The 72089-nt window shown below is 34.2% G+C and overlaps 2 non-coding genes and 3 pseudogenes across 2 annotated transcripts; 1 reads left to right on the top strand and 4 right to left on the bottom strand.

Moving 5' to 3' along the window:
- Positions 1–31387: 31387 nt before the first annotated feature.
- LOC148946461 (U1 spliceosomal RNA) lies at positions 31388–31564 on the bottom strand (annotated as a pseudogene).
- Positions 31565–32751: 1187 nt separating this feature from the next.
- On the bottom strand, positions 32752–32928 carry LOC148946462 (U1 spliceosomal RNA; annotated as a pseudogene).
- Positions 32929–37523: 4595 nt separating this feature from the next.
- Positions 37524–37700, bottom strand: LOC148946463 (U1 spliceosomal RNA; annotated as a pseudogene).
- A 1191-nt stretch (positions 37701–38891) lies between these two features.
- Positions 38892–39052, bottom strand: LOC148946464 (U1 spliceosomal RNA). The gene has a single exon (XR_016142654.1). It is a non-coding gene; the product is annotated as a U1 spliceosomal RNA (small nuclear RNA).
- Positions 39053–40905: 1853 nt separating this feature from the next.
- LOC148946465 (U1 spliceosomal RNA) lies at positions 40906–41064 on the top strand. The gene has a single exon (XR_016142655.1). It is a non-coding gene; the product is annotated as a U1 spliceosomal RNA (small nuclear RNA).
- The last annotated feature ends 31025 nt before the right edge of the window (positions 41065–72089 follow it).

Below are 72089 nucleotides of genomic sequence, written 5' to 3' on the forward strand. Positions count from 1 at the left end.
AGATTTTAATTCTGATTTCAAATATATAAGTTTCATCAAATTTAATTTTACCCATCAAAAGTTACGTGCCTGAGAAAATTTGGCTGATTTTCAAAAAAAGAGGGAAAGACCCCCTAAAAGCTAAAGAACCTTAATGAAAATCACACCATCATATTCAGCGTATCAGAGAACCCTAGTGTAGAGGTTTCAAGCTCCTATCTACAAAAATTTGGAATTTTCCATTTTTTGCCAGAAGAAAGATCACGGATGCGTGTTTATTTGTTTGTTTGTTTGTTTGTTTGTTTGTTTGTTTGTTTTTTTTTCCCAGGGGTGATCGTATCGACCCAGTGGTCCTAGAATATTGTGGGAGGGCTCATTGGAACGGGAATTCAAAGTTCTAGTGCCCTTTTTAAGTGACCAAAAAAAATGGAGGGCAACTAGGCCCCCTCCCACGCTCATTTTTTTCCCAAAGTCACCCGATCAAAATTTTGAGATAGCCATTTTGTTCAGCATGGTCGAAAATATGATAAAAATGTCTTTTAGGATGACTTGATCCCCCAAAGTCCCCAGGGGGAGGGCTGAAAGTTATGAACTTTACTCATTGTTAACATATAGTATTGGCTATTGGGAAGTATACAGACTTTTTCAGAGGAGATTTTTTCTGGTAGGTGGGGGAAGGAGAGGGTCGGGGCTATATGGAAGGATCTTTCCATGAAGGAAGTTTTCATGGGGGAAGGGACATTGCTATGAAGGGTGCGCCGGATTTCCCAGCATTATTAAAGAAAAAGATCAGGAATTAAATAAAAAACAACAAGTTTTTCAACTGATCAACTGATTGTGATTAAGAGGTCATTTTTAAAGAACTGGAAAAAAAAATCGAACTATAGTTTAAAGAGCAGGGTATTGACTAGGGGGCGAACCCCCTAATATACGTGTTAAAAATTTATGAATATAGAAGGTCGTTAAGTAAGTTAATTCCAAGTTACGTATATTTATTACTAATAAAAACGTTATTAAATAAAATTAAAAAATTTTCTTGAAATAAATTAAAAAAAATATAATACTAAAATTTTTTTTTAATTATTAATTTAATTTTATAAAAAAACAAAAACTTAATTAATTAAAAATATTTCAAAAATTAAATAAAAAAACAACCTTTTTTAACTGAAATTAAGGAACGACATTAAAACTTAAAACGAACAGAAATTATTCCGTATATGAAGGGGGCTGTCCCCTCCTCAACGCCTCGCTCTTTACGCTAAAGTTTGACTTTCTCACAACTCTATTTTTTTAAACAATAAAAAAACTTTAGCGTAAAGAGCGAGGCGTTGAGGAGGGGACAGCCCCCTTCATATACGGAATAATTTCTGTTCGTTTTAAGTTTTAACGTCGTTCCTTACTTTCAGTTAAAAAAACTTGTTTTTTTTATTTAATGTACATTAAAAGACGATCATTGAAATAACAAACCATTGCATACAATGGAGTTAGCTAGCTATTTCTGTGTTGCAGCGGTAGGTAGGAACCTAGTAAGAGACGATCACGTCCAATGTTAAGAAATACAACCCCCCGTTTCACCGACATAGGGTAGCAAGAATGAAAATTTAAATACCTATCATTTTGCGTTGGTTTTCTGTAAATCGAGAAAAGTAAATGAAGATCCCTTTTAATTAATTAAATATCCAGAAAAGGTAATTTATTATTATCCTCAAACTCAACTGTAAATTTAATATTATTATCAATACTATTTAAATGCTTACAAAATAGGTCTAAGGAGTCCAATCCATGTTTCCAAACGCACACCGCATCATCCATGAACCTACCCCTGAAGCAAGGAGAGATTCTAAAATTGTGTAGCGGAGGTTTCAATGGCATCTATGAAAAGATTTTCCAATAAAGGAGATTCACAGTCTTTAGCTATTGGGGTTTCTCAGTCTTTAGATTTAGATGTATCAAAAAGTTTCATTTCATTACCATATGTACCTGGTTTGGGTGAGAAACTTTCACGGGTTTTACGTAATTTTGTTATTGATACATGTTTCCAACCGTTGAGGCCAATAAATAAATATATATGTGAATTATATATAAATATATATGTAATAAATATATATATTTTATGTGTAATAAATATATTTTTTTTTCTCATAAATAAATATATATGTGAATTTGGGTTGCAGCAGTAACTAGCAACCTAGTAAGAGACGATCAGTCCAATGCTAAGAAATATAACAAAACTCCTAAAAATAGAGTCAGATCAAAACAAAAGTACATCATTAGAATTACCTTGTCTGAAACCCTACTAGAGAATAATGAATGTCATCATAGTTTTATATTAGAGCTATGACGTGATTAGAAAAACACGAAATTATATTGTTTATTATATTGTTTCTGATGACGTCATGAAATAATATCATTGCGCCATGACGTCAATAAAATCATTACCCCGGGACGTCATAATTACTACTTAAGAACGACAAAGATGTAAATTCTCTCATTCTGGATTAGATAATGGTTAGATCAAAGCAAACTATACGCAAGTTGAAAAAACAGTACTACACAAACAACAGAGATAGTAGCTTGAAAATAAAAAAGCAAAGGTATTCAACCGACCAGGCGTATCGAGAATTATAATAAAGAACGACCTCTTGCCTATACTAAATTTTATACGCCACTTAATTATAGTATAGGTTAGTAATTCCACAGATAGCTTGGCACTGGAGCATCGTAGAGAGTTGTTCAATGGCTCATTTTAAAGAAAATTAATGGGGTTAATAACCTTTTGTAATTAAAACAAATTATTTTTAAAATAGAATCAGTTTTTTTACGTATAATAAAGATCAAACTCTTCCCTATACTAACTTGCATACGCAACTTCACTATAGTTAAGATTACAGTATTTATATTTTTACATTAAAAGACGATCACTGAAATAACAAACCATTCCATACATTGGACTTAGTTAGCTACTTGATTACAGTAAAGACCGATCTGTAGCCCGTAGTAACTGAAGATCCGGGTTGCACCGTATTATAATAGAAAAGAGGAGCTCTCACTTAAATCTGTGTTGCAGCGGTAGCTAGCAACCTAGTAAGAGACGATCGCGTCCAATGTTAAGAAATATAAAAACCCATAGCTCCTATAAATCCGGGTTGCAGCGGCAGCTAGCAACCTAGTAAGAGACGATCACGTCCAATGTTAAGATATATAAAAACCCATAGCTCCATAAGATATATAAAAACCCATCTGACTCCAAAAAAGTAGTCAGATCAAAACAAAAAGTAAACCCTAAGAACTCCCTTGTCTGAAATCCCTGTATAGTTACATTAAAAGACGATCATTGGAATAACAAACAATTGCACACATTGCAATTAGTTAGCCACTTGATTGTTTGAGGTTCGTCTCTTACTATTTCAAAGAAGAAAAAGCCGTAGGCTTTTTCCTGATTGTAATCAGTTTATTATCTGGGTTGTTATAATAATCTTAATAAACATGCAATATTTTAATAAATCATCATAAGGATGATAATGCGACAAACTTGTCTTTTAACAAGTTTACATACAGTACAATAAAGAACGATAAAGAACAGTATCATTGCTGTAGAGATGGCTGAAACCTAGTTACATTAAAAGACGATCATTGGAATAACAAACAATTGCATACATTGGAATTAGCTAGCTACTTGAATGTTTGGGACTCGTCTCATACTATTTCAAAGAAGAAAAAGCCATAGGCTTTTTCCTGTGTGTAGTCAGTTTATTATCATAGGCAGCGCGCTAGCACTGCCTGAGTAAACAACGATGTGGGCACAATGTGTTTTTTTCTTCTTCAGTCGTCCGGGTTGCAGCGGTAGCTAGCAATTACATGAAGGATCGATATTGTTCATCATAAATTCAGAATATGTAAGTTTTGTTACAGTAAAGAACGATCTCTCGCCAATAGTAACTGATATACGGTGGCTCCAGGAGTAGTAGTCTGGGTTGCAGCGGTAGCTAGCAACCTAGTAAGAGACGATCACGTCCAATGTTAAGAAATATAAAAACCCAAAACTCCTAAGAAAAGAGTACGATCAAAACAAAAAGTACACCATTAGAATTGTCTTGTCCGAAATTCCTATAAGGGAAACTTACCGCCCTTTGGCTTGAATAACAAAGAAAATATATTGGCTTGAAAATCAAGAAAATTGACTTTTACCACGTTATTCTCCTCAAAGGGGATATTTTTTTCTTTCTTCTTCTTTTCCACAGATAGCTTGGCACTGGAACATCGTAGAGAGTTGTTCAATGGCCCCTTTTAAGGGAAATTAATGGCGTCAAAAACTTTTTGTACTTAAAACAATGTATTTTTAAAATAGAATCAAATTTTTACGAATAATTGCATATTTCAATATTAAAGATTGATCAATGACGTCATAATCGTATACCATTGGTAGGATTTGAACCCACACTTCCGAAGAGACTGGTGACTAACACCAGCGCCTTGGACCACTCGGCCAAGAAAAATATCCCACAAACAGGATATTTTTTTCTTTCTTTCTTCTTCTTCTTCTTTTCCACAGATAGCTTGGCACTGGAACATTGTAGAGAGTTGTTCAATGGCTCATTTTAAAGGAAATCTCTAGATCTTGTGCCATTTCTATCTAATTTTCTTTTAAATTAATTATTTTTTACGGAAAACTTAATTTTTTATTATAATAAAGAACGAACTCTATCCGGGTTGCAGCGGTAGCTAGCAACCTAGTAAGAGACGATCACGTCCAATGTTAATTATAATAAAGAACGAATATTTTACCGATTATCTACTAATAACCATATATGACGTAATAAGTTACATGACGTAATATCTAAAACCTATTGTGTACTAATAACCATAAAATTATTAATGAGCGACGTGATGTAAAAATTAAAAAAAATAATTTTTATTTTATTTTCGTTTTTGGTTCAGAATCGCTAAAGTTATAAACTGCAAAAATATTTATGGTGTCTGATCAATAGTTTTAATCTTTTAATTTAGACTAGAAAAATACCTGAAAATTTAAAATTTAGTTTAATTTTTTGTTAGGTTCTTGATACTTTATACGTGACACAAACATTCAACTAATGGTTACATAATGGTTTCAATCAAGCAAGCTACACGCAAGTTAAAAAAACAGTACTACCAAAAAAACAGAAATAGCATCTTGAAAAAAGAAAAGCAAAGGTATTCAACCAACCAGGCGTAACGAGATTCGAAAATTTATAGTGACAAACTGCATTATTATAATGATGTAGTTTATAGACATGCGAAAATTGATAGTGACAAACAGCGTTATTATAATGATGAAGTTTATAAACATGCAACAATTGAGAAAGCCAAACAAAAGAGCAAGTAACTGTATGATAACGATATAGATTACCGAAACAAATATAAGAAAAAAGTTGCTACCAGAATAATGGGTAGATACTGGGGTGACAAAAGCTATAATGAAAAAATTAAATTCTCTGCGAGGTTGTACCGAAGAACGCAAAAGGACAAAGGGAAAAATTACATTCAGAAATACAAGAAGATGGCAAAAATGCATGTTGATCTTCGTAAATTGAGAAACATTTTACGTATGTTTTACCAGGATCACGAAAAGTATTCAAAATTACAGATTAAAACTCTCTTTAAAAGAGCGAATGCTGTTGAAAAGTCAGCTGGAAATGCTTTGGCAAAGCTTTATAGTAATATCCAAAAGAAATGTTGTCAGTTTAATGAAAAGCTTCCAAGGTATGGACTGGCAACTGCGGAACAGTTTTTAGATACAATTGAATATTTTCGACAAAACAGTGAATATACAGAGGCGTACTTCTTAGAGAATTCGTATATTAATTTTGGAAGGAGCAATTGCAGTTTATGTAGCAGCAATAAAAATATATATACAAGCATACCTATCAACAGCGAAGGAAAAGCAATGTTTTTCAATTATGGTGAAAATGAGCCTGTTAGGGTTATTAGTATATGTGTTTGTAAGACTAATGATTTAGAATAAATTCCTGGAACACCGACTCAAGAAAAAAGCATTTCTAACTGTGTTTTAAGTAGTTCTTATTGTTCTACTGAATATTTGGCAAAAAATTCTCTGTGTAGTAGAACAAACTGTCCTGAAAAGTACGATACAACTATTGAAAAATGCTCTGAATCTAGATCTGACAAGGAAATTATGATGGCTGAAGTCACCTATAACAATCTGAGTAAACAATCAAAACCAAAATTTGGGCAGCAGGTTACTTGGCAATGTCACCCTGATATTTGCAAGCTCTATCCGAGGGATATTGAATTATGTCAAATTCTTTTTGATATCCTTGAAAATAATATAGCATTAAAATTTTCCACTGACAAAGTGGTTAATTTCTACCTTGACGGCTTGGATTATTGTGAAATCAATTACAGGGACACAAGAAAAGATGGGCATTCGTTAAACTGTAGCCCAAATGAGAGATGTCAGAGCTATTTGCGTTCTCTAAGGGCACTAGCTCCACATTTTCCTGTCTTGACCTGTTTCATTAATAGCGTATGTAAGGCAGTATCAAAATCTAAGATTATACAACATATTAATCTACTAATAGTCGAGGGCTCGTACACGGAACTAAGTTATTATATAGAAGAAGTGTCAAGTAGACTCTGTCGTAATAATAGTCAAGACTTCATCTACGGTGATAGCAATATTAGAGTTTCTGTGGATGAAAATACAATAATAAAATTATTTGGTGAGAGCCTTGATAAGGTAGCTAACATCAGGGATGTATACCCTACAGCGCATTTTGACATTTGCGAGCAGTTAAGACAAAACACCAATTGAAGAGTCTAAGATCCCTTTCAAATAAGAAAGTTTTGATGAAATGATGGCCACGATTTTAGAACAACTACAATTATTTCTAAAAGAAAATAAATTTTTCCACCAAAAACTGCATTTTTGATGTCTTTTCACACTGCAGTCTTTCAAACATAATTGTATACCAGCAGCAAGATTTGAACCCACGCCTCCGAAGAGACTGGTGGATAACACCAGTGCCTTGGACCACTCGGCCAGGCTGCCTCTCATAAATAAATATATATATGTGAATTTGGGTTGCAGCAGTAGCTAGCAACCTAGAAAGAGACGATCAGTCCAATGCTAAGAAATATAAAAACCCAAAACTCCTAAAAATAGAGTCAGATCAAAACAAAAGTACATCATTAGAATTACCTTGTCTGAAACCCTACTAGATAAATAATGAATGTCATCATAGTTTTATATTATCCGGGTTGCAGCAGCAGCTAGCAACCTAGTATGAGACGATCACGTCCAATGTTAAGAAATATAAAAACCCATAACTCCTAAAAACAGAGTCAGATCAAAACAAAAAGAACACCATTAGTATCGCCTTGTCCAAAATTCCTATAAGGGAAACTTACCACCCTTTGGCTTGAATAACAAAGAATATATATTGGCTTGAAAATCAAGAAAATTTGATTTTACCACGTTATTCTCCACAAAGGGGATATTTTTTCTTTCATCTTCTTTTCCACAGATAGCTTGGCACTGGAACATCATAGAGAGTTGTTCAATGGCTCATTTTAAAGGAAATTAATTGGGTTAAAAACCTTTTGTACTTAAAACAATTTATTTTTAAAATAGAATCAGTTTTTAAAGAAAAATCGCATATTTCTTATTAAAGATTGATCAATGACGTCATAATCGTATTCCAGTGGTAGGATTTGAACCCACATTTCCGAAGAGACTAGTGACTAACACAAACGCCTTGGACCACTCGGCCAAGAAAAATATCCCACAAACGGGATATTTTTTCTTTCTTTCTTCTTCTTCTTTTCCGCAGATAGCTTGGCACTGGGACATTGTAGAGAGTTGTTCAATGGCTCATTTTAAAGGAAACCTCTAGATCTAGTGCTATTTTTACTTAATTTTCTTTTAAATTAATTATTTTTTACGGAAAAGTTAATTTGTTATTATAATAAAGAACGAACTCTATTATTATAATAAAGAACGAATATTTTACCGATTATCTACTAATAACCATATATGACGTAATAAGTGAAATGATGTAATATCTAAAACCTATTTTTTACTAATAATCATATATGACTTAATGAGTGACGTGACGTAAAAATTTGTTTCGGTAATCTATATCGTTATCATACAGTTACTTGCTCTTTTGTTTGGCTTTCTTAATTGTTGCATGTTTATAAACTTCATCATTATAATAACGCTGTTTGTCACTATCAATTTTCGCATGTCTATAAACTACATCATTATAAAAATTATGGTGTAAAATATTTATGGTGTCTGTGTTGTCGACGTGATGGTGTAAAATATTTATGGTGTCTGTGTTGTCGTCACGTCACGTCACTCATTAAGTCATATGGTGTAAAATATTTTACTACTTAGGAACGACAAGGATGTAAATGGTCTCATTCGTTAATTAGATAATGGTTAGATCAAAGTAAGCTGCACGCAAGTTAAAAAAATAGTACTACACAGACAACAGAGATATTATCTTGAAAAGAGAAAAGCAAAGGTATTCAACCGACCAGGCGGATCGAGAAGTAAAAATTGAGCAGGCTAGAAAAAAGATCAAGGAGCGTTATCACAATGATAAACTTAATAGAGAAGCAACAATTGAGCAGGCTAGACAAAAGAGCAAGGAACGGTATGATAATGATGAAGATTACAGAGAAGCAAGAATTGAGCAGGCTAGACAAAAGATCAAGGAGCTTTATCACAATGATAAACTTTATAGAGAAGCAACAATTGAGCAGGCTAGACAAAAGAGCAAGGAACGGTATGATAATGATAAAGATTACAGAGAAGCAAGTATTGATCAGGCTAGACAAAAGATCAAGGAGCGTTATCACAATGATGAAGATTACCAAAAAATATATAAGAAAAAAGTTGCTACCAGAATTACATTAAAGAACGATCTTTAGTACATAGTCATACTAAATAATGATGAGGGAACAATGTTTTTTTCCATACCCGGGCACTTCGTATAAAAGGAGTTGTCGTAGAAACTTCTAAAAGAGCTCATTCGTTTGAAAATTGGAGTGGCTAGTGCCCTTTATAATAGTCAGAAATGGTTGGAGGGCAACTATTCCTCCCCCTTACGCTCATCATTCCCCCAACACATCCAATCAAAATTTTGAGATATCCATTTTGTTCAGCGTAGTTGATTTTCAAATAGAAAATACGATTTTTAGGAGGACACTCCCCCACAACCCTCAGGGCAAGAGTTTTAAGTTATGCCTTTGGGGCATATAATCCGGACAGCAGCGATAGCTAGCAACCTAGTAAGAGACGATCACTTCCTATGTTAAGAAATTAAAAAACTCATAGCTCCTAAGAAAAGAGTCAAATCAAAACAAAAAGTACACCATTAGAACCACCTTGGCCGAAAACCCTATATAGGAAACTTTCTGTTCCTTGACTTGAACGGCAAGGGAACTATATTGGCTTGAAAAATAAAAAAAAATGACAGCTACTACAACATTCTGCCTAAACGGGATATTTTTTTATCTTTTTTTCTTTTCCACAGATAGCTTGGCACTGGAACATCGTAGAGAGTTGTTCAATGGCTCATTTTAAAGGAAATTAATTGGGTTAAAAATCTTTTGTAAATAAAATAAATTATTTCAAAAAGAGAATAAATTTTTCCACTAAAAACTGCATTTTTGATGTCTTTTCTTACTGCAGTCTTTTGAAAGATGTTTCATTTTTGTACATAAGTCATAATCTTAAACCAGCGGCAAGATTTGAACCCACGTTATTACAGTAAAGAACAAACTTCCAGCTCATAGTAACTAAAATAAGACTATAATTTCATGTTATCTGGGTTGCAGTGGTAGCTAGCAACCTAGTAAGAGACGATCACGTCCAATGTTAAGAAATATAAAAACCCCTAACTCCTAAAAAAAGAGTCAAATCAAAACAAAACGTACACCATTAGAACCGCCTTACTCGAAATCCCTATAAAGGAAACCTACTGCCCTTTGGCTTGAATAACAAAGAAATTATGTTGGCTTGAAAATCAAGAAAATTGACTTTAACCACGCTATTCTCCACAAACAGAATATTTTTTCTTCTTTCTTTTCCACATATAGCTTAGAACTGGAACATCGTAAAGAGTTGTTCAATGGATCATTTTATAGGAAATCTCTAGATCTGGTGCCATTTGTGTTTAATTTATTTTTTAAACTAATTATTTTTTACGAAAAACTTAATTTTATATATACAATATTTATCAATGATGTCATAGTCTTTGGATGTAGTTAGTACATAATAAAGGCTCGAACATCGAATTTAAGTTGAAACTAAGTTAGGGACAACTATGCCTCCATATATTCACAGTGATGTATAAGATTTCTCATTACATCTGTAAACTGTTCCACAGTTGCTGGTCCATACCTTGGAAGCTTTTCACTAAACATGCAACATTTCTTTTTGGGATATTACTATGAAGTTTTGTGAAAGCATCTCTAGCTGACTTTTCAGCAAAATCCTTTCTTTCAGAGAACATTTTAATCTTTAATTTTGAATAGTTTTCGTATCCCGGTAAAACATTTGTAAAATTTTTATTAATTTACAAAGATCAGCCTGTGCATTCTGTGCCGCTTGTGTAAACTGCAAAAATATACGTGTTATCCGAGCAAAATTTTGAATATTTCAAGTTAGAGAAATACCTTAAAATGTTAAAATTAGTTTTAATTTTTAGTTAGGTTCTAACTACCCGTTGTGGGATTTAATATGCATTATCAGACCAAAAAATTCAATTTTTTAATATATTTTATTTCTAAGCTTAAAATCGCTAAAGTTATTATGTAAACTGTAAAAATATTTATGATATCTGAGCAATAATTTTAATCTTTTCATTGAAACTAACAAAATACCTGAAAATTTGAAAATTAGTTCTATTTTTTGTTAGGTTATTGATACTCGATACTAGTCTTAAGAAGTGTTAATTAGATAAGAATATTATTTCTTGTTTTACAATAAGATGCCTTCTAAGCGAGTTATACGTAATTAAAAAAAAACAGTACTATATAAAAAACAGAGACATTCAGAAAAACAAGAAGAATGCAAAAGTATAAGCTGATCTAAGTAAATTGAGAAACATTTTACGCATGTTTAACCAGGATCACAAAAAATATTCAAAATTACAGATTAAATTTCTCTTTGAAAGAGCGGATGCTGTTGAAAAGTCGGCTAGAAATGCTCTGTCAAAACTTCATAGTAATATCCAAAAAAAATGTTGTCAGTTTAATGAAAAGCTTCCATGGTATGGATTGGAAACTGCGGAACAGTTTATAGATGCAATAGAAAATGTTCGACAACACAGTGAATATACGGAGGCGTACTTCTTAGAAAATTCGCATATTAATTTTGGAAGGAGCAATTGCAGTTCATGCAGCAGCAATAAAAATATATATACAAGCATACATATCAACAGTGAAGGAAAGGCAATGTTTTTCAATTACGAGCCTGGTGAAAACGAGCCTGTTTGGGTTATTAGTATAAGTCTTTATAAGACTAATGATTTAGGACAAATTCCTGGAACACCGCCTCAAGAAAAAAGTATTTCTAACTGTGTTTTAAACAGTTCTTGTGAATATTTGGCAAAAAATGCTCTGCGTTGTAGAACAAACTGTCCTGAAAAGTAAAAGACAACTATTGAAAAATTCTGTGAAAATAGATCTGACAAGGAAATTATGATGGCTGAAGTCTCCTATAACAATCTGAGTAAACATTCCAAACCAAAAATTGGGCAGCAGGTTACTTGGCAATGTCATCCTGATATCTGCAAGCTCTATCCGATGGATATTGAATTATGTCAAATTCTTTTTGAAATCCTTGAAAATAATATAGTATTTAAATTTTCAACTGAAAAAGTGGTTAATTTCTACCTTGGCGGCTTGGATTATTGTGAAATCAATCACAGGGACACAAGAAAGCATGGGCATTCGTTATACTTTAGCCCAAATGAGGGATGTCAGAGCTATTTGAGTTCTCTAAGGGCACTAGCTCCACATTTTCCTGTCTTGACCTGTTTCATTAATAGCGTATATAAGGCAGTATGAAAATCTAAGATTAAACAACATATTAATCTACTAAAAGTCAAGGGCTCGTACAAGGAACTAAATCATTATTTAGAAGAAGTGATACGGTGATACGGTGATATCAATATTAGAGTTTTTCTGTAGATGAAAATACAATAATAAACTTATTTGGTGAGAGCCTTGATAAGGTAGCTAACATCAGGGATGTATACCCCACAATGCAATGTGACAGTTGCGAGCAAATAAAGAAAAAATGCCAATTGAAGAGTCTATGATCCCTTTCAAATAGGAAAAGTTTTTATGTAATGTTGGCCACGATTTTAGAACACCTCCAGCAGGACATACCCAAAGATGACAGAGAACAGCTAATTTATTGTACAGGTTGGAAAGAGGATGTAATAGATTCATTCTCTATCTGTGATTACTGTGCTGGGAAAATGTTGAAAAGTCAGGAGAATGTCAGAACAGTATTAAATAACCTTCATATCGACTGTACACCGGAATGTATAACGTGTTTAAATAATTTTGAAATGGCAATGATTCGATCTGTAATGCCTTGTCTTACGATTGTCAGATTAGGGCAAGTAACTGCATTGAAGAGACCTAGAACAGATTTTGTTGACGCTCTTAGGGGTAGAATAGTATATCTTCCTCTTGATGTGCAAGCAAATGCAGATATTTAGGCTGAAAAATGTCTTAACATTGATAGGATTGTAGGCATTGTCAATGGTCAGCCTACTTACAACAAGAATGTTTGGACTGCACCAATGGATTTGAGTAAAGTCCATGAAGCACTGTTGTGGTTAAGAGAGAACAACAGTCTCTATAAAACAATACGTGCATACACCCTAGAAGATTTAAATAAAATACTTGAAGCGCTTCTTGCTGAAAAAGCGGTTGGTGTTGATAATTTACCTGAAATACAGGAAGCAATACTTTAGAAACTGACAGAAAGCGCAAAATCTACATTGGTTGAATTTTTTCTGTCCAGCCTATCAATTCAGTGGTTCCTAAAGACTTCATTGAAGATTTTAAGCAGATGAAAGATCTTGGTACTGGCCAATTTCAAACCAAGAAACTAAAAGGTGAGAGCGAAGACTTATTTCAGGAAGAACGTGATCTAAAAGTGTTTCTGAATCTTTTCCTGAAAGGCAAATATGGCTTGCGTGACAAGGCAAGACCTGTTCGGATTAGGGATGCAGAATATTTTAAATCAAGGCTTCTTAGCAGACATACTAAGTTTCGTCTTGACAAACAGTTTCTTTTTCACAGCTTCCAATTGCAAGAATTCCTTTACATGTGTAATAGCGTCGGTCATATGTTGCGGACTGTGAAATCAAATCAAATTGCTCGTCAATTTATAGACAGGCTTCTTTCCCGTGATGGAGATATGGAAGCGACTTTGTTTTCTGTTCAGTCAAAAATCTGAAGATCTCAGCAGTATTTTCAATCTCTTTCCTATAAAGTAAAGTCAATGATTGAGCAATTGGGTCCACCGAATTTGTTTCTGACAGTTTCATGTACTGAGTGGTACTCTCCTTAATTTATTGACTATTTACGGACTGTCCATAAGAACTTACCTGATGTGGCAAAAATGACCCCAGCAGAGTTGACGTGTCTAGATCCAGCTGCAGTTTCCAAGCACTTTGACAAAAAATGGACACCTACATTTAATGAGTTAATTTGTTCAAAGACAAATCCTTTGTTTGGTAAGACTAAGGATCATTTCTGGCGTATTGATTATCAGAAACAAGGTGCGCTTCATGTACACTGTGTGTTGTGGATTGAAGATGCTCCTATTATTGGGAAATCAACAGCATCTGAAGTGATTCAATATATCGATATTATTATAACTCGTGAAATACCAAATAGATTGACAAGTCTAACTCTTCACAAACTGGTCAAAGACTATCAAGTGCACCACTGTAATAAATACTGTCAAAGAAAATATTAGAGAAAAAGAAGAAGATGGGTTACGTATTGTAAGTTTGGCTTTCCTCGTCCTATAAAGGAACGAACAGAATTATACGACATCCTTGACAGCCTGGCTCATGGTAGAGACCGTAAAAAGCCAAGAAAAAGAATATATCATCCGCTTCGAAGAGATGACGAGCGTTATATAAATGACTATTCTCCTGCGTTACTTATTGCTAATCATGCAAACATTGATGTTCAATATATTGGCCATTTGGGCTCTAAATTACCGTATTACATTACCGATTACATCACTAAAGTGGAGAGTGTCGAAATAGAAGCAAAGTGGGAGGAAGTAATTAATGCATGCAAAAGTCTTGGTCAACGAACTATATCCTACTTGTTGAAGTCCATTAAAACCCGTCAAGATGGAGCATTTGAAGCTGCTGATAGGCTTGTTGGTACTAAATTGTATAGCATTTCTAGGCAATTAAGATATATTGACCTTGCAAAAAAGAGCGAGGTGAAGAAGACACTGAGAAGGTATGAGGAGCTTGAAAAACTTGCTAAAAACGATCCACAGAGTAGTGATTTGTACATTGCCCACTGGGTTAGTGATATCTACCCTAAAAGACCGGAACATATGGAAAATATCAGTCTTTTTCAGTTATTGTCTTAGTACGAACGGGAGCGTAATGGTTCAGATGATAATATGATGTTAACTGACGGGTCCTTCTACCTCAGAAAAAGACTTTTTAAACCGTATATCATACAACACAGAAAGGTAAACCCATTTGAAACTGACGAGAAGAAAAATGCTTACTATGGAGATCTTTTAGAATTGTTTAAACCTTGGCAAAATGAAAATGAACTAGTAGTCAGTGGAAATAGCAACAACGAAACCTACTGTGTTGAAAGTGTAAATTATCCCGATATGGTAGCTTACCACGAAAAATTTGTTTTTAAGAGGAAAAGGGATATTGACTTTGAAGAAAGGGTCCGAGAACGTGCAAAACAAATTCTAAAGGCAGAAAATATTGATGAAAACATTGGAGATGACCCAGAAAACGCAATTCAGGGAGGAGTCATTTACAGAGCAGCAGATGCTATTGAGGATTTTTTAGACGCAAACAAACAGATTTCAAATGGTGACACCGAACACAGGTTGAAAAATGATTATGAGTCACTCAATATTGATAAAAAGAGAGTTGTTGACAAAATTTAGACTCAGTTACCAAGTGCAATGGTGCAACATCTCTGAAGTTGATTGTATCTGGATGTGGGGGTGCAGAAAAATCTAGGGTTATCAGTGTCGTGAGAAGACTACTTTGCAACAAGTTCAAGAATGAAGATTGTCCCGTTGTAGTTATGGCACCTACTGGTATTGCTGCAAATAGCATCAATGGTTTAACAATACAAAGTTGTTTAAGTTTAGCTATTGATCAGGAAAACACCACAAAATACACACCTATCTCCACTGAAAAACTTCTTACTTTGAGAAAGATACTTAAGGAGACAAGACTTTTTATTATTGATGAAATTAATATGGTTTCGTCTCTTCTTTTAACCTACATTCACTTAAGACTATCAGAAATAATGGCAGTTGATTTGCCAATGGGTAATGCTAACTGCGTATTTTTTAGAGATTTTCTTCAATTAAGACCAACAAGTGGTATTCCTCCTTATATACCTCTCACACGACTAGAAGTAAAAAATAGAATCAGATCAGTCGGTACTTTCAACCTCTGGCATCTATTTGATTATGAGGAACTAAGTATAAATGTGAGACAAAAAGATGGATAAGAGTTATGCTCATGCACTTGCTGAAATTAGACAGGGGTTTTGCACTGGTGAAAATTTGAATAGTCTTCAAAAGAGAAAAATTGGGAACTCCTACAGAGCTTCAAATGACGAAATTATAGATCTTTACTCAAAATTGTATGAAGACGGAAATAGACCTACCATTCTTATTCCCACCAATGAAACTTGTATGGTATTTAACGAGTTGCTTCTTACAAAAAGCTGCTCAGACCACGTTAAACTTTCTGCAGTTGATTGACTCTCTTCAGTTGTTGACGATAAACGATTCGAACAGAAAGCAGCAAACACTGCTTTAAACTTCGCCAACGACAGAAAAAGAACCGCCGGTACTTTCATGAGCTTATTACTTACAGTAGGTGCAAGTGTAATGCTCCAAAGAAGTATTTGTGTTGCTAAGGGGCTAGTAAATGGATCAATGGGTACAGTAACAAGCTTCAAGTTGCTACCAAACGGAAAAATAATTGGAGTTTTTGTAAAATTTGAAGGAGTTGAACTTCCGGTTGAAATTGGCAGAGACACCGTGCGCCTTGAAGTTTTGAAGCAAGTATTTTTCGCGTGAAGACAGTTTCCTCTTCAACTTGCCTTCGCCATTACAATACACAAGTCACAAGGACTAAGTTTACATTGTGCAATTGTTGACGCAGGTAATCATTGCTTTGGCCCAGGTATGACATACGTTGCTCTTTCCCGTGTGACCACTAGTGCAGTTTTACATCTAGTAGAATTTGATAAGACAAAGATTTATTGCTTTGTTGATGCTTTAATTGAGTACAACCGTTTGAGAAAAATTTATAGAACAGATCTTACATTGTTTGAGTTCCCAGAAAGGCAAATCAGAGGTACACCAGATGAAGTAACCTTATTGACCGAAATTTCTCCAACAGGAAAGAAAACGGAGAGTAGTATTGTGCATGCAGTCATAGAAAAAAAGAACAAAAGAAAAGTAAAATAGAAGATACAGAAAAAGACGCTGATTTTAACGTTATACATAAAAAATTATGTATAACAAATGATCCGGGTTGCAGCGGTTGCTAGCTACCTAGTAAGAGACAATCATGTCCAATTTAAAGAAATATAAAAACCCCTAACTGCTAAAAAAAGAGTCAGATAAAAACAAAAAGTAGACCATTAGAACCGCTTTGTCCGAAACCCCTATAAAGGAAACTTACCTCCCTTTGGCTTGAATAACAAAGAAAATAAATTGGCTTGAAAATCAAGAAAATTGACTTTAACCACGTTATTCTCCACACACGGGATATTTTTTTCTTTCTTCTTCTTCTTGTTCTTCTTCTCTTCCACAGATAGCTTGGCATTGGGAAATCGTAGAGAGCTGTTCAATGGCTTATTTTAAAGTAAATTAATTGGTTTAAAAATCATTTGTAACTAAAATGAATTTTTTTTAAAACAGGATAAATTTTTCCACTAAGAACTGTATTTTTGATGTCTTTTCGTACTGCTGTCTTTTCAAAGATATTTGATTTTTGAAACAATCAAACAGTTTGTGGTAAAGTTGTATTTAAACTTTATATTCCACAGATAGCTTGGCACTGGAACATTTTAGAGAGTTGTTCAATGGCTCATTTTTAAGGAAATCTTTAGATCTAGTGCTATTTGTACTTAATTTTTTTAAATTAATTATTTTTTACAAAAAACTTAATTTTTTATATATAATATTGATCAATGACGTCATAGTCGTTGGATGTAGTTAGTACACAAAGGCTCGATCATCGAATTTAAGCTGAAAAATAAGTAAAGGACAATGGACAATTATGCCTCCATATATTCACAGTGTTGTATAAGATTTTCCATTACATCTGTAAACTGTTCCACAGTTGCCGGTCCATACCTTGGAAACTTTTCACTAAACATGCAACATTTCTTTTGGATATTACTATGAAGTAATGCGAAATCATCTCTAGCTGACTTTTCAATAAAATCTATTCTTTCAGAGATAATTTTAATCTTTAATTTTGAATATTAAAACATTCGTACAATTTATCTTTAAATTTGAATAGGTAAAACATTCGTACAATTTACAAAGAGCAGCCTGTGCGTTCTTTGTAGCTTGTGTAAACTGCAAAGATATTCATGGTATCCGAGCAATAGTTTGAATATTTCACTTCAGGCTAGAAAAATACCTTAAAATGTTAAAATTAGTTTTATTTTTGTTTAAGTTCTAACTACACGATGTGGGATTTACTATGTATTTTCAGACCGAAAAATTCAATTTTTTATATATTTTATTTTTCAGTTTAGAATCGTTAAAGTTATTATGTAAACTGCAAAAATATTTATGATATCTGAGCAATAATTTTAATCTTTTCCAAATTAACAAAATACCTGAAAAATAAAAAAATTTTTTTATTTTTTGTTAGGTTAAGGATACTCGATAGAGTTATAAGAAGTGTTAATTAGATAAGAATATTATTTATTGTTTTGTAATAAGATGCCTTCTAAGCGAGTGATTATACGTTCACTCGTTACTTTAGAGCTACTCGAACTTCTTTCTTCCTTGTCAGGAGAAGAGCTCACTAGCCAATGCGCTACAGCAGCTGATAGTAGAGAAGTAATTCTAGGGTTGATGATATGTCTAGTTATTCCTCATTTAGTCACATCGACCCGTTGATTTTTGTACATAAATCATAATCGTATACCATTGGTAAGATTTGAACCCACGCCTCCGAAGAGACTGGTGGCTATCACCAGCGTATTGGACCACTCGGCCACGCTGCTTCTCATATTTATATATGTGAATACGAGTTGCAGCAGTAGCTAGCAGCCTAGTAAGAGACGATCAGTCCAATTCTAAGAAATATAAAAACCCAGAACTCCTAATAATAGAGTCATATCAAAACAAAAGTACATCATTAGAACCCCCTTGTCTGAAACCCTACTGAATAAATAATGAATGTCGTCATAGTTTTATTAGAGCTATGACATGAATGTTACATTAAAAGACGATCATTGGAATAGCAAGCAATTGTACACATTGCAATTAGTTAGCTACTTGATTGTTTGAGGTTCATCTCTTACTATTTCAAAGAAGAAAAAGCCATAGGCTTTTTCCTGTTTGTAATCAGTTTATTATCCGGGTAGCAGCTAGCAACTTACATAAAGGACCGATATACTTCATCATAAATGGTATTTGTCAATTAGATTTTTTTATATAATCCGGGTTGCAGTGGTAACTAGTAGCCTGGTAAGAGACGATCACGCCCCATAGTAAAAACTGGAGTAACCCATAAGTCCTAAGAAGAGTTTCAGATTAAAATCCGGGTTGCAGCGGTAGCTAGCAACCTAGTAAGAGACGATCATGTCCAATGTTAATAAATATAAAAGCTCTTAGCTCCTAAAAAAGGAGTCAGATCAAAACAAAAAGTAAACCATTAGTACCGCCTTGTCCTAAACCCCTATATAGGAAACTTTCTGTCCCTTGGCTTGAACAGCAAGGGAAGTGTATTGGCTTGAAATCAAGAAAAGTGGCAGCTACTACAACATTCCGCCAAAACGGGATATTTTTTTTCTTTTCCACCGATAGCTTGGCGCTGGAACATCATGGATAGTTGTTCAATGGCTCATTTTAAAGTAAATTAATTGGGTTAAATGCTCTTTGTAACTAAAATAATATGTAAACAGGGGGCAACTTGCATAACTTAATACGGGTTGCAGCGGTAGCTAGCAACCTAGTAAAAGACGATCACGTCCAATGTTAAGAAATATAAAAACCCCTAACTCCTAACAAAGGAGTCAGATCAAAACAAAAAGTACACCATTAGAACAGCCTTGTCCGAAACCCCTGTATAGTAAAATTTCTGTCCCTTGACTTGAACAGCAAGGGAAATATATTGGCTTGAAAATCAAGAAAAGTGGCAGCTATTACAACATTCTGCCTAAACGGGATATTTTTTTTCTTTGTTTCCAGAGATAGCTTGGCACTGGAACATCATAGAGAGTTTTTCAATGGCTCATTTTAAAGAAAATTATTTGGATTAAAAACCTTTTGTAAGTAAAATAAATCATTTCTTAAAGAGAATAAATTTTTCCACTAAAAAATACATTTTTGATATCTTTTCACACTGCAGTCTTTCAAACATAATCGTATACCAGTGGTAAGATGTGAACCCACGCCTCCGAAGAGACTGGTGGCTAACACCAGTGCCTTGGACCACTCGGCCATGCTGGCTCTCATAAATAATCATATATGTGAATCTGGGTTGCAGCAGTAGCTAGCAATCTAGTAAGAGACGATCAGTCCAATGCTTAGAAATATAAAAACCCAAAACTCCTAAAAATAGAGTCAAATCAAAACAAAAGTACATCATTAGAATTACCTTGTCTGAAACCCTACTAGATAAATATTGAATGTCGTCATAGTTTTATATTAGAGCTATGACGTGAATAAAAAAACATGACCTTATATTGTTGTTTCTGAAGACGTCATGAAATAATATCATTGCGCTATGACGTCATCATGAAATAAAATCATTACTTTGTGACGTCATAATTACTATTTAAGAAGCGTCAGAACTGTAAATCATTCATAATTACATAATGGTTTCAATCAAGCAAGCTGCACGTAAGTTGAAAAAACAGTACTACACAAACAACAGAGAAAGTATCTTGAAAAGAAAAAAGCAAAGGTATTCAACCAACCAGGCATATTGAGAAGTAATCAAACAAAACAGCAAGATGTGTTATCCCAATGATGAAGATTATAGACATGCAAAAATTGAGACAGCCAAACAAAAGATCAAGGAGCGTTATCAAAATGATAAACTTTGTAGAGAAGCAACAATTGAGCAGGCTAGGCAAAAGATCAAGGAGCGTTATCACAATGATGAAGATTACAGAAAAATATATCAGAAAAAAGTTGCTACCAGAATAATGGGTAGATACTGGGGTGACAAAAGCTATAATGAAAAAATTAAATTCTCTGCGAGGTTGTACATAAGAACGCATAAGGACAAAGGGAAAAATTACATTCAGAAATACAAGAAGATGGCAAAAATGCAGGCTGATCTTTGTAAATTGAGAAACATTTTACTCATATTTTATCAGGATCACAAAAAGTATTCAAAATTACAGATTAAAATTCTCTTTGAAAGAGCGGATGCTGTTGAAAAGTCGGCTAGAAATTCTTTGGCAAAGCTTCATAGTAATATCCAAAAGAAATGTTGCCAGTTTAACGAAAAGCTTCCAAGGTATGGATTGGCAACTGTGGAACAGTTTATAGATGCAATGGAAAATGTTCGACAACACAGTGAATATACGGAGGCGTACTTCTTTGAAAATTCGTATATTAATTTTGGAAGGAGCAATTGCAGTTTATGTATCAGCAATAAAAATATATATACAAGCATACCTATAAACAGCGAAGGAAAAGCAATGTTTTTCAATTATGGCGAAAACGAGCCTGTTAGGGTTATTAGTAAATGTGTTTGTAAGACTAATGATTTAGAACAAATTCCTGGAACACCGACTAAAGAAAAAAGCATTTCTAACTGTGTTTCAAACAGTTCTTTTAGTTCTTCTGAATATTTGGCAAAAAATTCTCTGTGTAGTAGAACAAACTATCCTGAAAAGTACGAGACAACTATTGAAAAATGCTCTGAATCTAGATCTGACAAGGAAATTATACAATAAAGAACGACCTCTTGCCTATACTAAATTATATAGGCCACTTAACTATAGTATAGGTTAGTAAATTTTACATAAAGTACTGATATTGTTCATTATTGTAAAGAACGAAATGTAGGCCATAGCAGCTAATTTGGTTTGAAAATTACATTGAAAGACGATCATCGGAATAATTTTACATTAAAAGACAATCATTGGAATAACAAAACATTGCATACATTGGACTTAATTCAGCTATTGTAGGTTCTTTTCTTACTATTTCAAAGAAGAAAAAGCCGTAGGGTTTTTCCTGTTTGTTAGTAATCCGGGTTGAAGCGGTAGCTAGCAATAATCAGGGTTACAGCAGTTTATAATAAAGAACGACACTTAGGCCATGTTAACTGAAACATAAATAGGGATTATTTAATTTCCAGCAGTATCATGGCTTTAGAGATGGCTGAAACCTAGTAAAGGACAAACCATTACAGTATAGAACAAACTTACAACCCATAGAAACTAAAATAAGATTATAATTTCATTTTAAAGATTGATCAATGATGTCATAATTGTAGGTTTTAGCCAGGTCGTCTCTTACTATTCTAATTAAGAAAAAGCCATAGGCTTTTTCTTGTTTGTAATACATTAAGGATTTCAGTAAAGGGATGACAATATTCCAGTAAAAGAGGCTTCAAATGAGAGAAAAGAAGACACCATTTCTCATTCTGGCAGTAAGATTATAATAACGAACGACCTCTTGCCTATAGTAAATTTTATACGCCACTTAATTATATTATAGATTAGTAATTCCACAGATAGCTTGGACTGGAACATCATAGACAGTTGTTCAATGGCTCATTTTAAAGGAAATCAATGGGGTTAAAAAGGTTTTGTAATAAAAAAAATTATAATTAAGATCGAACTCTTCCTCATACTAACTTGTATACGCAACTTCACTATAGTTAAGATTACAGTATTTATATTATACTTCATTATAAATTATAAAAGGTTCAAATGTTCGAAGATTATAGAGTTAAAAATTTTCCCACACCGGGAATCGAACCCAAGCCTGTTAAGTGAAAGTTAACTATCCTATCCACTAGACCATATGGAACCATAAAAAGTATGATTTAAGAGCCATATGCATATTATTATTTCACCATACCAATTTTAATAAGGCCAAAACAAAATCGTCGACTTGCAACCTTAATTTTGACCCATTGGTTAAATCTTCATCAGGCTTAAAAAATGTTTTGCTAGTTTTACATGAAAGAACGAAACTTAGCCCATAGTAGCAGAAATAAGAATATCTAGGTTGCAGCGGTAGCTAGCAACCTATTACATAATCCGGGTTTAAGTGGTAGCTAGCAATATAATAAAGATCAAACTCTTCCCTATACTAACTTGCATACGCAACTTCATCCGGGTTGAAGCGGTAGCTAGCAGCCTAGTAAGAGACGATCACGTCCAATGTTAAGAAATATAAAAACCCATAGCTCCTAAAAAAAGAGTCAGATCAAAACAAAAAGTACACCATTAGAACCGCCTTGTCCGAAACACCTGTATAGGAAACTTTCTGCCCCTTGGCTTGAACAGCAAGGGAAATATATTGGCTTGAAAATCACGAAAATTGACTTTAACCACGTTATTCTCCCCAAACGGGATATTTTTTTTCTTTTTTTCTCTTTTTTTTTGTATCCAGAGATAGCTTGGCACTGGAACATCGTAGAGGGTTGTTCAATAGCTAATTTTAAAGGAAATTAATTGGGTTAAAAACCTTTTGTAACTAAAATAAATTATTTCTAAAAGAGAATAAATTTTTCCACCAAAAACTTTATTTTTGATGCAGTGACGTCATAATTACTATATAAGAAACGTCAAAACTGTAAATGGTCTCATTCATGAATACATAATGGCTAGATCAAAGCAAGCTACACGCAAGTTAAAAAATCAGTACTAAAAAATCAAGAAAAGTGACAGCTGCTACAACATTCTGCCTAAACGGGATATTTTTTTCTCTTTACTTTGTTTCCAGTATAATAAAGATCAAACTCTTCCCTATACTAACTTGCATACGCAACTTTACTATAGTTTAGATTACAGTATTTATATTTTTTTACATAAGAAGACGATCACTGAAATAACAAACCATTCCATACAATGGACTTAGTTAGCTACTTGATTGTTTGAGTTTCGTCTCTTACTATTTAAAAGAAGAAAAAGCCGTAGGCTTTTTCCTGTTTGTATTTATAGTTTAAAAACGACATCAAATCCAAAGAAACTGAACACTGTGGTTCATTCATATTATCTTCATTATTTTAGCTAGATCCGGGTTGCAGCGGTAGCTAGCAACCTAGTAAGAGACGATCCCGTCCAATGTTAAGAAATATAAAAACCCATAGTTCTTAAAAAAGGGTCAAATCAAAACAAAAAGTACACCATTAGAACCGCCTTGTCCGAAACCCCGGCATATTAAAATTTCGGGCCCTGGGCTTTAACCGCAAGAGAAATATATTGGCTTTAAAAAAAAGTAACGGGGCAGCTACTAAAACCTTCGGGCTAACCGGGATATTTTTTTCTTTTTTTTTTTTCTTTTTTTTTTCTTTTTTTGTATCCAGAGATAGCTTGGCACTGGAACATCGTAGAGGGTTGTTCAATAGCTCATTTTAAAGGAAATTAATTGGGTTAAAAATCAATACAATAAAGAACGACACCTTGCCCATGTTAACTAAAACATAAATAGGGATTATGTAATTTCCAATAGTATCATGGCTGTAGAGATGGCTGAAACCTAGTTACAATAGAAAACGATCATTGGAATAACAAAAATTGCATACCTTTGGAATTAGCTAGCTACTTGATTATTTGAGACTCGTCTCTTACTATTTAAAAGAAGAAAAAGCCGTAGGCTTTTTCCTGTGTGTAATCAGTTTATTATCATAGGCAGCGCACTAGCACTTCCTGAGTAAAGAACGATGTGGGCACAATGTGTTTTTTTTTCCGGGTTCCAGCGATAGCTAGCAACCTAGTAAGAGACGATCACGTCCAATGTTAAGAAATATAAAAACCCATAGTTCCTGACAAAGGAGTCAGATTAAAACAAAAAGTACACCATTAGAACCACCTTGTCCGAAACCCCTGTGTAGGAAACTTTCTGTCCCTTGGCTTGAACAGCAAGGGAAATATATTGGCTTGAAAATCAAGTCTACTTTAGGAACAGATAAAGCCTTTACTGCATTTACTCTTGTCCCTCCGGCCACCTTTGTCGAGCCACTATCGATGCTTTGATTTTCGTATAAACTTGTAGCTCGGACTTGAGAATCAGGATTAGCGTGACTAGGCGATCCAGCTTTGGCATCTACATATTCGTAGGCTTTCTTAATATCCTCTTCATGAAAAGTGTCCATGAATTGAGTGAAAATCTCAAGTGATTTGCATAGATCCAAAATGGCAACGCCGACTTGAGACTCTTTTCCTTCCGGATCTAGGCGTTTGAAGTGCCTCACTGCCAGATGATGATACCTTTTAGTTTGAAAAGAATATTTTTCTTTGTAGTAATTCATTTTTAGTTCTATTTTGTCGCAAAATATATCAAATGAACTGATGATACTAATATAGAAATAAAGTGCTTTGATCAGAACTTTGGCGTTAAATTTTTCAAGATTGAGGATAAGCAAAGAATACTAAGTTGATTAAGTTTTATTTGTAATAAATATTGTTTTGCTTTTTTTCTAAGTTTAATTTTGTAGAAACAATAAGATGAAAAGATAAAAACCGGTATTTGTCTCGTTGCTTACGTCATATCATTTTGATTCACGTCATATATAATAAAGAACGAAGACTAGCTCACAGGAATTGATATAATATTTAATTTTAGTCCGGGTTGCAGCATACACAAACACATACTCATACAAACTGAAGGGGTTGCTAGCTATTGCTGTAACCACGATCTTTTCTTACATTTAAAGTTCTACCCATAAATTTTACATGATGAGTAGTTTTTTTACAAAAAACTTCCCATTACAAGAAACATGCACAGTTATGTAAAATTCAGTAATTTTGGGGAAGTTTTAACATAGAATCTGATTCGTCCACTGAAACTAGAATAATTCCTGAAAATTTTAAATAGCATTTTTTTATTTAACTAAAACTGCAAAAATATTTATGTTGTCTGAGCAACAATTTTTATTTTTAAATTCAAACCAGAAAAATACCTGAAAATTTAAACATTAATTTGGTTTTTCTTTTGCTTCAATTGACTCGTTACGTCAGAAAAAATTTAGGCAATGTTAAACTTAAAATGAATTGTGCTAAAATCATCATACTCTTTTGTATTATATGTTTTAAACGTTCGGAAATGAGACCTATTAAATTTAGAAGGATTCAAATAACTGCAAGTGCAACTGATGAAACAACTTCAGGTATAACTGATCGAAACATTGCTGTAAAAATTTATCCTACGTCTGCAGGTATAAATCAACTTCAATTTGAGGCAAAAGTGGTAAAGCAGTCGGACCATGACAGAGATGAAAATTATGACTCAAATGAAATGCATAAGGATTTAGAGAGTAAAAATCAGATGTGACAACCCGATCGCGATGGAGAAAAAACAATGCCTCAAATAAAAAAGATGAGGGTATGGAGGATGAAAATCTGATGATGCTGTCTGATTATGCAAGTACGACAGCTGCAGGTACAAATAACCCTCAATTTGACCAAAAAAGAAACGAAAACAATGACTTTTATAAAAAAGATGAAGATATTGAAGATAAAAATCAGTTTAGGCAGTCCTATCATGATGAAGATGACACCAAAGACTCAATTGTAAAAGATAAAGATATAGAGGATAAAAATCGGATTAGGCAGTCTGATCATGATGGAGACGAAACCAAAGACTCAAGTGAAAAAGATGAAGACATAGAGGATAAAAATCAGATTAGGCAGTCCGATTATGACGGGGACGAAACCAAAGATTCAAGTGAAAAAGATGAAGATGCAGAGGATAAAAATAATTTTAGGAAGTCCGATCATGATGGAGATGAAACCAAGGACTCAAGTGAAAAAGATGAAGATTTAGAGGATAAAAATCAAAATAGGCAGTACGATCTTGATGAAGATGAAACCAAAGACTCGAATGAAAAAGACGAAGATGTAGAGGATAAAAATCAGATTAGGCAGTCGGATTATGATGGAGACGAAACCAAAGACTCAAATGAAAAAGATGAAAATGTAGAGGATAAAAATCAGATTAGGCTGTCCGATCATGATGGAGACGAAACCAAAGACTCGAGTGAAAAGGATATAGACGATAAAAATCAGATTAGGCTGTCCGATTATGAAAGTGACGAAACCAAAGACTCAAGTGAAAAAGATGAAGACGTTGAGGATAAAAATCAGATCAGGCAGTCCGATCATGATGGGGATAAAACCAAAGACACAAGTAAAACAGATGAAGATGTAGAGGATAAAAATCAGATTAGGCTGTCCGATCTTGATGGAGACGAAATCAAAGACTTAAGTGAAAATGATAAAGACGTAGAGGATAAAAATCAGATTAAGCAGTCCGATCATGATGGAGATGAAACCAAAGACTCAAACGAAAAAGATGAGGATGTAGAGGATAATAATCAGAAGAGGCTGTCTGATCATGATGAAGATGAAACAAAAGACTCAAGTGAAAAAAATGTAGATGTAGAGGATAAAAATCATATTAGGCTGTCCGATCAGGATGGAGACGAAACCAAAGACCCAAGTGAAAAGGATGTAGATATAGAAGATAAAAATCATATTAGCCTGACCGATTATGTTGGGGACGAAACCAAAGACTCAAGTGAAAAAGAGGAAGACGTAGAGGATAAAAATCAGGTTAGGCAGTCCGATCATGATGGAGACAAAACTAAAGACTCAAGTCAAAAAGATGAAGACGTAGAGCATAAAAATCAGATTAGGCAGTCCGATCATGATGGAGACAAAACAAAAGACTCAAGTGAAAAATATAAAGATGTAGAGGATAAAAAGATTAGGCAGTCAGATTATGATGGAGACGAAACCAAAGACTTAAGTGAAAAAGATGAAAATGTAGAGGATAAAAATCAGATTAGGCTGTCCGATCATGATGGAGACGAAACCAAAGACTCGAGTGAATAGGATATAGATGATAAAAATCAGATGAGGCTGTCCGATTATGAAGGGGACGAAACCAAAGACTCAAGTGAAAAAGATGAAGACGTAGAGGATAAAAATCAGATTAGGCAGTCCGATCATGATGGGGATAAAACCAAAGACTCAAGTGAAACAGATGAAGTTGTAGAGGATAAAAATCAGATTAGGCTGTCCGATCATGATGGAGACGAAATCAAAGACTTAAGTGAAAATGATAAAGACGTAGAGGATAAAAATCAGATTAAGCAGTCCGATCATGATGGAGTCGAAACCAAAGACTCAAACGAAAAAGATGAAGATGTAGAGGATAATAATCAGAAGAGGCTGTCTGATCATGATGGAGAAGAAATCAAAGACTCAAGTGAAAAAAATGTAGATGTAGAGGATAAAAATCATATTAGGCTCTCCGATCAGGATGGAGACGAAACCAAAGACCCAAGTGAAAAGGATGTAGATATAGAGGATAAAAATCAGGTTAGGCAGTCCGATCATGATGGAGACGAAACCAAAGACTCAAGTCAAAAAGATGAAGACGGAGAGCATAAAACTCAGATTAGGCAGTCCGATCATGAAGGATACAAAACCAAAGACTCGAGTGAAAAATATATAGATGTATAGGATAAAAATCAGATTAGGCAGTCCGATCATAATGGACACGAAACCAAAGACTCGAGTAAAAAAGACGAAGATGTAGAGGATAAAAATCAGATTAGACAGTTCGATCATGACGGAGATGAAACCAAAGACTCAAGTGAAAAAGATGAAGATTTAGAGGATAAAAATCAGATTAGGCTGTCCGATCATGATGGGGACGAAACCAAAGACTCAAATGAAAAAGATGAAGACGTAGAGGATAAAAATCAGATTAGGCAGTCCGATCATGAAGGAGACGGAACCAAAGACTCAAGTGAGAAAGATGAAGATGGAGAGGATAAAACTCAGATTAGGCAGCCCGATCATGATGGAGATGAAGCCAAAGACTCAAGTAAAAAAGATGAAGATATAGAGGATAAGAATCAGATTATGCAGTTGGATCATGATGGAGACGAAACCAAAGACTCAAGTGAAAAAGATGAAGATATTGAGGATTAAAATCAGTATGTTATAGCAATGGTCGGAGGTATTTTTGGAGGGCTTATTGTTATTTCTGCAGTAGGACTTGGAAATTATATTAATTGGGAAAAGAGAAAGACGTCCTTAGACTTACGTAAGTAAAAAGGAAAATGCCGTACATGTATTATTTATTTCTAGCTCGGCTATAAAGCGTGATGCAGAAAGTTGAGATGGAATTATATTTTTTCGTGATCTCTATGTGATTTCGATTTGGTTCAACGCTCCCTGCAGCATTACCTGAAAGCTTCAACTGATTTTATTTACCTCCTTGGACACCAAAGGCTACAATGCCCCCTCTCCCAATAACAAATAACGTATAGAAACAATGGGTGATTTTTAATAAAATTATAAAATTATAGAATTGGTGCTTGCTATTTTTATGTGTCATAGTTGTTAGCATTTTTATGCGTTGTAGTTGATAGTATTTTTATGTGTTATAGTTGTTAGCATTATTATGTGTTATCAGCTAAATCCGATGATACTTACATTGTCCTCATTTATAAGGAACTGAATGGATCCTTTATGTAAGCAACCTGGATTATTAAGGGACTCTCAGTTTCCTATATAGGGGTTTTGGACAAAGGGGCTCTAATAGTGTACTTTTTTTGATCTGACTCTAGTTTAATGAGTCGTGGGCTATTTTGTTTCTTATTATGGGACGTGATCGTCTCTTACTTAGTTGCTAGCTACCGTTGCAATCCGGATCACAAACAGGAAAAAAGCCTATGGCTTTTTTTTATTTTGAATAGTAAGAGACGAAATTCAGAGAATTAGGCAGCTAGCCAAGTCCAATATGTGCCATGGTTTGTTCTTTTTATAATAAAGAACGACCTCTTGCCTATGCTAAATTTTATAGGCCACTTAACTATAGTATAGGCTAGTATAGTTATATTTAAGGTCAATATATTAAAATTTTCCACTAAAAGACGGTCATTGGAATAAAAACCCAATACAGACATTTGATTTAGTTAGCTACTTGATTTTTTGAGGTTATAATAAAGATCTAACTCTTCCCTATATACTAACTTGCATACGCAACTTCACTATAGTTAAGATTACAGTATTTATATTATGCATCATAATTAATTATAAAAGGTTCAAATGTTCGAAGATTATAGAGTTAAAAATTTTCCCACCCCGGGAATCGAACCCGAGCCTGTTAAGTGAATGTTAACTATCCTAGCCACTAGACCATATTGAACCATAAAGAAGTATGATTTAAGAGCCATATGCGTATTATTATTTTACCATACCAATTATAATAAGGCCAAAACAAAATCGTCGACTTGCAACCTTATTTTTGACACATTAGTTAAATCTTCATCAGGCTTAAAAAAATGTTTTGCTAGTTTTACATGAAAGAACGAACCATAGTCCATATACAATAAAGAACGACACCTTGCCCATGTTAACTAAAACATAAATAGGGATTATGTAATTTCCAATAGAATCATGGCTGTAGAGATGGCTGAAACCTAGTTACAATAAAAAACGATCATTGGAATAACAAAAATTGCATACCTTTGGAATTAGCTAGCTACTTGATTACTTGAGACTCGTCTCTTACTATTTAAAAGAAGAAAAAGCCGTAGGCTTTTTCCTGTGTGTAATCAGTTTATTATCATAGGCAGCGCGCTAATAATAATACAAAAATGACATTAATATGATCCAAGCAAGTTACACGTAAGTTAAAAAACAACAGTGCTACACAATAAACAGAGAAAGCGTCTTTAAAGAGTAAAACAAAGGTATTTAACGAACCAGGATTATCGAGAATTAGAAATTGAAGGAACCAAACAAAAGATCAAGGAGCGTTATCACACTGATGAAGTTTCCTTGATAATAATCTTCAGAGCAGCTTCAGAGGTCGGTAGATCGAAACCTGACCAAAGAACACTAGACATTGAGGTTCGATGAGGTTTTGATCCATCCATCTCTGGGGCAAACACCCAACGCACTTCCACTAAGCTAAGCTACTCAGGTTAGTGAAAGTGATTAAAACAGTTTATGATGTATTATACGAGAAAGGGTATCACAGTGAAACTTTCAGGGATTTTTGAGCAGGAGGTTGAACTAAATTGAAACAGACTATGTCAATTCTTATCAAACAGTTCGATGGTAACGAACTCTATAGTAAGAGTGACTCGTCTCAATAGTAACCGAAACTCTAAAAAACGGAATTTTAATAGCAATAGATACATCAAAGGATCGGATTTGTGTGCTGATTTTAAATATTTAAGTTTCAAATAGATAGTCTCTATGTAGACACAAATGGTATAATCCGCATCTAAATAAGAATCTTCAGAGCAGCTTCAGAGGTTGGTAGATCGAGACTTAACCAAAGAACACTAGACCATGAGCCCAGCGAGGTTTGATGAGGTTTCGATCCATCCATCTCCGCGGCAAACGCCGAACGCACTTCCACCAGATTGTAGCTACAACTAAAATTAGATCTCGTTCTTTACTGTAAAATTGTTGATTCATCAAAAACTTTCCCGTATAATACATCACATACCGTTTTAATCACATTCACATCAGTGAATGTGTTATTTCAAACATGTAAGCTTATCAACAAACTACTATTTTCAAAAGGGCCCAATGATGAAGTTGACAAGTCCCATTATTGTCTTGAACAACATCAAATTGTATAATTTTTCCTTTAAACTTCAAAATGTGCGACATATAAAAGAGGAGAAAATGAAAACACTTTTCAATGTGTGGACAGGGGTCCGTGCGAACGCAGCCACCACTACCAAAATTACACTGTTGAGTTACCCCCATTTGGGGTAACCCCCATTTGGGGTAACCACAGGAGTCAACCAATCCGACGTACAACGGAAAGGCCTTGCCCTGGGAGTGCCTCCTTAATGATCAAGCAGCTTTCCAGACAGGTAAGTAGGTTTAGATAAAAATCTTTTTTATTTTACTAATATCTTTCGACACAAAAATGTCATGAAATAATATCATTACGCCATGGCGTCACGATTATTAAATAAGTGACCATAATAATACAAAAATGATATTGATATGGTCCAAGCAAGCTACACGTAAGTTAAAAAAAAACAGTGCTGCACAATAAACAGAGAAAGCATCTTTAAAGAGAAAAAAAAAGGTATTTAACGGACCAGGATTATCGAGAATTAGAAATTAAAGCAACCACACAAAGGATCAAGGAGCATTATCACAATAATTAAGTACTCTTGATAATAATCTTCAGAGCAACTTCAGAGTTTAGTGGATCCAAACCTAATCAAAGAACACTAACCAGTAGTGTTTGGTGAGGTTTCAATCAATCTGTCTCCGGGGTGAACACCCAACGCACTTCCACTGCACTAAGCTGCTCACGTTATTGAAAGTGATTAAAATAGTTTATAATGTATTATACGACATAGGGTATCACAGTGAAAATTTCAGGGATTTTTTAGCAGGAGGTTGAACTAAATTGAAACAAACTATTTCAATTCTTATCAAACAGTTCGATGGTAACAAACTCTATAGTAAGAGTGATTCGTCTCAATAGTAACCGAAACTCTAAAAAACGGAATTTTAATAGCAATAGATACATCAAAGGATCAGATTTATGTGCTGATTTTAAATATTTAAGTTTCAAATAGATAGTCTCTATGTAGACACAAATGGTATAATCCGCATCTATATAAGAATCTTCAGAGCAGCTTCAGAGGTTGCTAGATCGAGACCTAACCAAAGAAAACTAGACCATGAACCCAGCGAGGTTCGATGAGGTTTCGATCCATCCGTCTCCGTGGCAAACACCGAACGCATTTCCGCTAGATTGTAGCTACAACTAAAATTAGATCTCGTTCTTTACTATAAAATTGTTGATTTATAAAAAACTTTCCCGTATAATGCATCAAATACCGTTTTAATCACATTCACATTAGTGAATGTGTTATTTCAAACATGTAAGCTTAACAACAAATTAATCTTTTCAAAAGGGCCCAATGATGAACTTGACAAGTCCCATTATTGTCTTGAACAAGATCAAATTGTATAATTTTTCCTTTAAACTTCAAAATGAGTGACATATAAAAGAGGAGAAAATGAAAAAACTTTTCAATGTGTGGACAGGGGTCCGTGCGAACGCAGCCACCACTACCAAAATTACACTGTTGAGTTACCCCCGTTTGGGGTAATCCCCATTTGGGGTAACCACAGGAGTCAACCAATCCGACGTACAACGGAAAGGCCTCGCCCTGGGAGCGCCTTCTTAACGATCAAGCAGCTTTCCAGAGAAGTAAGTAGGTTTAGATAAAAATCTAACATTTTACTAATATCTTTCGCCACAAAAATGTCATGAAATAATATCATTACGCCATGGCGTCATGATTATTAAATAAGTGACCATAATAATACAAAAATGATATTAATACGGTTTCTTGCAAGCAAGCTACACGCAAGTTAAAAAAAACAGTAGTACAGTTGGTTTAAATAAACCAACTTAAATAAAAGTAGGTTTAAATAAAAGTCTAACATTTTACTAATATCTTTCAACACAAAAACATCATGAAATAATATCATTACGCCATGACGTCATGATTACTATATAAGTGGCCATAATAATACAAAAATTACATTAAAATGGTCCAAGCAAGTTGCACGTAGGTTAAAAAACAAAGTGCTACACAATGAACAGAGAAAACATCTTGAAAAGAGAAAAACAAAGGTATTTAACAGACCAGGATTATCGAGAATTAGAAATTTAAGGAACCAAACAAAATTTTGAATTGAATTTATCAAGTATTTTGGGCAATAGGTTGCATCAAGACCCGTCTGGTTAATGGTAGACAGAGAAAATCCAAGAAAGATAGTCCTTGGAACGTCTGCGTGGAAAGAAGCCCCTGGTGAGGTGAGAACCGAGTCGTCACGCGCGGTTAGAAGACATAAACAGTCATTTTATGAAATCTAATACTGGGTAGGCTATCACCTACACATTTCTTCCCGTTCATACTTAGTGACTTATATGGATATAAGTAACTTTGGTGAGCGGTGTATGGGGATACAAAGTGCTGCGTAAACCAGTCAGAGCATGTGGTTTACCTAATCTCATAGTCGGTACGGTGGGTCAAAAAACCTTTTTATTGACACGTCTTGAGAAAATGTTCGGCACGCGGGGGATTTCTGGGTTGCCCTATCTGCTGTTTGGCACGGTACTGTTCGGCACGGTGGGTCACTTACAGAAATTTCATGACATGTAAAAAAAAAAACTTTAAAGCCATTTTCATCTTTCAAATAGTACCTATTCTTTGCCTAAGCTTAGCCCCAAATTCGGAAAAAATTTGAATTTTTCATACATTTTTTAAATTTTTGGGTCACTTGCCCTGATCATGTGGCTGTCTGATCATGATGGAGATGAAATCAAAGACTCAAGTGAAAAAAATGTAGATGTAGAGGATAAAAATCATATTAGGCTCTCTGATCAGGATGGAGACGAAACCAAAGACCCAAGTGAAAAGGATGTAGATATAGAGGATAAAAATCAGGTTAGGCAGTCCGATCATGATGGAGACGAAACCAAAGACTCAAGTCAAAAAGATGAAGACGGAGAGCATAAAAATCAGATTAGGCACTCCGATCATGAAGGATACAAAACCAAAGACTCGAGTGAAAAATATATAGATGTGGAGGATAAAAATCGGATTAGGCAGTCCGATCATAATGGACACGAAACCAAAGACTCGAGTGAAAAAGACGAAGATGTAGAGGATAAAAATCAGATTAGACGCTTCGATCATGACGGAGATGAAACCAAAGACTCAAGTGAAAAAGATGAAGATTTAGAGGATAAAAATCAGATTAGGCTGTCTGATCATGATGGGGACGAAACCAAAGACTCAAGTGAAAAAGATGAAGACGTAGAGGATAAAAGTCATATTAGGCAGTCCGATCATGAAGGAGACGGAACCAAAGACACAAGTGAAAAAGATAAAGATGGAGAGGATAAAACTCAGATTAGGCAGCCCGATCATGATGGAGATGAAGCCAAAGACTCAAGTAAAAAAGATGAAGATATAGAGGATAAGAATCAGATTATGCAGTCGGATCATGATGGAGACGAAACCAAAGACTCAAGTGAAAAAGATGAAGATATAGAGGATAAAAATCAGTATGTTATAGCAATGGTCGGAGGTATTGTTGGAGGGCTTATTGTTATTGGTGCAGGACTTGGAATTTATTTTAATTGGGAAAAGAGAAAAATGTCCTTAGTCCTACTTAAGTAAAAAGGCAAAGGCAGTCCATGTATATTATTTCTAGCTTGGCTATAAAGCGTGACGCAGAAAGTTGAGATGGAATTATATTTTTTCGTGATCTCTATGTGATTTTGATTTGGTTCAACGCTCCCTGCAATATTACCTGAAAGCCTCAACTGATTCTTTTTTTACCTCCTTGGACACCAAAGGCTACAATTCCCTCTCTCCCAATAACCAATAACGTATAGAAACAATGGGTGAATTTTAACAAAACTATAGAATTATAGAATTTGTGCTTGCTATTTTTATGTGTCATAGTTGTTAGCATTTTTATGCGTTGTAGTTGATAGTATTTTTATGTGTTATAGTTGTTAGCATTATTATGTGTTATCAGCTAAATCCGATGATACTTACATTGTCCTCATTTATAAGGAACTGAATGGATCCTTTATGTAAGCAACCTGGATTATTAAGGGACTGTTAGTTTCCTATATAGGGGTATTGGACAAGGAGGATCTAATAGTGTACTCTTTTTTGATCTGTTTCTAGTTTAAAGAGTCGTGAGCTATTTTGTTTTTTTTATGGGACGTGATCGTCTCTTACTTAGATGCTACCTACCGCTGCAACCTGGATCACAAACAGGAAAAAAGCCTATGGCTTTTTTTTATTTTGAATAGTAAGAGACGAACTTCAGAAAATTAGGCAGCTAACCAAGTCCGATATGTTCTATGGTTTGTTCTTTTTATAATAAAGAACGACCTCTTGCCTATGCTAAATTTTATAGGCCACTTAACTATAGTATAGGCTAGTATAGTTATATTTAAGGTCAATATATTAAAATTTTCCATTAAAAGACGGTCATTGGAATAAAAACCCAATACAGACATTTGATTTAGTTAGCTACTTGATTTTTTGAGGTTATAATAAAGATCTAACTCTTCCCTATATACTAACTTGCATACGCAACTTCACTATAGTTAAGATTACAGTATTTATATTATGCATCATAATAAATTATAAAAGGTTCAAATGTTCGAAGATTATAGAGTTAAAAATTTCCCACCCCGGGAATCGAACCCGAGCCTGTTAAGTGAAAGTTAACTATCCTAGCCACTAGACCATATTGAACCATAAAGAAGTATGATTTAAGAGCCATATGCGTATTATTATTTCACCATACCAATTATAATAAGGCCAAAACAAAATCGTCGACTTGCAACCTTATTTTTGACACATTAGTTAAATCTTCATCAGGCTTAAAAAATGTTTTGCTAGTTTTACATGAAAGAACGAACCTTAGTCCATATACAATAAAGAACGACACCTTGCCCATGTTAACTAAAACATAAATAGTGATTATGTAATTTCCAATAGAATCATGGCTGTAGAGATGGCTAAAACCTAGTTACAATAAAAAACGATCATTGGAATAACAAAAATTGCATACCTTTGGAATTAGCTAGCTACTTGATTACTTGAGACTCGTCTCTTACTATTTAAAAGAAGAAAAAGCCGTAGGCTTTTTCCTGTGTGTAATCAGTTTATTATCATAGGCAGCGCGCTAGTAATAATACAAAAATGATATTAATATGGTCCAAGCAAGCTACACGTAAGTTGAAAAAAAACGGTGCTACACAATAAACAGAGAAAGCATCTTGAAAAGAGAAAAGCAAAGGTATTTAACAGACCAGGATTATTGAGAATTAAAAATTGGAGAAACCAAACGAAAGATCAAGGAGCGTTATCACACTGATGAAGTTTTCTTGATAATAATCTTCAGAGCAGCTTCAGAGGTCGGTAGATCGAAACCTGACCAAAGAACACTAGACATTGAGGTTCGATGAGGTTTTGATCCATCCATCTCTGGGGCAAACACCCAACGCACTTCCACTAAGCTAAGCTACTCAGGTTAGTGAAAGTGATTAAAACAGTTTATGATGTATTATACGAGAAAGGGTATCACAGTGAAACTTTCAGGGATTTTTGAGCAGGAGGTTGAACTAAATTGAAACAGACTATGTCAATTCTTATCAAACAGTTCGATGGTAACGAACTCTATAGTAAGAGTGACTCGTCTCAATAGTAACCGAAACTCTAAAAAACGGAATTTTAATAGCAATAGATACATCAAAGGATCGGATTTGTGTGCTGATTTTAAATATTTAAGTTTCAAATAGATAGTCTCTATGTAGACACAAATGGTATAATACACATCTATATAAGAATCTTCAGAGCAGCTTCAGAGGTTGGTAGATCGAGACCTAACCAAAGAACATTAGACCTTGAGCCCAGCGAGGTTCGATGAGGTTTCGATCCATCCATCTCCGTGGCAAACGCCGAACGCACTTCCACCAGATTGTAGCTACAACTAAAATTAGATCTCGTTCTTTACTGTAAAATTGTTGATTCATCAAAAACTTTCCCGCATAATACATCGCATACCGTTTTAATCACAGTCACAGTAGTGAATGTGTGACTTCAAACATGTAAGCTTAACATCAAACTACTCTTTTAAACAGGTCCCACGGAGGAACTTTACATTTCCAAGTATTGTCTTGAGCAATATCAAATTGCGTATTTTTTCCGTTAAACTTCAAAATGAGTGACATATAAAAGAGGAGTAAATGAAAACACTTTTCAATGTGTGAACAGGGGTTCGTGCGAACGCAGCCACCACTGCCAAAATTACACAGTTGAGTTACCCCCATTTGGGGCAACCCCCATTTGGGGTAACCACAGGAATCAACCAATCCGACGAACAACGGATAGGCCTCGCCCTGGGAGTGCCTCCTTAATGATCAAGCAGCTTTCCAGACAGGTAAGTAGGTTTAGATAAAAATCTTTTTATTTTACTAATATCTTTCGACACAAAAATGTCATGAAATAATATCATTACGCCATGACGTCATGATTACTATATAAGTGACCATAATAATACAAAAATGATATTAATATGGTCCAAGCAAGCTACACGTAAGTTTAAAAAAAACAGTGCTACACAATAAACAGAGAAAGCATCTTGAAAAGAGTAAAACAAAGGTATTTAACAGACCAGGATTATCGAGAATTAAAAATTGAAGAACCAAACAAAGGAGCAAGGAGCGTTATCACAGTGATGAAATTCTCTTGATGATAATCTTCAGAGCAGCTTCAGAGGTTGGTGGATCGAAACCTGACCAAACAACACTAGACAGTGAGGTTCGATGAGGTTTTGATCCATCCATCTCCGGGGCAAACACCCAACGCACTTCCACTGCGCTAAGCTGCTCACGCTAGTAAAAGTCATTAAAACAGTTTATGATGTATTATACGAAAAAGGGTATCACAGTGAAACTTTCAGGGATTTTTGAGCAGGAGGTTGAACTAAATTGAAACAGACTATGTCAATTCTTATCAAACAGTTCGATGGTAACGAACTCTATAGTAAGAGTGACTCGTCTCAATAGTAACCGAAACTCTATAAAACGGAATTTTAATCGCATTAGATACATCAAAGGATCATATTTACGCGCGTAATTAGAATATTTAATTTTCAAATAGGTAGACTCTATGTAGAAACAAATGGTATAATATATATCTAATTAAGAATCTTCAGAGCAGCTTCAGAGTTTGATAAATGGAGACCTAACCACAGAACTCTAGCTCCTGAGCCCAGCGAAGTTTAATGAGGTTTCGATCCATTCGTCTTTGCAGCAAACGTCGAACGCACTTCCCTTCCACTAGATTGTAGCTACAACTAAAATTAGATCTCGTTCTTTACTATTAAATTGTTGATTCATCAAAAACTTTCCCGTATAATACATCACATACTATTTTATTCACATTCACAGTAGTGAATGTGTTATTTCAAACATGTAAGCTTATCAACAAATTACTCTTTTCAAAAGGGCCCAATGATGAAGTTGACAAGTCCCATTATTGTCTTGAACAACATCAAATTGTATAATTTTTCCTTTAAACTTCAAAATGTGTGACATATAAAAGAGGAGTAAATGAAAACACTTTTCAATGTGTGAACAGGGGTCCGTGCGAACGCAGCCACCACTACCAAAATTCCACTGTTGACTTACCCCCATTTGGGGTAATCACAGGAGTCAACCAATCCGACGTACAACGGAAAGGCCTCGCCCTGGGAGCGTCTCCTTAATGATCGAGCAGCTTTCCAGACAGGTAAGTAGGTTTAGATAAAAATCTAACATTTTACTAATATCTTTCGTCACAAAAATGTCATGAAATAATATCATTACGCCAAGGCGACATGATTGCTAAATAAAGACCATAATGATACAAAAATGATATTAATGCGGTTTCATCCAAGCAAGCTACACGCAAGTTAAAAAAAAACAGTACTACAGTTGGTTTAAATAAACCAACTTAAATAAAAGTAGGTTTAAATAAAAGTCTAACATTTTACTAATATCCTTCAACACAAAAAAATCATGAAATAATATCATTACGCCATGACGTCATGATTACTATATAAGTGACCATAATAATACAAAAATGATATTAATATGGTCCAAGCAAGCTACACGTAAGTTTAAAAAAAAAACCATTTGGGTTACCCCACATGGGGGTAACTCAACAGTGTAATTTTGGTAGTGGTTGCTGCGTTCGCACGAACCCCTGTCCACACATTGAAAAGTGTTTTCATTTTCTCCTCTTTTATATGTCGCACATTTTGAAGTTTAAAGGAAAAAATATGCAATATGATATTGTTCAAGACAATAATGGGACATGTCACGTTCCTCAGTGGGCCCTGTTGAAAAGAATAATTTGTTGTTAAGCTTACATGTTTGAAATCACACATTCAATACTGTGAATGTGATTAAAACGGTTTGTGATGTACTATGCTGGAAAGGTTTTGATGAATCAACAATTTTGTAGTAAAGAACGAGATCTAATTTTAGTTGTAGCTACAGTCTAGTGGAAGGGAAGTGCGTTCGACGTTTGCTGTAGAGACGAATGGATCGAAACCTCATTAAACCTCACTGGGCTCAGGAGCTAGAGTTCTGTGGTTAGGTCTCGATCTATCAACCTCTGAAGCTGCTCTGAAGATTCTTAAATAGATATGTATTATACCATTTGTGTCTACATAGAGACTACCTATTTGAAACTTAAATATTCTAAATAAGCATACAAATCCGATCCTTTGATGTATCTATTTCTATTAAAATTCCGTTTTTTAGAGTTTCGGTTACTATTGAGACGAATCATTCTTACTATAGGGTTCTTTACCATCGAACTGTTTGATAAGAATTGACATAGTCTATTTCAATTTAGTTCAACCTCTTAGTAAAAAATCCCTGAAAGTTTCACTGTGATAGCCTATCTCGTATAATAGCTCATACATTGTTTCAATGACTTCTACTAGCGTGAGCAGCTTAGTGCAGTGGAAGTGCGTTGGGTGTTCTCTCCGGAGACAGATTGATTAAAACCTCACTAAACACAACTGTCTAGTGTTCTTTGGTCAGGTTTCGATCCACTGACCTCTGAAGCTGCTCTGAAGATTATTATCAAGAAAACTTCATCATTGTGATAATGTTCCTTGATCCTTTGTTTGGTTCCTTCAATTTTTAATTCTCGATAATCCTGGTCGGTTAAATACCTTTGCTTTTCTCTTTTCAAGATGCTTTCTCTGTTTATTGTGTAGCACTGTTTATTTTTTAACTTACGTGTAGCTTGCTTGGACCATATTAATATCATTTTTGTATTATTATGGTCACTTATATAGTACTCATGACGTCATGGCGTAATGATATTATTTCATGATGTTTTTGTGTTGAAAGATATTAGTAAAATGTTAGACTTTTATTTAAAACTACTTTTATTTAAGTTTGTTTTTTTAAACCTACTGTTCTACTGTTTTATTTAACTTGCATGTAGCTTGCATGCAAGAAACTATATTGATATAATTTTTGTATTGTTATGGTCATTTATTTAGCAATCATGTCGCCTTGACGCAATGATATTAATTCATGACATTTTTGTGTCGAAAGATATTAGTAAAATATTAGATTTTTATCTAAGTTTACTTACTTCTCTGGAAAGCTGCTTGATCATTAAGGAGGCGCTCCCAGGGTGAGGCCTTTCCGTTGTACGTCGGATTGGTTGACTCCTGTGGTTACCCCAAATGGGGGTAAGTCAACAGTGTAATTTTGGTAGTGGTTGCTGCGTTCGCACGAACCCCTGTTCACACATTGAAAAGTGTTTTCATTTTCTCCTCTTTTATATGTCGCTCATTTTGAAGTTTAAAGGAAAAATTATACAATTTGATATTGTTCAAGACAATAATGGGACATGTCCACTTCATCCTTGGGCCCGTTTGAAAAGAATAATTTGTTGATAAGCTTAAATGTTTGAAATCACACATTCATTACTGTGAATGTGATTAAAACGGTATGTGATGTACTATACGGGAAAGGTTTTGATGAATCAACAATTTTGTAGTATAGAACGGGATCTAATTTTAGTTGTAGCTACAATCTAGTGGAAGTGCGTTTGATGTTTGCTGTGAAGACGAATGGATCGAAACCTCATTAAACCTCTCTGGGCTGAGGATCTAGAGTTCTGTGGTTAAGTCTCGATTTATCAACCTCTGAAGCTGCTCTGAAGATTCTTAATTAGATGTATATTATACCATTTGTGTCTACATAGAGACTATCTATTTGAAACTTAAATATTTTAAATAAGCACACAAATCCGATCCTTTGATGTATCTATTGCTATTAAAATTCCGTTTTTTAGAGTTTCGGTTACTATTGAGACGAGTCATTCTTACTATAGAGTTCGTTACCATCGAACTGTTTGATAAGAATTGACATAGTCTATTTCAATTTAGTTCAACCTCCTACTAAAAAATCCCTGAAAGTTTCACTGTGATAGCCTTTCTCGTATAATACCTTATACATTATTTCAATGACTTCTAATGGCGTGAGCAGTTGAGTGCACTGGAAGTGCGTTGGGTGTTCTCTCCGAGACAGATTGATTGAGACCTCACTAAACACAACTGACTAGTGTTTTTCGATCAGGTTTCGATCCACTGAACTTTTAAGTTGCTCTGAATATTATTATCAAGAAAACTTCATCATTGTGATAACGTTCCTTTGTTTGGTTTCTTCAATTTTTAATTCTCGATAATCCTGGTTTGTTAAATACCTTTGTTTTTCTCTTTTCAAGATGCTTTCTCTGTTTATTGTGTAGCACTGTTTTTTTTTAACTTCCGTGCAACTTACTTGTATCATATTAAAGTCATTTTTTTATTATTATGGTCACTTATATAGTAATTATAACGTCATGGCGTAAGGATATTATTTCATGATGTTTTTGTGTTGAAGGATATTGGTAAAATGTTAGACTTTTATTTAAACCTATTTTTATTTAAGTTTGTTTATTTAAACCTACTGTTCTACTGTTTTTTTTAACTTGCATGTAGCTTGCATTCAAGAAACTATATTGATATAATTTTTGTATTATTATGGTCATTTATTTAGCAATCATGTCGCCTAGACGCAATGATATTAATTCATGACATTTTTGTGACGAAAGATATTAGTAAAATATTAGATTTTTATCTAAGTTTACTTACTTGTCTGGAAAGCTGCTTGATCATTAAGGAGGCGCTCCCAGGATGAGGCCTTTCCGTTGTACGTCGGATTGGTTGACTCCTGTGGTTACCCAAAATGGGGGTTACCCCAAATGAGGTAACTACCAAATAATTTTGGTAGTGGTGGCTGCGTTCGCACGGACCCCTGTCCACACATTGAAAAGTGTTTTCATTTTCTCCTCTTTTATATGTCACACATTTTGAAGTTTAAAGGAAAAATTATACAATTTGATGTTGTTCAAGACAATAATGGGACATGTCACGTTCCTCCGTGGGCCCGTTTGAAAAGAATAATTTGTTGTTAAGCTTAAATGTTTGAAATCACACATTCACTACTGTGAATGTGATTAAAACGGTATGTGATGTATTATACGGGAAAGTTTTTGATGAATCAACAATTTCGTAGTAAAGAACGAGATCTAATTTTAGTTGTAGCTACAATCTAGTGGAAGTGCGTTCGGCGTTTGCCGCGGAGACGGATGGATCGAAACCTCATCGAACCTCACTGGGCTCATGATCTAGTGTTCTTTGGTTAGGTCTCGATCTACCAACCTCTGAAGCTGCTCTGAAGATTCTTATATAGATGCGGATTATACCATTTGTGTCTACATAGAGACTACCTATTTGAAACTTAAATATTCAAAATCAGCACACAAATCCGATCCTTTGATGTATCTATTGCTATTAAAATTCCGTTTTTAAGAGTTTCGGATACTATTGAGACGAATCATTCTTACTATAGAGTTCTTTACCATAGAACTGTTTGATAAGAATTGACATAGTATGTTTCAATTTAGTTCAACCTCCTAGTAAAAAATCCCTGAAAGTTTCACTGTGATAGCCTATCTCGTATAATACATTATACATTGTTTCAATGACTTCTAATAGCGTGAGCAGTTTAGTGCAGTGGAAGTGCGTTGGGTGTTCTCTCCGAGACAGATTGATTAAGACCTCACTAAACACAACTGTTTAGTGTTTTTTGATCAGGTTTCGATCCACTAATCTCTTAAGTTGCTCTGAATATTATCATCAAGAGAATTTCATTACTGTGATAACGCTCCTTGCTACTTTGTTTGGTTCCTTCAATTTTTAATTCTCGATAATTCTGGTCTTTTAAATACCTTTGTTTTTCTCTTTTCAAGATGTTTTCTCTGTTCATTGTGTAGCACTGTGTTTTTTAACTTACGTGTAGCTTGCTTGGACCATTTTAATATCATTTTTGTATTATTATGGTCACTTATATAGTAATCATGACGTCATGGTGTAATGATATTATTTCATGATGTTTTTGTGTTGAAAGATATTGGTAAAATGTTAGACTTTTATTTAAACCTACTTTAATTTAAGTTTGTTTATTTAAACCAAATGTAGTACTGTTTTTTTTTAACTTGCTTGTAGCGTGCTTGGATGAAACTATATTAATATCATTTTTGTATTATTATGGTCACTTATTTAACAATCATGACGCCATGGCGTAATGATATTATTTCATGACATTTTTGTGTCGAAAGATATTAGTAAAATGTTAGATTTTTATCTAAATCTACTTACCTGTCTGGAAAGCTGCTCGATCATTAAGGAGGCGCTCCCAGGGCGAGGCCTTTCCGTTGTACATCGGATTGGTTGACTCCTGTGGTTACCCCAAATGGGGGTTAGCCCAAATGAGGTAACTACCAAATAATTTTGGTAGTGGTGGCTGCGTTCGCAGGGACCCCTGTTCACACATTGAAAAGTGTTTTTATTTTCTCCTCTTTTATATGTCGCACATTTTGAAGTTTAAAGGAAAAAATATACAATATGATGTTGTTCAAGACAATAATGGGACATGTCAAGTTCCTCAGTGGGCCCGTTTGAAAAGAATAATTTGTTGTTAAGCTTACATGTGTGAAATCACACATTCACTACTGTGAATGTGATTAAAACGGCATGTGATGTATTATGCGGGAAAGGTTTTGATGAATCAACAATTTCGTAGTATAGAACGGGATCTAATTTTAGTTGTAGCTACAATCTAGTGAAAGTGCGTTTGACGTTTGCTGTAAACACGAATGGATCGAAACCTCATTAAACTTCGCTGGGCTGAGGATCTAGAGTTCTGTGGTTAAGTCTCGATCTATCAACCTCTGAAGCTGCTCTGAAGATTCTTATTTAGATATGTATTATACCATTTGTGTCTACATAGAGACTATCTATTTGAAACTTAAATATTCTAAATCAGCACACAAATCCGATCCTTTGATGTATCTATTGCTATTAAAATTCCGTTTTTTAGAGTTTCGGTTACTATTGAGACGAGTCACTCTTACTATAGAGTTTGTTACCATCGAACTGTTTGATAAGAATTGACATAGTCTGTTTCAATTTAGTTCAACCTCCTGCTCAAAAATCCCTGAAAGTTTCACTGTGATACCCTTTCTCGTATAATACATCATAAACTGTTTCAATCACTACCACTAGAGTGAGCAGTTTAGTGCACTGGAAGTGCGTTGGGTGTTCTCCCCGAGACAGATTGATTAAGACCTCACTAAACACAACTGTCTAGTGTTTTTCGATCAGGTTTCGATCCACTAAACTTTTAAGTTGCTCTGAATATTATCATCAAGAGAATTTCATCACTGTGATAACGCTCCTTGCTGCTTTGTTTGGTTCTTTAATTTTTAATTCTCGATAATCCTGGTTCGTTAAATAACTTTGTATTACTCTTTTCAAGATGCTTTCTCTGTTTATTGTGTAACACTGTTTTTTTTTAACTTCCATGCAACTTGCTTGTATCATATTAAAGTCATTTTTGTATTATTATGGTCACTTATATAGTAATTATAACGTCATGGCGTAATGATATTATTTCATGATGTTTTTGTGTTGAAAGATATTAGTAAAATGTTAGACTTTTATTTAAACCTACTTTTATTTAAGTTGGTTTATTTAAACCAACTGTAGTACTGTTTTTTTTTAACTTCCGTGTAGCTTGCTTGGATGAAACTGTATTAATATAATTTTTGTATTGTTATGGTCACTTATTTAACAATCATGTCGCCTTGACGTAATGATATTAATTCATGACATTTTTGTGTCGAAAGATATTAGTAAAATATTAGATTTTTATATAAGTCTACTTACTTCTCTGTAAAGCTTCTCGATCTTTAAGGAGGCGCTCCCAGGGCGAGGCCTTTCCGTTGTACATCGGATTGGTTGACTCCTGTGGTTACCCCAAATGGGGGTTAGCCCAAATGGGGTAACTACCAAATAATTTTGGTAGTGGTGGCTGCGTTCGCAGGGACCCCTGTCCACACATTGAAAAGTGTTTTCATTTTCTCCTCTTTTATATGTCACACATTTTGAAGTTTAAAGGAAAAAATATGCAATTTGATGTTGTTCAAGACAATAATGGGACATGTCAAGTTCAACAGTGGGCCCTTTTGAAAAGAATAATTTGTTGATAAGCTTACATGTTTGAAATCACACATTCACTACTGTGAATGTGATTAAAACGGCTTGTGATGTACTATGCGGGAATGGTTTTGATGAATCAACAATTTTGTAGTATATAACGGGATCTAATTTTAGTTGTAGCTACAGTCTAGTGGAAGTGCGTTCGACGTTTGCTACGAAGACGAATGGATCGAAACCTCATCAAACCTCGCTGGGCTTATGGTCTAGTGTTCTTTGGTTAGGTCGCGATCTACCAACCTCTGAAGCTGCTCTGAAGATTCTTATATAGAATTAGAAAAAGAGTGACTCGTTCTAGTATTAAAGACAATCGTTCAAACTCGTTCATCTAACCTTCAAAACAATAGGCTAGGTTAGGTATAAATAAATATTAATAAATAAATAGAAACATTTCTCTGTGTTTAAGTTAGGTTAACTTATCATGAGCGCTCAAGATAAGTTAACCTAGCCTTTTCCGGCGAGTATGGTTAGGTTAGGTTAGACTAGATTAAATTAGGTTAGATTAGGTTAGGTTAAGTTAGGTTATCCTACATACGCTTCACTTAGGATAGGTTAGGTGAGAGACAGGCAAAAAGTTATGTGTATGGTTAGGTTAGGTTAGACTAGATTAAGTTAGGTTAGGTTAAGTTAGGTTAGGCTAGCTTAGTCTACGTACTAAGCGTGTGTTTGACTTTTTGTGTGTGTGTCTGTGTGTGTGTGTGTTAGTTTTTGTGTGTGTGTAAGTTTGTGTGTGTGTGTGTGTAAGTGTGTGTGTGTGTAAGTTTTTGTGTGTTTGTGTGTAATTTTTTATGTGTGTAAGTTATTGTTTGTGTGTAAGTTTGTGTGTGTGTGTGTAAGTTTTTTGTGTGTGTAAGTTTTTGTGTGTTTGTGTGTAAGTTTTTGTGTGTTTGTGTGTAAGTTTTTGTGTGTGGGTAAGTTATTGTGTGTGGGTGTAAGTTTGTGTGTGTGTGTGAGTGTGTTGTGTGTGTGTGTGTGTAAGTTTTTGTGGGTGTAAGTTTTTGTGTGTGTATAAGTTTTTGTGTGTGCGTAAGTTTTTGTGTGTGTGTGTGTGTGTGTAAGTTTATGTGTATGTAAGTTTTTGGTGTGTATGTTTTGTGTGTGTGTGTAAGTTTTTGTTTGTGTGTTTTTTTTTGTGTGTGGGTGTAAGTTTTGGTGTGTGTGTGTGTGTGTGTGTGTGTGTAAGTTTGTGGTTGTGTGTGTGTAAGTTCTTATGTTTGTGTAAGTTTTTTTGTGTTTGTGTAAGTTTTTGTGTGTGTCTAAGTTTTTGTGTGCGTTTAAGTCTGTGTGTGTGTGTAAATTTTTGTGTGCGTGTAAGATTTTGTGTGTGTGTGTGTGTAAGTTTTTGTGTGTGTGTTAGTTTTTTGTGTGTGTGTTATTTTTTATGTGTGTGTGTAATTTTTTGTGTGTGTGTAAGTTTTTGTGTGTGTGTAAGTTTTTGTGTGCATGTAAGTTTTTGTGTGTGTGTGTGTGTGTGTGTGTGTAAGTTTTTGTGTGTGTAAGTTTTTGTTTGTGTGTGTTTGTAAGTTTTTATGTGTGTGTGTAAGTTTTTGTGTGTGTAAGTTTTTGTTTGTGTGTGTAAGTTTTTGTTTGTATATGTGCGTGTAAGTTTTTGTGTGTGTGTGAGTGTAAGTTTTTGTATGTGAGTGTGTGTAAGTTTTTGTGTGTGTGTAAGTTTTTGTGTGTGTGTGTGTGTGTGTGTGTGTGTGTGTGTAAGTTTATGTTTGTGTAAGTTTTTGGGTGTGTATAAGTTTTTGTGTGTGTGTGTGTGTGTGTAAGTTTTTGTGTGTGTAAGTTTTTGTGTGTGGGTGTAAGTTTTTGTGTGTGTGTGCGTGTGTTTGTGTGTGTGAGTGTAAGTTTTTATGTTTGTGTACGTTTTTTTGTGTGTGTGTAAGTTTTTGTGTGTGTCTAAATTTTTGTGTGTGTTTAAGTTTTTGTGTGTGTGTGTGTAAGTTTTTGTGTGTGTGTGTAAGTTTTTGTGTGTGTGTAAGTTTTTGTGTGTGTGTGTAAGTTTTGTGTGTGTAAGTTTTTTTGTGTGTGGGTAAGTTTTTGTGTGTGTGTAAGTTTTTGTGTGTGTGTAAGTTTTTGTGTGTGTGTAAGTTTTGTGTGTGTTTGTGTGTGTAAGTTTTTGTGTTTGTGTGTTTGTAAGTTTTTATGTGTGTGTGTAAGTTTTTGTGTGTGTGTAAGTTTTTGTTTGTGTGTGTAAGTTTTTGTTTGTATATGTGCGTGTAAGTTTTTTTGTGTGTGTGTGTGTGAGCTTTTTTGTGTGTAAGTTTTTTATAGAAATGATTAATGACTAATTTCTTTTTCATTGAGAAAATTCAGAAGAGAACTTGAACTTTCCTTGACTTCGTTGAGAAAATTTTAAATTGAACTAGAACTTTTTATCTTCCGTGAAAATATTCGCAAGTATGGTATTACTTTTTCTATCTTCCACCGAAAAATTTAGAATTGAACTTTAAATTTCTTTATGTCTTTGTGAAATATAGAACTTAAGTGGAGGATTTTTATTTTCTCTGGAGAAATTAGAATTGAATTGTGTTCTTTGGTAAAATTCAGTATGGAACTTGAACTTTTCTTCACTTCATTGAGAAAATTTTAAATTGAACTAGAACTTTTTATCTTCCGTGAAAATATTCACAAATATGGTATTACTTTTTCTCTCTTCCACCGAAAAATTAGAATTGAACTTTAAATTTGTTTATGTCCTTGTGAAATAAAGAACTGAAGTGGAAGATTTTTGTTTTCTCTGTAGAAATTAGAATTGAATTTTGTTCTTTGATAAAGTTCAGAAGAGAACTTGAACTTTTCTTCACTTCGTTGAGAAAATTTTAAATTGAACTAGAACTTTTTTATCTTCCATGAAAATATTCACAAGTATGGTATTACTTTTCTATCTTCCACCGAAAAATTAGAATTGAACTTTAAATTTTGCTTATGTCTTTGTGAAATAAAGAACTGAAGTAGAAGATTTTTGTTTTCTCTGGAGAAATTAGAATTGAAGCGTGTTCTTTGGTAAAATTCAGAAGAGAACTTGAACTTTTCTATCTTCTATTAAAAATTTGGAACATTATTTTAAATTTTTCATCCCTTTGAGAAAAATCTGACCCGAAGTGGAAAATTTTTATATTATTTGGCAAATTAGAATTGATTAAAAAATAATTTCTTTTTAATTGAGAAAGTGGGTGAAAAAGATATGTACTTCAAGTTGGAAAATGGGTTTAGGAGGGACATTAAGAAAGTAACTTGCTCTGAAATGGTCTTTGAAAAGTAAACCCAATTAATTTACTTTCAAATGAGCCATTGAACAACTCTCTACAATGTTCCAGTGTCCTGCTATCTGTGGAAAAGAAAAAAAAGAAGGAAAAAAATATGCCGTTTAGGCAGAATGTTGTAGTAGCCACCACTTTTCTTGATTTTCAAGCCAATATATTTCCTTTGCTGTTCAAGCCAAATAACAGAAAGTTTACTATACAAAGGTTTTGGACAAGGCGGTTCTAATGGTGTACTTTTTGTTTTGATCTGACTTTTTTTTTAGGAATTATGGGTTTTTATATTTCTTAATATTGGACGTGATCGTCTCTTACTAGGTGCAGTGGTATATCTTTTTTTCAACATAAAGTACACCATTAGAGCCGCCTTGTCCGAAACCCCTATATAGAAAACCTACCGTTCTTTGGCTTGAATAACAAAAAAATATATTGGCTTGAAAATCAAGAAAATTTACTTTAACCACGTTATTCTCCACAAACGGCATATTTTTTCTTTTTCTTCTTTCTTTTCCACAGATAGCTTGGCACTGGAACATCGTAGAGAGTTGTTCAATGGCTTATTTAAAAGAAAATTAATTGGGTTAAAAATCTTTTTTAACTAAAATAAATATTTCTAAAAGAGAATAAATTTTTTCGCTAAAAACTGCATTTCTCATGTCTGTTCATACTGCAGTCTTTTCAAAGATATTTTATTTGTGTAAATAAATCATAATCGTATAGCAGTGGTAAGATTTGAACCCACGCCTACGAAGAGACTGGTGGATAATTACAATTTTTAACCCCTTTAATTTTCTTTAGAATGAGCCATTGAACAAATCTCTACGATGTTCCATTGCCAAGCTATCTGCGGAAAAAAAGAAAAAACAGATGCCGGTTAGGCAGAATGCTGTAGTAGCTGCCACTTTTCTTGATTTTCAAGCAAATATATTTCCCTTGATGTTCAAGTCAAATGACAAAGAGTTTCTTATATAGTGGTTTAGGACAAGGCGGTTTTTGTATTAATCTGACTCTTTTTTAGTGAAAGAGTCAGTGAAAGAGTTATGTGTTTTTTCATTTCTTGACATTGGACGTGATCGTCTCTTACTAGGTTGCTAGCTACCTCTGCAACCTGGATCTCTTACTAGGTTGCTAGCTACCAATGCAACCCGGAATTACTAACCTATACTATAGCTAAGTGGCCTATAAAATTTAGTATACGCAAGAGATCGTTCTTTATTATAATCGTTCTTTATTGTAATTTTTATTTCTTAACATTGGACGTGATCATATCTTAGTAGGTTGCCAGCTACCGCTGCAACCCAGATACCACTGTAACCCAGATAACAAACAGGAAAATATTACAAACTGGAAAAAGCCTACGGCTTTTTCTTCTTCAAAATAGTAATAGACGAACCTCAAACGATCAAGTAGCTAACTAAGCCAAATGCATGCAATAACTTGATTCCAAATTCATGCTTTATTCCAATGATCGTCTTTTAATGTAGCATATCAGTTACTATGGGAGAGAGATTGTTCTTTACTGTAGATAGCTCTAATATAAAACTATGATGAAATTTATTATTTATCTAGTAGGGTTTCAGACAAGGTAGTTCTAATGATGTACTTTTGCTTTGATCTGACCCTATGTTTAGGAGTTTTGGGTTTTTATATTTCTTAGCATTGGACTGACCGTCTCTTACTAGGTTGCTAGCTACTGCTGCAACCCAATTTATAAGAGGCAGCCTGGCCGAGTGGTCCAAGGCACTGGTGTTAGCCACCAGTCTCTTCGGAGGCATGGGTTCAAATCTTACCGCTGGTATACGACTATGTTTGAAAGAATGCAGTATGAAAAGACATCAAAAATGCAGTTTTTGGTGGAAAAAGTTATTATCTTTTAGAAATAATTTATTTTAGTTACTGTAGATTTTTAACCCAATTAATTTCCTTTAAAATGAGCCATTGAACAACTATCTACGATATTCCAGTGCAAAGCTATCTCTGGAAAAGAAAGAAAAAAAGAAAAAAAATTCCCGTTTAGGCAGAATGTTGTAGTAGCTGCCACTTTTCTTGATTTTCAAGCCAATAAATTTCCTTTGCTGTTCAAGCCAAAGGGCGGTAAGTTTCCTTTCAAGGGGTTTTGGACAAGGCGGTTCTAATGGTGTACTTTTTGTTTTGATCTGACTCCTTTTTTAGGACTATTAACATTGGACGTGATCGTCCAATGTTAATACTAGGTTGTCTTACTAGGCCTTACAATGTCTTACTAGGTTGCTAGCTAACGCTTCAACCCGGAAACGGAAAAAAAATACCTTATGTGGAGAATATCATGGTTTAAGTCACTATTCTTGATTTTTAAACCAATATATTTTCCCTGCTGTTCAAGTCACGTGACGGTAAGTTTGCCATAAACAGGTTTGAACAAGGTAATTCTAATAGTGCACTTCTTGCTTGGATCTATCTCTAGTTTTAAGAGTTATTGCTTAATTTAGTTTTTACTATGGGTTGTGATCGTCTTTTACTAGGCTGCTAGCTACCGCTGCAACCCAGATGAGAGAAAATGAAATCATAGCCCAGATAAGTAACTGTCAGTGCAAACATCATGTTGTTCTTTACACTTATCATATCTTATAATTACCATATGTTTCACAAGTCTCTGATAGTACAATAGTACGCGAACCCACTTGTGACGCGGTTGATTGGGGTTCGATTCCACATTTGGAGGAATTTTTAACACATTGATTTGAATATAACTCTACAAGCAAACACTGTAATTAAGTGACATGTTCCAGTTAGTATAGGAAAAAGTTCGTTCCTTATTAAAAATTTATTTTAGTTACAAAATATTTTCAACCCAATTAATTTACTTTAAAATGAGCCATTGAACAACTCTCTACGATGTTCCAGTGCCAAGCTATCTGTGGAAAATAAAAAAAAAATTTCTTTAGGAGTTATGGGTTACTTTAGTTTTTACTATGGGGCTTGATCATCTCTTACTAGGTTGCTAGCTACCGCTGCAACCTGAATATTGACAAACACCATTTATGAAGAACTAGATCGATCCTTTATCTAACTCTTTTAGAAATAATTTATTATAGTTACAAAAGATTTTTAACCCAATTAATTTCCTTTAAAATGACCCATTGAACAACTCTCTACGATGTTCCAGTGCCAAGCTATCTGTGGAAAAGAAAAAGAAAATACTTTTTTAGGAGTTATGGGTTAGTTTAATTTTTACTCTGGGGCTTGATCATCTCTTACTAGGTTGCTAGCTACCGCTACAACCCGAATATTAACAAATGCCATTTATGATGAACTATATCGATCCTTTATGTAACTATTTTAGAAATAATTTATTTTAGTTACAAAAGATTTTTAACCCAAGTAAGTTCCTTTAAAATGAGCCATTGAATAACTCTCTACGATGTTCCAGTGATAATCTATCTGTGGAAAAGAAAAAAAAGAGAGAGAAAAAAATATGCCGTTTGTGGAGAATAACATGGTTTAAGTCAATTTTCTTGATTTTCAAGCCAAAATATTTCCCTTGCTGTTCACGCCAGGTGACAGAAAGTGTCCTATACAGGGGTTTCAAACATGGCGGTTCTAATGGTGTACTTTTTGTTTTGATTTGACCTTTTTCTTAGGAGTTATGGGTTTTTATATATCTTAACATTAGACGTGATCGTCTCTTACTAGGTTGCTAGCTACCGCTGCAACCCGGATGTTATCGGTCTGATCTGGTCTGTTCTTGGTCTAATCTGATCTCTTCTTTGCTTGATGTGAAACTACAAACAGGAAAAAGCCTAATGCTTTTTCTTAATTGGAATAGTAAGAGACGACCAGGCTACAAACTATGATTATGACATCATTGATCAATCTTTAACATGAAATGTTCTTTACTGTAATAATTTGTTCTTTACTAGGTTTGAACCATTTCTACAGCCATTATACTGTTGGAAATTACATTATACCTTTTGATGTTTCAGTTAACATGGGCTAGGTGGCGTTCTTTATTGTATTTACATAATAACTTTAGCGATTCTAAACTGAAAAATAAAATATATATTAAAAAATGGAATTTTTTGGTCTAAAACTATATAGTCAATCCCACATCGGGTAGTTAGAACCTAACATAAAATAAAACTAATTTTAACATTTTAAGGTATTTTTCTAGCTTGAATTGAAATATTCGATATATTGCTCGGATACCATGGATATTGCTTTCGCAAAGCTTCATAGTAATATCCAAAAGAAATGTTGCATGTTTAATGAAAACCTTCCAAGGTATGGACCGGCAACTGTGGAACGGTTTACAGATGTAATGGGAAATCTTATACATCACTGTGAATATATGGAGGCATAATTGTCCTTTACTTAGTCTCAGCTTAAATTCGATGATCGAGCCTTTATGTAATTCCTTTAAAATTAGCCATTGAACAACTCTCTACGATGTTCCAGTGCCAAGCTATCTGTGGAATTACTAACCTATACTATAATTAAGTGGTGTATAAAATTTAGTATAGGCAAGAGGTCATTCTCCGTTATAATTACAAAAAATTTTTAACCTAATTAATTTCCTTTAAAATGTGCCATTGAACAACTCTCTACGATGTTCCAGTGCCAAGCTATCTGTGGAAAACAAGTAAGAAAAAATTGATAAAGAAAAAAATATGCCGTTTAGGCAAAATGTTGTAGTAGCTGCCACTTTTCTTGATTTTCAAGCCAACATATTTCCCTTGCTATTCAAGCCAAAGGACAGAAAGTTTCCTATACAGGGGATTTGGACAAAGCGGTTCTAATTGTGTACTTTTTTTACTCCGCTTTTAAGGACCTATGGGTTTTATATTTCTTAACGTTGGAAGTGATCGTCACTTATTAGGTTGCTAGCTACCGCTGCAAACCGGATCTTTACTGTAATAATAATTGACAACCAACATTTATGATGAGCTATATCTGTCCTTTATGTAATTTTCCTGTTGCATCAGTTACTATGAGATAGACTTCGGTCCTTATTGTAAATTACAAAAGGTATTTAACCCCATTAATTTACTTTGAAATGAGCCATTGAACAACTCTCTATGATGTTCCAGTGCCAATCTAGCTGTGGAATTACTAACCTATACTATAATTAAGTGGCGTATAAAATTTAGTATAGGCAAGAGGTCGTTCTTTATTATAAAACTTGACGAAACTTATTTACTTGAAATCAGCATAAAAATCCCATTTTTATGCATCTATTGGTATCAAAATTCAATTTTTTTTGTTTCGGTTACTATTGAGCTTGGTTCCTCCTACTTACAGTTTGTTACCTTGAACTGTTTTATTCCCTATAACACTTCAGTTACTATGGACTACAGTTCGTTCTTTAATGTAATTTTAATGTAATATTCTAAAAATAATTTGTTTTAATTACAAAAGGTTTTTAAACCTATTAATTTCTTTTAAAATGAGCCATTGAACAACTTTCTACGATGTTCCAGTGCCAAGCTATCTGTGGAATTACTAACCTATACTATAATTAAGTGGCGTATATAATTTAGTATAGGCAAGAGGTCTTTCTTTATTATAATGCACTAAAATCAAATATCTTTGAAAAGACTGCAGAATGAAAAGACATCAAAAATGCAGCTTTTAGTGGAAAAATTTATTCTCTTTTAGAAATAATTTATTTTAGTTACGAAAGAATTTTAACCCAATTAATTTCCTTTAAAATGAATCAACTATGTTCTACGATGTTGTGATCGTTTCTTACTAGGTTGCTAGCTACCGCTGCAATCCGGATTGCTAGTTACCACTGCAACCCGGATCTCTACGATATTCCATTGCCAATCTATCTGTGAAAAAAAGTTGTCGTTTAGGCAGAATGTTGTAGTAGCTGCAACTTTTCTGGATTTTCAAGCCAATATATTTCCCTATATAGAAAGTTTCCTATTAGGGGTTTCTGACAAGACGATTCTAATGGTTTACTTCATGTTTTGATCCGACTCTTTTTTTAAGAGTTACGGGTTACTATATTTTTAAACATTGGACGTGATCGTTACTAAAATCAAATTATTTCCTTGATAAAAAACTTAATTGTCGTATACAACATGATGAATGACGTCATTGTTGTAGGTTACATCCAAAATTCGTAAAAAAACTGATTCTATTTTAAAGATAATTTGTTTTAATTACAAAAATTTTTAACCCCTTTAATTTCCTTTAAAATGAGCCATTGAACAACTCTCTAAGATATTTCAGTACCAAGCTATCTGTGGAATTACTAACCTATACCATAATTAAGTGGCGTATAAAATTTAGTATAGGCAATCAGTCGTTCTTTATTATAATGACTTCAGTTACAACTTGGGTTTCGTTTTATGCTATATCATTACAAACAGGAAAAAGCCTACGGCTTTTTCTTCTTGGAAATAGTAAGAGACGAACCTCAAGCAATCAAGTAGCTAACTAAGTCCAATGTATGCAGTGGTATGCTATTCCAATGATCGTCTTTTAATGTAAATCTTATGATCGTCCAATGATCGTCTTTTAGTGTAACTATATCATTACAAACAGGAAAAGCCTACGGCTTTTTCTTGTTTGAAATAGTAAGAGACGAACCACAAGTAACTACCCCTAGAACCACCATATATCAGTTAATATGTATGAGAGATCGTTCTTTACTGTAAATTATTATTCTAATGATCGTCTTTTAATGTAAAATAGATTATTTCAGTTAGCATGGTCATGTCGTTCTCTACTGTAATTAGTATAGGCAAGAGGTCGTTCTTTATTGTAACTTTAATTAAAACTTTGAACTAAAGTTCGTTCTTTAATGTAACTATATCGTTATCATACCGTTCCTTGCTCTTTTGTTTGGCTGTCTCAATTATTGCTTCTCTGTAATCTTCATCATTTTGATAACACTCCTTGATCTTTTGTCTATCCTGCTCAATTCTAGTTTCTCTGTAATCTTTATCATTACCATACCGTTCCTTGCTCTTTTGTCTAGCCTGATCAATTGTTGCTTCTCTATAAAGTTTATCATTGTGATAACGCTCCTAATCTTTTGTTTGGCTCTCTCAATTTTTACTTCTCGATACGCCTGGTCGGTTGAATACCTTTGCTTTTCTCTTTTCAAGATACTATCTCGGTTGTCTGTGTAGTACTGTTTTTTTAACTTGCGTGCAGGTTGCTTTGATCTAACCATTATGTAATTCACGAATGAGACCATTTTCATCTTTGTAGTTCTTAAGTAGTAATTATGACGTCACGGCGTAATGATTTTATTTCATGATGACGTCATGGCGCAATGATATTATTTCATGACATCTTCAGAAACCACAACATAATTCCGTGTTTTTCTATTCACGTCATAGCTCTAATATAAAGCTATGACGACATTCATTATTTATCTAGTAGGGTTTCAGACAAGGTAGTTCTAATGATGTACTTTTGTTTTGATCTTACTCTATATTTAGGAGTTTTGGGTTTTTATATTTCTTAGCATGGGACTGATCGTCTCTTACTAGGTTACTAGCTACTGCTGCAACCCAAATTATAAGAGGCAGCCTGTGGTCCAAGACACTGGTGTCCGCCACCAGTCTCTTCGGAGGCGTGGGTTCAAATCTTACTGCTGGTATACGATTATGTTTGAAAGACTGCAGTGTGAAAAGACATCAAAAAGGCAGTTTTTGGTGGAAAAATTTATTCTCTTTTAGAAATAATTTATTTTAGTTACTATAGATTTTTAACCCAATTAATTTCCTTTAGAATGAGCTATTGAACAACTCTCTACGATGTTCCAGTGCCAAGCTATCTGTGGAAAAGAAAAAAAAGAAAAAAAAAGAAAAAAATATATCGTTTAGGCAAAATGTTGTAGTAGCTGCCACTTTTCTTGATTTTCAAGCCAATATATTTTCCTTGCTGTTCAAGCCAAGGGACAGAAAGTTTCCTATACAGGGATTTTGGACAAGGCGGTTCTAATGGTGTACTTTTTGTTTTGATCTGACTCCTCTGTTAGGAACTATGGGTTTTTATATTTATTAACATAGGACGTGATCGTCTCTTACTAGGTTGCTAGCTACCGCTGCAACCCGGATAATCTTCGAACATTTGAACCTTTTATAATTTAAAATGATGTATAATATAAATACTGTAATCTTCACTATAGTTAAGTTGCCTATGCAAGTTAGTATAGGGAAGAGTTCGATCTTTATTATATTTTAAAAATAATTTATTTTAGTTACTATAGATTTTTAACCCAATTAATTTCCTTTAAAATGAGCTATTGAACAACCCTCTACGATGTTCCAGTGCCAAGCTATCTGTGGAAAAGAAAAAAAAAAGAAAAAAGAAAAAAATATCCCGTTTGGGGAGAATAACGTGGTTAAAGTCAATTTTCTTGATTTTCAAGCCAATATATTTCCCTTGCTGTTCATGCCAAGGGACAGAAAGTTTCCTATACAGGGGTTTCGGACAAGGCGGTTCCAATGGTGTACTTTTTGTTTTGATCTGACTCCTTTGTTAGGAACTATGGGTTTTTATATTTCTTAACATTGGACGTGATCGTCTCTTACTAGGTTGCTAGCTACCGCTGCAATCCGGATTGCTAGCTACCGCTTCAACCCGGATAAGAGACGAACCTCAAAGAATCAGGCAGCTAACTAAGTCCAATATAAGCAATTGTCTGTTCTTCTGATGATCAACTTTTAATTTTGCGTTTCTTACTAGGTTGCTAGCTACCACTTAAACCCAGATTATGTAATAGGTTGCTAGCTACCGCTGCAATCTAGATATTCTTATTTCTGCTACTATTGGCTAAGGTTCGTTCTTTCATGTAAAACTAGCAAAACATTTTTTAAGTCTGATGAAGATTTAACTAATGTGTCAAAAGTAAGGTTGCAAGGTCGACGATTTTGTTTTGGCCTTATTATAATTGGTATGGTGAAATAATAATATGCACATGGCTCTTAAATCATACTTTCTTTATGGTCCCATATGGTCTAGTGGCTAGGATAGTTAACTTTCACTTAACAGGCCCGGGTTCGATTCCCGGTGTGGGAAAATTTTTAACCCTATAATCTTCTAACATTTGAACCTTTTATAATTTATAATGATGTATAATATAAATACTGTAATATTAAATATAGTGAAGTTGCCTATGCAAGTTAGTATAGGCAAGAGGTCGTTCTTTATTATAAACTTTTCTTGATTTTCAAGCCAATATATTTCCCTTGCTGTTCAAGCCAAGGGACAGAAAGTTTACTATACAGGGTTTTCGGACAAGGCGGTTCTAATGGTGTACTTTTTGTTTTGATCTGACTCCTTTTTAGGAACTATGGGTTTTTATATTTCTTAACATTGGACGTGATCGTCTCTTACTAGGTTGCTAGCTACCGCTGCAACCCGGATATTTCTTAACATTGGACGTGATCGTCTCTTACTAGGTTGCTAGCTACCGCTGCAACCCGGATCTAATATGTGCCGTGGATCGTTCTTTACTAGGTTTCAGACATCTCTACAGCCAAGATACCGATGAAAATTACATAATCCCTATTTATATTTCAGTTAACATGGACTGTAATTACAAATAGTTCTTAAACCCATTAATTTTTCTTTAAAATGAGATATTGAAAAACTCTCTACAATGTTCCAATGCCAAGCTATCTTTGGAATTACTAACCTATACTATAAGTAAGTGGCGTATAAAATTTAGTATAGGCAAGAAGTTGTTCTTTATTATATATTATTTCATGACGTCATCAGAAACAACAATATAATTTCGTGTTTTTCTATTCACTTCATAGCTCTAATATAAAGCTACGACATTCATTATTTATCTAGTAGGGTTTCAGACAAGGTAGTTCTAATGATGTACTTTTGTTTTGATCTTACTCTATTTTTAGGAGTTTTGTTATATTTCTTAGCATGGGACTGATCGTCTCTTACTAGGTTGCTAGCTACTGCTGCAACCCAAATTCACATATATATTTATTTATGAGAGGCAGCCTGGCCGAGTGGTCCAAGACACTGGTGTTAGCCACCAGTCTCTTCGGAGGAGTGGGTTCAAATCTTACCGCTGGTATACGATTATGTTTGAAAGACTGCAGTGTGAAAAGACATCAAAAATTTAGTTTTTGGTGGAAAAATTTATTCTCTGTTAGAAATAATTTATTTTAGTTAATATAGATTTTTAACCCAATTAATTTCCTTTAAAATGAGCTATTGAACAACCCTCTACGATGTTCCAGTGCCAAGCTATCTGTGGAAAAGAAAAGAAAAAAAGGAAAAAAGAAAAAAATATCCCGTTTGGGGAGAATAACGTGGTTAAAGTCAATTTTCTTGATTTTCATGCCAATATATTTCCCTTGCTGTTCAAGCCAAGGGACAGAAAGTTTCTTATACAGGGGTTTCGGACAAGGCGGTTCTAATGGTGTACTTTTTGTTTTGATCTGACTCTTTTTTTAAGAACTATGGGTTTTTATATTTCTTAACATTGGACGTGATCGTCTCTTACTAGGTTGCTAGCTACCGCTGCAACCCGGATGGCCTTATTATAATTGGTATGGTGAAATAATAATATGCATATGGTTCTTAAATCATACTTCTTTATGGTCCCATATGGTCTAGTGGCTAGGATAGTTAACTTTCACTTAGGAGGACCGGGTTCAATTCCCGGTGTGGGAAAATTTTTAACTCTATAATCTTCGAACATTCGAACCTTTTATAATTTATAATGATGTATAATATAAATTCTGTAATCTTCACTATAGTGAAGTTGTCTATGCAAGTTAGTATAGGGAAGAGTTCGATCTTTATTATATCATATTTCATTTTCTTAAATCCTGGATCACAAGATATCTTAGTAGCAATCCTTACGCGTTCTCGAGCTTTATTGCGTTCGGTGGCATTTTTATCTCTTTTAAATAAACTTTTCTGATATTTCAGGATGTTAGCTTTATTTTTTGTGTAGTAAAGTTTTCTATTAATAGAAATTTGGATTGCTCTATTTTGATATTTTTTTTGGTTATTCTTTCTTTTTTCCACTCGCGTGAGACCATATTTTTTCAATGTTTAAAATTATTAAGTACACAAAATCCCGTGTCGAGTATCTAAAACCTAGCATAAAACAAAACTAATTTAAAAATTTTCAGGTATTTCTCTTGTTTGAATTACAAAATTAGTATTATTGGTTAGACACCATAAATATTTTTGCATTTTACATAATAAGTTTAGCGATTCTGGACTGAAAACTAAAATAATTGCAATTATGTGACAATAATATGGAGATATGTACTTTACGGGTTACAAACCAAAAAAAGTTTGGTTCCAGGATACAATAATAAATTTGAACTGAGATGACAAAAATTTTTCTTCCAGGAGACAAAAAGCAAAACTAATTTTAGAATTTTCATGTATTTTTGTTGTTTAAATTAAAAAATTACTATTACTGATTAGGCTTCCTAAATATTTTTGCAGTTTACAAAATAATTTTAGCGATTAAGCCAAAAAAGAAAATTTTGGTTCCAGGAGTTTCGGTTACTATTGAGACAAGTAGCTATTATTACTATAGAGTTCATTACCATGAACTGTTTTATTGCTTCAAAATTCAAATATCTTTGAAAAGACTGCAGTATGAAAATACATCAAAAATGCAATTTTTTTGACAAAATTGATTCTACTTTAAAAAGTATTTTATTTTTAAATACAAAAGTGACTAGATGTTGCAATTTCCTTTAAAATGAGCTATTATACAGCTTTCTATGATTTTCCAGTGCCCAGCTAGCTGAGGAGAAAAATCAAGCGGAAAGAAAAAAATATCCTGTTTGTGGAGAATAACGTGGTAAAAGTCAATTTTCTTGATTTTCAAGCCAATATATTTTCTTTGTTATTCAAGCCAAAGGGCGGTAAGTTTGCTTTATAGAGGATTCGGACAAGGCAGTTCTAATGGTGTACTTTTTGTTTTGATCTGACTCTTTTTTTAGGAGTTGGGGGGTTTTATATTTCTTAACATTGGAGGTGATCGTCTCTAGCAGGTTTAGGCGTCTCTAGCAGGAGCGTCTCTAGATGCCGTTTAGGCAGAATGCTGTAGTAGCTGCCACTTTTCTTGATTTTCAAGCCAATATATTTCCGTTGCTGTTCATAGCAAGGGACAGAAAGTTTCCTATATAGGGGTTTCGGACAAGGCGATTCTAATGGTGTACTTTTTGTTTTGATCTAACTCTGTTTTAGGAGTTATGGGTTTTATATTTCTTAAAATTGGACGTGATCGTCTCTTACTAGGTGGCTAGCTAACACTGAAACCCGGATATAGTTAAGTGGCCTATAAAATTTAGTTTAGGCAAGAGCTCGTTCTTTATTATAATTCTTTGAAATAGTAAGAGACGAACCTCAAGCAACTACCCCTGGAACCACCATTTATCAGTTACTATGGATGAGAGATCGTTCTTTACTGTAAATGCAACCCGGACTATGGACTAAAGTTCGTTCTTTAATGTAATTTATTTTAGTTACTATAGATTTTTAACCCAATTAATTTCCTTTAAAATGAGCTATTGAACAACCCTCTACGATGTTCCAGTGCCAAGCTATCTCTGGATACAAAAAAGAAAAAAAAAGAAAAAAATATCTCGTTTGGGGAGAATAACGTGGTTAAAGTCAATTTTCTCGATTTTCAAGCCAATATATTTCCCTTGCTGTTCAAGCCAAGGGACAGAAAGTTTCCTATACAGGGGTTTCGGACAAGGCGGTTCTAATGGTGTACTTTTTGTTTTGATCTGACTCCTGCTTTAGGAGCTATGGGTTTTTATATTTCTTAACATTGGACGTGATCGTCTCTTACTAGGTTGCTCAGCGGTAGCTAGCAGCGGTCGTTTTTTATTGTAATCTCTTACTAGGTTGCTAGCTACCGCTGCAACCCGGACTAGGTTTCAGCCATCTCTACAGCCATGATACTATTGGAAATTACATAATCCCTATTTATGTTTTAGTTAACATGGGCAAGGTGTCGTTCTTTATTGTATAAAGAGAAAAAAATACCCCGTTTAGGCAGAATGTTGTAGTAGCTGCCACTTTTCTTGATTTTTTAGTACTGATTTTTTAACTTGTGTGTAGCTTGCTTTGATCTAACCATTATGTATTCATGAATGAGACCATTTACAGTTTTGACGTTTCTTATATAGTAATTATGACGTCACTGCATTAAAAATACAGTTTTTATTGGAAAAATTTATTCTCTTTTAGAAATAATTTATTTTAGTTACTATAGATTTTTAACCCAATTAATTTCCTTTAAAATGAGCTATTGAACAACCCTCTACGATGTTCCAGTGCCAAGCTATCTCTGGATACAAAAAAGAAAAAAAAAAGAAAAAAATATCTCGTTTGGGGAGAATAACGTGGTTAAAGTCAATTTTCTCGATTTTCAAGCCAATATATTTCCCTTGCTGTTCAAGCCAAGGGACAGAAAGTTTCCTATACAGGGGTTTCGGACAAGGCGGTTCTAATGGTGTACTTTTTGTTTTGATCTGACTCCTGCTTTAGGAGCTATGGGTTTTTATATTTCTTAACATTGGACGTGATCGTCTCTTACTAGGTTGCTAGCTACCGCTGCAACCCGGACTACCACTGCAACCGGGATCACATAAAAAACCTAATTGACAAATACTATTTGTGATGAACTATATCGGTCGTTGTTGCTAGCTTCCGCTGCAACCCGGATAACAAACTGATTACAAACATGAAAAAGCCTACGGCTTTTTCTTCTTTGAAATAGTAAGAGAGGAACCTCAAACAATCAAGTAGTAATAGCTACCGCTGCAACCCGTATAATTGACAAACACCATTTATGATGAGCTATGTTCGTCCTTTATGTAATATTCCAATGATCGTCTTTTAATGTAATTTTCAAACCAAATTAGTCACTATGGCCTAGAATTCGTTCTTAACAATAATGAACAATATCAGTCCTTTATGTAATCTTCATCATTGTGATAACGCTCCTTGATCTTTTGTCTAGCCTGCTCAATTGCTGCATCTCTATAAAGTTTATCATTTTGATAACGCCCCTTGATGTTTTGTTTGGCTGTCTTAATTTTCGCAGGTCTATAAACTTCATCATTGTGATAATGCTCCTTGAACTTTTGTTTGGCTGTCTCAATTTTCGCATATCTATAATCTTCATCATTGTGGTAACACATCTTGCTGTTTTGTTTTGCAATCTCAATTATTACTTCTCGATACGCCCGGTCGTGTGAATAACTTTAATTTTTTATTTTCGAGATACTATCCCTGTTTTTTTTTGTAGTACTGTTTTTTTAACTTGCGTGTAGCTTGCTTTGATCTAGCCATTATGTATTCATGAATGAGACCATTTACAGTTTTGACGTTTCTTATATAGTAATTATGACGTCACGGCGTAATGATTACTATGGATGAGAGATCGTTCTTTACTGTATCATTGTGATAACGTTCCCTGCTCTTTTGTCTAGCCTGCTCAATTGTTGCTTCTCTATAAAGTTTATCATTGTGATAACGCTCCTTGATCTTTTGTTTAGCCTGCTCAATTCTTGCTTCTCTGTAATGTTCATCATTACCATACCGTTCCTTGATCTTTTGTTTGGCTGTCTCAATTTTTGCATGTCTATAATCTTCATCATTGTGATAACACATCTTGCTGTTTTGTTTTGCTCTCTCAATTATTACTTCTCGATACGCCTGGTCGGTTGAATACCTTTGTTTTGCTCTCTCAATTATTACTCCTCGATACACCTGGTCGGTTGAATACCTTTGCTTTTTTCTTTTTCAAGTTACTATCTCTGTTGTTTGTGTAGTACTCTTTCTTCAACTTGCGTATAGCCTGCTTTGATCTAACCATTATTCTAATCAAGAATGAAAGAATTTTCAGTTTTGACTTTCCTTATATACTAATTATGACGTCACTCTATTCACGTCATAACTCTAATATAAAACTATGATGACGTTCATTATTTATCTAGTAGGGTTTCAGACAAGGTATTTCTAATGATGTACTTTTGTTTTTGATCTGACTCTATTTTTAGGAGTTTTGGGTTTTTATATTTCTTAGCATTGGACTGATCGTCTATTACTAGGTTGCTAGCTACTGCTGCAACCCAAATTCACATATATATTTATTTATGAGAGGCAGCCTGGCCGAGTGGTCCAAGGCACTGGTGTTAGCCACCAGTCTCTTCAAAGGCGTGGGTTCAATTCTTACCGCTGGTATACGATTATGTTTGAAAGACTGCAGTGTGAAAAGACATCAAAATGCAGTTTTTGGTGGAAAAATTTATTCTCTTTTAGAAATAATTTATTTTAGTTACTATAGATTTTTAACCCAATTAATTTCCTTTAAAATGAGCTATTGAACAACCCTCTACGATGTTCCAGTGCCAAGCTATCTCTGGATACAAAAAAAGAAAAAAAAGAAAAAAAAAGAGAAAAATATCCCGTTTAGGCAGAATGTTGTAGTAGCTGCCACTTTTCTTGCTTTTCAAGCCAATATATTTCCCTTGCTGTTCAAGCCAAGGGACAGAAATTTTACTATGCAGGGGTTTCGGACAAGGCGGTTCTAATGGTGTACTTTTTGTTTTTGATCTGACTCTTTTTTTAAGAACTATGGGTTTTTATATTTCTTAACATTGGACGTGATCGTCTCTTACTAGGTTGCTAGCTACCGCTGCAACCCGGATATAGACTAAGGTTTGTTCTTTCATGTAAAACTAGCAAAACATTTTTTAAGCCTGATGAAGATTTAACTAATGTGTCAAAAGTAAGGTTGCAAGTCGAAGATTTTGTTTTGGCCTTATTATAATTGGTATGGTGAAATAATAATACGCATATGGCTCTTAAATCATACTTCTTTATATTTCAATATGGTCTAGTGGCTAGGATAGTTAACTTTCACTTAACAGGCTCGGGTTCGATTCCCGGGTGGGAAAATTTTTAACTCTAAAATCTTCAAACATTTGAACCTTTTATAATTTATAATGATGCATAATATAAATACTGTAATCTTAACTATAGTGAAGTTGCGTATGCAAGTTAGTATAGGGAAGAGTTCGATCTTTACTATAATTCAGGACAAGGTGGTTCTAATGGTGTACTTTTTGTTTTGATCTGACTCTTTTTTTAGGAGATGGGGGGTTTTATATATCTTAACATTGGAGGTGATCGTCTCTTACTAGGTTGCTAGCTACCGCTACAACCCGGATTTGATCTGACTCTACTTTTAGGAGTTACGGGTTATTATATTTTTTAACATTGGACGTTATTGTCTCTTACTAGGTTGCTAGCTACCGCTGCAATCTGGATCTAATGGTGTACACCGCTGCAACTATGATTACAAACAGGAAAAAGCCTATGGCTTTTTCTTATTTGGAATGGTAAGAGACGAACTTCAAAGAATCAGGCAGCTAACTAAATCTAAAATGTGCCATGATTTATTCTTTACTAGGTTTCTGCCATCTCTACAGCCGATACCGATTAAACTTCCATAATTCCCATCAATAATTAACTAGACCCATCCTTCATATTAGTCTAATGGTTTGCTTTGTAGTTCAACTACTATAGGCTATAGTTCTTTCTTTACTATGAAACCCGGAAAATACCCATGGAACCACCGTATATCAGTTACTATGGGCGAGAGATCGTTCTTTACTGTAAATAACTATATAATTTAGTATAGGCAAGAGGTCGTTCTTTATTATATTACAGATATAATGGGAAATCTTATACATCACTGTGAATATATGGAGGCATAATTGTCCTTTACTTAGTTTCAGCTTAAATTCGATGATCGAGCCTTTATGTAAACTAGAGGTTGGGATAGCTCTCACCCAGTAGGCTTGAGTTCAATTTCTGTTTGGGAAATTTTTACTTATGATGATTTCTTAAGGAACATAATTAAAATTTCTTAATGCAATAAAAATAATTTGTTTTAATTACAAAAGGTTTTTAACCCCATTAATTTCCTTTAAAATGAGCCATTGAACAACTCTCTACGATGTTCCAGTGCCATGCTATCTGTTGAAGTACTAACCTATACTATAATTAAGTGGCGTATAAAATTTAGTATAGGCAAGAGGTCGTTCTTTATTATAATATCATAAAACAATTAATTAGCTTTTTACACATATCTCATATGGTCTAGTGGTTTAGGATAGTTGGCTTTCAACCAATTGGCTTGGGTTCGAATCCCGGTGTGGGAATTATTTTAAAAACAAAATCAGGTGAAATTAATTAGCTAATTTGACAAGACATAGGTAACTAAGGGCAAGAGTTCGTTCTTTACTATAATCACTTAACAGGCTCGGGTTCGATTCCCGGTGTGGGAAAATTTTTAACTCTATAATCTTCGAACATTTGAACCTTTTATAATTTATAATGATGTATAATATAAATACTGTAATCTTAAGTATAGTGAAGTTGCGTATGCAAGTTAGTATAGGGAAGAGTTCGTTCTTTATTATAATTTTGTGTAGTAAAGTTTTCTATTAGTAGAAATTTGGATTGTTCTATTTTGATATTGTTTTTGGTTATTCTTTCTTTTTTTCCACTCGCGTGAGACCATACTTTTTCAAGATTTAAAATTATTAAGCACACAAAATCCCGTGTCGAGTATCTAAAACCTAGCATAAAACAAAACTAATTTTAAAATTTTCAGGTATTTATCTTGTTTGAATTACAAAATTAGTATTATTGGTTAGACACCATAAATATTTTTGCAGTTTAAATAATAAGTTTAGTGATTCTGGACTGAAAACTAAAATAATTGCAATTATGAGACAATAATATGGAGATATGTACTTTACGGGTTACAGGATACAATAATAAATTTGAACTGAGATGAAAAAAAAATTTCTTCCAGGAGACAAAAAGCAAAACTAATTTTAGAATTTTCATGTATTTTTGTTGTTTAAATTAAAAAATTACTATTACTGATTAGGCATCATAAATATTTTTGCAGTTTACATAATAATTTTAGCGATTAAGCCAAAAAAGAAAATTTTGGTTCCAGGAGTTTCGGTTACTATTGAGACAAGTAGCTATTATTACTATAGAGTTCATTACATGGACTGTTTTATTGCTTCAAAATTCAAATATCTTTGAAAAGACTGCAGTATGAAAATACATCAAAAATGCAATTTTTTTGACAAAATTGATTCTACTTTAAAAAGTATTTTATTTTTAAATACAAAAGTGACTAGATGTTGCAATTTCCTTTAAAATGAGCTATTATACAGCTCTCTATGATTTTCCAGTGCCCAGCTAGCTGAGCAGAAAGAAAAAGCGGAAAGAAAAAATATCCCGTTTGTGGAGAATAACGTGGTAAAAGTCAATTTTCTTGATTTTCAAGCCAATATATTTTCTTTGTTATTCAAGCCAAAGGGAGGTAAGTTTCCTTTATAGAGGATTCGGACAAGGCGGTTCTAATGGTGTACTTTTTGTTTTGATCAGACTCTTTTTTTAGGAGTAGGTGGGTTTTATATTTCTTGACATTGGAGGTGATCGTCTCTTACTAGGTTGCTAGCTACCGCTGCAACCCGGATTTTTAATTACAAAAGTGACTAGAATTTTTCCTTTAAAATGAGCTGTTATACAGCTCTCTATGATTTTCCAGAGCCCAGTTAGTTGAGGAGAAAAAAAAAGCGGAAAGAAAAAAATATCTCGTTTGTGGAGAATAACGTGGTTAAAGTCAATTTTCTTGATTTTCAAGCCAATATATTTTCTTTGTTATTCAAGCCAAAGAGCGGTAAGTTTCCTTTATAGGGGTTTTGGACAAGGCGGTTCTAATGGTTTAATTTTTGTTTTGATCTGACTCTTTTCTTAGGAGTTAGGGGTTTTTATATTTCTTAACATTGGACGTGATCGTCTCTTACTAGGTTGCTAGCTACCGTTGCAACCCAGATGCCATGCTATCTTTGGAAAAGAAAGAAAAAATATGCCGCTTAGGCAGAATGTTGTAGTAGCTGCCACTTTTCTTGATTTTCACGCCATTATATTTCCCTTGCTGTTCCAGCCAAGGGTCAGAAAGTTTTCTATTTAGGGGTTTCAGACAAGGCGGTTCTAATGGTGTACTTTTTGTTTTGATCTGACTCTTTTTTTGAGGAGTTATGGGTTTTTCTATTTCTTAACATTGGATGTGATCGTCCTTTACTAGGTTGCTAGCTGCCGCTACAACCTGGATAGGATTCTGTATATTTCTGAATCGCCCACGTGATTGCTATTCCAGCACATGAGACTGGAATCCCAATAGAAAAATATTCAATCATTCTCATTTTATAGCTCTCTATATATAACTAAAAATTTGATTACAATGGACTAAAAGGTCGTTCTTTACTGTAAATTTGGACAAAATTGATTCTACTTTAAAAAGTATTTTATTTTTAATTACAAAAGTGACTAGATGTTGCAATTGCCTTTAAAATGAGCTATTATACAACTCTCTATGATTTTCCAGTGCCCAGCTAGCTGAGCAGGAAAAAAAGCGGAAAGAAAAAAATATCGCGTTTGTGGAGAATAACGTGGTAAAAGTCTATTTTCTTGATTTTCAAGCCAATATATTTTCTTTGTTATTCAAGCCAAAGGGTGGTAAGTTTCCTTTATAGAGGATTCAGACAAGGCGGTTCTAATTGTGTGCTTTTTGTTTAGATCTGACTCTTTTTTAGGAGTTGGGGGGTTTTATATTTCTTAACATTGGTGGTGATCGTCTCTTACTAGGTTGCTAGCTACCGCTGCAACCCGGATTTCCCTGTTGCATCAGTTACTATGAGATAGACATCGGTCCTTATTGTAAAGTAGTTGGCTTTCAATTAATTGTCTTGGGTTTGCATCCCGGTGTGGGAATTATTTTTAAACAAAATTAGATGAAATTAATTAGCTAATTTGACAAGACATAGCAGGTAACTAAGGGCAAGAGTTCGTTCTTTACTATAACAACCAGGATAACGTCAGTTACAACTTGGAATTCGATTTATGCTATATCATTACAAACAGGAAAAAACCTACGGCTTTTTCTTCTTTGAAATAGTAAGAGACGAACCACAAGTAACTACCCCTGGAGCCACCATATAACAGTTACTATGCATGAGCGATCGTTCTTTACTGTAAATTATCATAAACGTTATCGATCCTTTATGTAAAATTCTCTTACAACGCCATACCTAATTTAGTATAGCCAAGAGGTCGTTCTTTATTATAAACACCTGGAACCACCATATATCAGTTAGTATGGGAGAGAGATCGTTCTTTACTGTAACTCTCTACAATGTTGCAGTCCCATGCTATCTGTTGAATTACTAACCTATTCTATAATTAAGTTGCGTATAAAATTTAGTATAGGTAAGAGGTCGTTCTTTATTATAATAACTACACTATAGTTAAGCGACCCATACCAGTTAGTATAGGCAAGAGTTGGATCTTTATTATAATTTTCTATTCACGTCATAGCTCTAATATAAAGCTATGACGACATTCATTATTTATCTAGTAGGGTTTCAGACAAGGTAGTTCTAATGATGTACTTTTGTTTTGATCTTACTCTATTCTTAGGAGTTTTGGGTTTTTATATTTCTTAGTATGGGACTGATCGTCTCTTACTAGGTTGCTAGCTACTGCTACAACCCAAATTATAAGAGGCAGCCTGACCGAGTGGTCCAAGACACTGGTGTTAGCCACCAGTCTCTTCGGAGGCGTGGGTTCAAATCTTACCGCTGGTATACGATTATGTTTGAAAGACTGCAGTGTGAAAAGACATCAAAAATGCAGTTTTTGGTGGAAAAATTTATTCTCTTTTAGAAATAATTTATTTTAGTTACTATAGATTTTTAACCCAATTAATTTCCTTTAAAATGAGCTATTGAACAACCCTCTACGATGTTCCAGTGCCAAGCTATCTGTGGAAAAGAAAAAAAGAAAAAAAGAAAAAAAAATATCCCGTTTAGGCAGAATGTTGTAGTAGCTGCCACTATTCTTGATTTTCAAGCCAATATATTTCTCTTGCTGTTCAAGCCAAGGGACAGAAAGTTTCCAAATAAAGGGATTTCGGACAAGGCGGTTCTAATGGTGTACTTTTTGTTTTGATCTGACTCCTCTGTTAGGAACTATGGGTTTTTATATTTCTTAACATTGGACGTGATCGTCTCTTACTAGGTTGCTAGCTACCGCTGCAACCCGGATATTTGAAAGACTGCAGTGTGGAAAGACATCAAAATGCAGTTTTTGGTGGAAAAATTTATTCTCTTTTAGAAATAATTTATTTTATTTACTATAGATTTGTAACCCAATTAATTTCCTTTAAAATGAGCTATTGAACAACTCTCTACGCTGTTGCAGTGCCAAGCTATCTCTGGAAAAGAAAGAAAAAAAAATATCCCGTTTAGGCAGAATGTTGCAATGGCTGCCACTTTTCTTGATTTTCAAGCCAATATATTTCCCTTGCTGTTAAAGCCAAGGGACTGAAAGTTTCCTATACAGAGGTTTCGGGCAAGGCGGTTCTAATGGTGTACTTTTGAATTTGATCTGACTCCTTTTTTAGGAACTATGGGTTTTTATATTTCTTAACATTGGACGTGATCGTCTCTTACTAGGTTGCTAGCTACCGTTGCAACCCGGATTGACTTTCAATTAATTGTCTTGGGTTCGAATCACGGTGTGGGAATTACTTTTAAACAAAATTAGATGAAATTAATTAGCTAATTTGACAAGACATAGTAGGTAACTAAGGCCCGGGTTCGATTCCCGGTGTGGGAAAATTTTTAACTCTATAATCTTCGAACATTTGAACCTTTTATAATTTATAATGATGTATAATATAAATACTGTAATCTTAACTATAGTGAAGTTGCCTATGCAAGTTAGTATAGGGAAGAGTTCGATCTTTATTAAACTAACCAAAATAAAACTAATTTTAACATTTTAAGGTATTTTTCTAGCTTGAATTGAAATATTCAAACTATTGCTTGGATACCATGGATATTTTGCAGTTTACACAAGCTGTAAAGAACGCATAAGGGCAAAATTAAAAATTATATTCAGAAGTCCAAAAACATGGCAACAATGCTGGCTGATCTTAGTAAATTTAGAAAAAATTTACGAATGTTTTACCGGGCTAACGAAAAATATTCAAAATTAAAGATTAAAATTATCTCTGAAAGAATGGATTTTGTTGAAAAGTCAGCTAGAGATGCTTTTGCAAAACCTCATAGTAATATCCAAAAGAAATGTTGCATGTTTAGTGAAAACCTTCCAAGGTATGAACCGGCAACTGTGGAACAGTTTACAGATGCAATGGGAAATTTTATACATCACTGTGAATATATGGAGGCATAATTGTTCGTTACTTAGTTTCAGCTTTAATTCGATAATCCAGACTTTATGTACTAACTACATCCAAAGACTATGACGTCATTGATTAATAGTGTATATAAAAAATTAAGTTTTTCGTAAAAAAAATTATTTTAAAAAAAAATCAAGTACAAATAGCGCTAGATCTAGAAATTTCCTTCAAAATGAGTCATTGAACAACTCTCTACGATGTTCCAGTGCCAAGCTATCTGTGGAAAAGAAAGAAAGGAAAAATATCCCGTTTGTGGAGAATAACGTGGTTAAAGTCAATTTTCTTGATTATCAAGCCAATATATTTTCTTTGTTATTCAAGCCGCAGGGCGGTAAGTTTCCTTTATAGGGGTTTCGGACAAGGCAGTTCTAATGGTGTACTTTTTGTTTTGATCTGAATCTGTTTTTAGGAGTTAGGGGTTTTTATATTTCTTAACATTGGACGTGATCGTCTCTTACTAGGTTGCTAGCTACCGCTGCAACCCGGATTACTGTAAGCATCATCTATTTAATGGATCCTTATAACACTCCAGTTACTATGGACTGAAGATCTTTCTTTAATGTAAATATTTCGAC

Source organism: Artemia sp. Qi Xiang Cuo, chromosome 12, assembly GCF_049724085.1.
Source record: "Artemia sp. Qi Xiang Cuo chromosome 12, ASM4972408v1, whole genome shotgun sequence".
NCBI lineage: Eukaryota > Metazoa > Arthropoda > Branchiopoda > Anostraca > Artemiidae > Artemia > Artemia sp. Qi Xiang Cuo.